At 34.7% G+C, this 72,089-nt stretch overlaps 2 protein-coding genes across 2 annotated transcripts; one reads left to right on the forward strand and one right to left on the reverse strand.

Moving 5' to 3' along the window:
* The first annotated feature begins 1,962 nt into the window (after nucleotides 1-1,962).
* KLRD1 (killer cell lectin like receptor D1) lies at nucleotides 1,963-8,390 on the forward strand. The gene is made up of 6 exons (XM_055336793.1): nucleotides 1,963-2,096; nucleotides 3,609-3,701; nucleotides 3,851-3,913; nucleotides 6,116-6,267; nucleotides 7,106-7,209; nucleotides 8,051-8,390. Exons 1-6 carry the CDS (start codon nucleotides 2,090-2,092, stop codon nucleotides 8,169-8,171), a joined length of 540 nt encoding a protein of 179 aa, XP_055192768.1. The 5' UTR covers nucleotides 1,963-2,089; the 3' UTR covers nucleotides 8,172-8,390.
* Nucleotides 8,391-38,812: 30,422 nt separating this feature from the next.
* On the reverse strand, nucleotides 38,813-57,788 carry KLRK1 (killer cell lectin like receptor K1). The gene is made up of 7 exons (XM_055336797.1): nucleotides 57,689-57,788; nucleotides 56,116-56,223; nucleotides 51,112-51,204; nucleotides 50,628-50,663; nucleotides 50,101-50,252; nucleotides 48,764-48,867; nucleotides 38,813-39,144 (listed from the first exon to the last, which is right to left on the reverse strand). Exons 1-7 carry the CDS (start codon nucleotides 57,726-57,728, stop codon nucleotides 39,027-39,029), a joined length of 651 nt encoding a protein of 216 aa, XP_055192772.1. The 5' UTR covers nucleotides 57,729-57,788; the 3' UTR covers nucleotides 38,813-39,026.
* Nucleotides 57,789-72,089: the final 14,301 nt, after the last annotated feature.

Genomic DNA, 72,089 nt, shown 5'->3' on the forward strand with positions numbered 1-72,089 from the left:
GGTTCATGTTTTGTACGTTAGGTGAGTGGAGATAAAAATAGGCAATCATAATTCTAACACGAGGCTTTAAAATAGAGTAGAACTTCATTCTTTTTTTAAATTTAAATTCAATTTGCCAACATACAGTATAACCCCCAATGCTTATCCCATCATGTACCCTCATTAATGCTCATCATCCAGTTACCACTTCCCCCACCTACCTTGCCTTCAGCAATCTGTTTCCCAGGGTTAAGTCTCTCATGGTTTGTCTTCCTCTCTAATTTTTCCCACTCGGTTTCCCTGCTTCCTGCTTTCCCTTATAGTCCCTTTCATTATTTCTTACATTCCACATATGAGTGCCACCATATGATAATTGTCTTTCTCCAATTGACTTATTTCACTCAGCATAATACCTTCCAGTTCCATCCATGTCAAAGCAAATGATAGACATTTGTCTTTTCTGATGGCTGAGTAATATTCCATTGTATATATAGACCACATCTTCTTTATCCAATTATCTGTTGAAGGACATCTTGGCTCCTTCCACAGTTTGGCTGTTGTGGACATCGCTGCTATGAACATTGGGGTGCAGGTGTCTCATTATTTCACTACATCAATATCTTTGGGGTAAATATCCAGTACTGCAATTGCTGGGTCATAGGGTAGCTCTATTTTTATCTTCTTAAGGAAACTCCACACTGTTTTCCAGAGTGGCTGTAGCAGCTTGGATTCCCACCAACAGTGCAAGAGGGTCCCCCTTTCTCCACATCCTTTCCAACATTTGTTGTTTCCTGTCTTGTAGCCATAGCAATTCATTCTTATCCATTGTTTTTTTTTTTTAACGATTAAACTTTTTTTTGAATCATAACAATTTTAACTCATTTCTACCATTTGTTTTAAATAATAGGGCTCTTTTGCATCTCTGAAATAACATGTAGAAGATGTGGAACCATATTAGAGGTATGAATATAAAAGTTAGTCCATCATTTTAAGAAAAAAAGTTCTGCTTGGCTGTATTTGAAACTTGTGCTGACTATAGAAATTATAGGACATATGCAAGTGCTTTAGCCACAAAGTTTCATTGAATTCAAATGTCCCAGGATGGGACATCTAATTACTTAGGGAGGAAGTGTTTAAGACATTTATGTTCTGATGTCTCCTAAGATAAGTATAGTTTGGTGGTGATTTATAAACCATGAGTTAATGGGCAAAAAGAAAGGGAGAGTGAGAGAAATGGGTTACGTGATTACTTGCTTGTTATAAGAGAAAATAATGTTGGATGGAGCATGAGTTAGATAGCTGAGTCTGATGGCATTCATTTACTTTATTAAAAATGCAGCGTGCCCAGATTTGCATAGAAAAAGATAAATCTATGATTCCTTGTGTAATTAGGGCTTCAGGGACTGGGATTATTTTACATGTTTGATTTTCTAAACAGGGCTCTTCGATGAACTCACTACCATTTTAGGTCAGATGTCCACTTAATACTTGGTTTTGGGAGGATGGCTCCATTTCCCACCCCCGTAATTTGCTAAGTGTTAAGTGTCTGGTAGTACTGATGCTCTTCTGAAGACTTTTTTGAATTTAACCTCAGGTAACACCAAGGGAATTTACATTGTGTAGAACTGCACTCAAGGTAAAGCCTCAGAGTGTGAAATTTTAGATGAGAAAACAAAGGAAACAGGATAACAATTCATCTCTACCTGGATTACTCAAAGGGTGAAAACCCCAAATTTCCCATTTTCCAAATGATTTTTTAAGGTGACTTTTACTCATATATTGAAAAAAAAATCCCTCTCATGTTCTTTAATAATAGTCAAAGGGTTTGCATGACACGTGTACTGTGAGAATTTCCTGCCTGTGCGGTGGTTCCTGGAACATTTTAGAAGCTAGTAACTTTACTGCTTCTTGTTCACCAATAGAAGATTCACCAATAGAAGATTCAAGAACACTGTTCAAATAAATATTTCTTTTCTTTTTTTCTTTGAAATTTCTTCATGCATGACTTTTGGATTATTTAGCCTCCAGCTCAGCTCTGTGGACTAATACAGTATTCTTCTTGATTAAGCACACATCGTGTCCTGCTGGCATCAACACTGGAACATTTCTCATGGCAGGTATGTGAAACCCAAGTCATAAAATTCTAAAAAATGAAACAAACCAGAAAAGGTATCTCAGGGATGTGGCTAATTTCAGGGCAGTACTTTTCAAAAAAAAAAAAGTGGATATTTTTAGGCTTTCCATGTACCAGCACTTTCCAGTCCTGATTATCTATAACTTAGAAATGATTTTGTGAAGCTTTTTCAGCAGGTTTAAAGAGTGGCTTCTGAAAGAGATAGCTCTAAATCTGAATGCAAATTGAATTTGCTGTCTGTTAGTGACTCTTTGCAAGTGTGCTAATGTTAATGCCAAATCTAATGTTGAATTGTTTTATGGTAAATGCAAATAAGCAGTAGTTTTTGGTATGAGAAAACGTAATGCTCTTTCCAAACAAATGTTTCAACCAAAATGGTTGCTTATATATCATAATTTAATGTACCGGGAAATGAATCCAGGACCCTAAGTTGTTACTCATACATCATACCAGGTAGAGTACTCATATCTTCTCTTTCCAATAAAATCTCTACAAAGCTACATGCAGTTGGATCTTTCTTTCTTTCTTCTTCTTTCTTTCTTTCTTTCTTTCTTTCTTTCTTTCTTTCTTCTTTCTTTCTTCTTTCTTTTTCTTTCTTTCTTCTTTCTTTCTTTCTTTCTTTCCTTCCTCTTTCTTTCTTTCTTTCTTTCTTTTGCTTTCTTTCTTTCTTTCTTTCTTTCTTTCTTTCTTTCTTTCTTTCTTTCTCTTTCTTTCTTTCTTTCTTTCTTTCTTTCTTTCTTTCTTTCTCTCTTTCAGATTTTATTTATTTATTCATGAGAGACACAGAGTGAGGCAGAGACATAGGCAGAGGGAAAAGCAGGCTCCCTTAGGGAGCCTGATTCAGGTCTTGATCCCAGGAACCTTGCATCACACCCTGAGGTGAAGGCAGCTGCTCAACCACTGAGCCACCCAGGCGCATTTCTTAAGTAGAGAATAGAAGGCCACATTTTCAAGTACTATTGTGGCAGTGATAGAAGATGTTAAGTAAAAAAATAGATTTTGGGCCTAGACAAACTTTCATTTGATTTCTGACTTGGATACTCACTTGCTTTGATACCTGGAGAAAGTAACATTGTTAATGGACCTTACAGTTTCTTATCTATTTAATAGGAATAATCTTGTGATTCTTGTTGAGATGTCAAAAATATCTATTATGTAAGCCCATAAAACATAACTTGATGTCTGTTGATTTCTTCTTACTCCAGATCCCTAAGCTTCTTTGTTGAATTTAGAAATAAATAGCAAATCCACTTTACTGAGCCAGGACTGGTAAAGGATAAAAGTTATAGATTATCTCACTAAATAATAAATTACACCACATAAAAATTTGAATATTGAGAGGAGTCCTGAAGGAGATATTATCATCTTCTAGTGCAAGATGGTTGGGTTATCAAATCAAAGAATGTTTTGGATTCTCTCTCACCGTGTTGCTTTTAAGAACTTCAGCTCTTGAATTTGTTCTTTAAATCATCATTGTATCTCTCTTTCATTACAGTTTCTCAGACCACTCTATGGAATTTGATTTCTGGGATCTTAGGAGTAATGTGCCTTTTGTTGATGACTACAATGGGAATTTTGTTGAAAAATTGTAAGTTTTTCTAGGCAAATTTGTATAAAGACCATACCTGTAGTGAAACCATTCAATAATTAATAAAGGTTTCATTTTACTAATGTGTAATATTTTATTATTTCATGAGCTTGTATCCAATGGAGTGAATTTTTAATCATTTTTTATAGTATTACTTACAGAAAGTATTCAGCCAACATTGTCACCAGGACCAATCACAGAACTCCAAAAAGGTAGGTTCCATACTTTGGAAAACCTTAGTGTTGGTAGAGGATGAAATAGACAGTTTCTTATTTTTCTCACATAGATCATGATGGAATAGTACACTTAGTAATACAAATTTACCTACTAATTGTAAGATAGTCACATTTCATAATTCTCTAATATAAAAGACATTAAATAACACTGTACATACAGTGCATCATTCACATATTTAAGTAGTAAGGAAATATTAGCTTGAAATGACATATTTTCCCCAAAGATGTGCTCATGTTTTAGTGACAAATCAAAAATTAGTTACAGTAAATACTACAGTTAATCCTAATTACCTGTCGCTTTGCTCAGAGACCATACTTTTATATCTCTTTACCTTTCTTTTTTTTTTTTTTAGTATGAAATTCCTTTGATCTGAATTTATTTTGGTATTTATTTTTTTTATTATAAATTAATTTTTATTGGTGTTCAATTTACCAACATACAGAATAACACCCAGTGCTCATCCCGTCAAGTGTCCCCCTCCGTGCCCGTCACCCATTCACCCCCACCCCCCGCCCTCCTCCCCTTCCACCACCCCTAGTTCATTTCCCAGAGTTAGAAGTCTTTATGTTCTGTGTCCCTTTCTGATATCTCCCACACATTTCTTCTCCCTTCCCTTATATTCCCCTTCACTATTATTCATATTCCCCAAATGAGTGAGAACATACACTGTTCCCCAAATGAGTGAGAACATACACTGTCCTTCTCCGATTGACTTACTTCACTCAGCATAATACCCTCCAGTTCCATCCACGTTGAAGCAAATGGTGGGTATTTGTTGTTTCTAATGGCTGAGTAATATTCCATTGTATACATAAACCACATCTTCTTTATCCATTCATCTTACTAAAAATAGACCTGCCCTACGACCCAGCAATTGCACTGTTAGGGATTTACCCCGAAGATTCAGATGCAATGAAACGCCGGGGCACCTGCACCCCGATGTTTCTAGCAGCCATGTCCACAATAGCCAAACTGTGGAAGGAGCCTCGGTGCCCATCTCTTTACCTTTCCTTCTGCTTTTTGAATATAGTGCACAGGTTTCTGTAATTTTAAACCCTTATTATCCAGTGAAAGCCAGCTCAAAGTCCAGTTTTTTAAGGTATTTTTTCCAAATAGTCTCCAAATTATTCACCATCTTCTGTGCGTATAGCATCTTCTGTTCATATAGCACTTTATTCTTTTTTCTCTTAGCATTCTTTTCCATCTGTATTGAGATATTATTGATATATAATGATGTGTAAGTTTAAAATAATCAACAGTTTGATTTGATACACCTGTATGTTGTAATACGGTTACTACCATGACATTAGCTAATACCTCTATCATGTCACATAATTACCATGTTTTTTTTTTTGTGGTGAAAGCATTCAGGATCTACCTTTTTAGCAACTTGCAGGTATACAATACAGTTTTGCTGACTGAAATCATAACTCTGTGCATGAGATCCACAGAACTTATTCACATTGTAACTGGAAGTGTGTCCCCATTGACTGACATCTTTCCATTTACCCAACTCTCCAGCTCCTAGTAACACCATTCTACCTTACACTTCAACACCATTAATTTGACAGAGATTTGAGTGCCTACCATTGTCTTGACTTTTATGACTGAGGATAGTAAATGTTCAATATGCTATCACTGGTAAACTGTATGATATTCAAGCTAATTGTTTTATTTATTTTTATTTTGAAAATAAAATATACACACACTGGAATTCTCCAATTTGTTCCATTTTTTTTCTGACTCAGAAAATATGCTAAAATAGTCTCCTTTAAATATCTCTTTCATCTAGTTTACTACTGTTTACACAACAGAGCTCAACTTAGGGTCACTTCCTCAAAAAGGTTCTTTAGCCACCCTCCAAATTACACTCTGCTACCTGACCTTTTAACATACTGACTTAATCTTGTGTATATTTATGAAAATTATCATTAAACATAATTAGTAAATGATTGAAATTATATAGTTCTGACCCTATGTCTAGAATATAATCTCTATTAGGAAAAAGGGTTATGTCCGACTTGTTCATATCAATAGCACCTGAACTATGGTATATGTAGTATTTTCTCAAAGTATATTTGTGGAAAGTAGTGAATAAATAACAACTGATTTTTGAATGAGTAAACAGCATTGAAAAAAATGAACGTCCTAAGTCATCTTTTATTTTTTTCTCTTAGGTTCTGATTGTTGTTCTTGCCCAAAAAGGTGGATTGGGCACCAATGCAACTGCTACTTGTTTTTTGATGAATTAAAATCTTGGACAGAAAGTCGTGATTTCTGTGCTTCACAGAATTCCAGTCTACTTCACATTCAAAACAGAGATGAATTGGCATGTATTTAATTCTGGCTTATTTCCTACATTTTCTTTGATCTAGGAAAATATGCTAAGGAAGCTGAGTACTCTGATTTGTCTTTATAATTGGATAGTAAATGCATGATTATTATTTGAACTAATGACTTATTATTTACTATGCCTTGAAACAATCATTATAAAACTTAAACATAAAATTTGTCAAAGATTTATATTATAGGAATAAAAACCAAGTTAGATTGCAGGTAAAGTACAAGGAATGATTTAGAGAGAATTCAAAGAACGAATAATAGGCCATTATTTTTATTCAAAGACTGAAAAACAATTTTGTAATTTTTTGTTCATTAGTTGAATTTATAATTTCTTTTGTAATTATGTATCTTCTCTCATCATTCTGAGGTATAATGTGTCATAAGTATGGAGAGTATGATAAAAAAAATTACCCAATTTAAGAAAAAGTGAAAGCTTTCTCTAGCTGCATGGAGTACCTGTCCTGAGTATAAGTTGAGTAGACTATATCCATGAAATTTATCCTCTAGATACTGTTGATATGGGATCAAACTTGATTGTAATCTTCTGTGAAGGAGGTGTTTCATGAAAGCTCTTACTTCTTTCTAACGTTTTTTATTCCTCTAAGATGTGATATTTTGTAGTATTTATTTATATATCATAAATGAATAGATCGGAGGATAAGGAAGAAAAATGAGGCATGGGACTATACTTCCTAAACTGGTCATTAAAAATGATCGGAGTTTGTGTGATTGAAAGGCTACTGTGCTGCTGACACTCTTAAAAATACATTATTTCCAGAGTAGATTCAAATTACAGTAATATGTTTGTCTCTGTTTCCAATCAGCGTTTTGTGAGCTCCAGTAAGTATTTTTACTGGATTGGAGTCTATTACAGTAAAGAAAATGGTACCTGGTTGTGGGAAAATGGCTTGGCTATCTCTCAAGATCTGTAAGTTTCTGACAGACAAGTTCTTTTTATTTATTTCTTTTTTTTAGGGTTTTTTTTTTTTGTTCCTTAGGAATTTATCTATAGATATCACCAGAGAATGTAATATTTGGGACTCTATAGCTAAGATAACCTATCTGAGGCATGAAAATACAGAAAAAAAAGAATATCTAACAAAATATCAATTTTAGCTCCATCTAGATCATCCACATCTATGCTTAAGTGACATGATGTTGGTGTACTTTTAACTATAAAACAACTTTTGACCTTTTTGAAAATTTTTTGCCTTGTATGAGCACTTGGATGTGTATGTGCATGTACAGATGCTCATCTTCACAGAAGCCAGGGAAAATAGCATATCCATTATTGTCTTTACTCTGGTTGAGCCCATTATTTTTGGCATACTCTTATGTTTCAAATATTTTGGACTTATCTTCTGTATATTTGTAATCTTTGGATCTTATTTTCATTCATAAAGATGGGATTTGCAGCATCAGACAATCATAATTTTTTTGCTTGGATTTGTTTTCCCAGACTAGATTATCCAGTATATCTTTAAACAAAATGGAAGCAAAGCATATCATATTGAAAAATCATAAATAACAACAGCAAAAACGTAAAATCCTTAGCTTAATGATGTTGATTATTGAGACAATAACTGAGTTTTCATAATACTGTGCTCTGAAATTGTGAAAATGTCACTCTTGAACAAAAAAAAATTGACTCAATATGTTAGTTATCTCATTCAAGTGCTTTTAAAAGCTCTATAATTTAATATAAAACACTATCTTTGAATATTCTCATTTACTTTTCTCATATGTTAACATTTTATTTTTCATTACAGGTTGCAAACAATTCAAACTTTTGATACAAAGAAATGTGTAATATATAGCTCAAGCCACAGTGTTTTGGATGTATCCTGTGAAGATAAAAGTCGTTTTATATGTAAGCAAGAGCTTATGTAGGTATTTCTTGGAGTGAAAGAGTGGCCAGTGAAGAAGAATCAGTAGTCTAAGAACATGACTGTATCTCTTAAATTATTGCTAATTATCTACTTCTGGCATCTGTAAAATGTTTCAAATTATGTCTTGTGATACAATTTTCATATATTTGAAGTCATGTGTTTTCAAATTGATGAAATTTTGGCACCTATACTTCAATAACAAAGCATCAAGGTGAAGAATTTCAGGAGTATTGTGATTTAATGTATATGTTCAATATTAAATTTAATATACTTTTAGCATATATTCTTGTAAATTTTCTTTGCAGAAATTCAAATAAAATAATTTGTATAAAGTGACATATATCAATGTCATTTCAGTTCTTTTATAAGACATAGTAAATTGGGAAGTCCCATCTTCATCTCACTTTTCTGGAGCTTAGTTCTTTCTGGATATTTATATTTTTTAATTTAGAGCTTAAGGTGTCATATGATAGCATCCTCATGTGTATCATCAGACTTTAGAGGGGACATATTTGTGTTCTTTCCTTGATGGTCCTGATTCTGTAGAATAATATTGAGTCTTTGTGCAAATAGGTGGTTCCTGTGTGATTGCTTTTAGATTTTGCATGGGTAAACAGGATCCAAGCTTGATCACATGAATTTGCAATACTTACTTTTTACTCTACACATTTCTTGCCTTATGCTTATCCAATGGTAAAAAGTCACCAAGATGTAAACTGAATATCTTCCCCCCCTTTTTTTAATTTAAATTCAACTTGCAAACATATAGTATAACACCTAGTGTTCATTCCATCAAGTGCCCTCCTTAATGCCCATCACCTAGTCACCCCATTCCCTCACCCACCTCCCCTTCCACAATGCTTTGTTTGTTTCCCAGAGTTAGGAGTCTCTCATGGTTTGTCTTCCTCTCTAATTTTTCCCCACTCAGTTTTCCTCTTTTCCCTTATATGCTCTTTCACTATTTCTTATATCTCACATATGAGTGAAACCATAAGGTGATTGTCCTTCCCTGATTGGTTTATTTCACTCAGCATAATACCTTCCAGTTCCAACCATGTCAAAGCAAATGGTAGGCATTCATCCTTTCGATGGCTAATATTCCATTGTATATATATATCACTTCCTTATCCATTCATCTGTTGAAGGACATCTTGGCTTCTTCCGCAGTTAGACTACTGTGGACATTGCTGCTAGGAGCATTGGGTGCAAGTGCCTAATTGTTTCACTACATCAATAGCTTGGGGTAAATATCCAGTACTGCAATTGCTGGGTCATAGGGTGGCTCTATTTTTAACTTTTGAGGAACCTCCACACAGTTTTCCAGAGTGGCTGTAGTAGCTTGCATACCCACCAACATTGCAAGAGGGTCCCCTCTTTCTCCACATCCTCTCCAATATTTGCTGTTTCCTGTCTTGTTAATTTTAGCCATTCTTGCTGGTGTGAGGTGGTATCTATCTCATTGTGGTTTTGATTTGTTTTCCCTGATGGCAAGTGATGTGGAGCATTTTTTCATGTGCTTGTTGGCCACATATAGGTCTTCTTTGGAGAAATGTCTGTTCATATCTTCTTCCCATTTCATGACTGGATTATTTCTTGGGTGTTGAATTTGATAAGTTCTTTATAGATCTTGGATACTAGCCCTTTATCTGATATGTCATTTACAAATATCTTCTCTGATCCTGTAGGTTGTCTTTTAGTTTTATTGATTGTTTGCTTCACTGTACAGAAGCTTATTATCTTGATGAGGTCCCAATAGTTCATTTTGCTTTTGTTTCCCTTGCCTTCATAGATGTTAAACTGAGGATTTTAATCTCTAATCAACCTCAAACTTTTTCCTGAAAGTTATGTGTCAAATTTGAACAATTCTATTTTTCTGTTGGGGAGGGAGCATCCCATTTAATCAAGGGGGTTCTGAGTGTGTCCAAGGAGTGGAAACATAATAAGGTCTGATTCCTGTGACTTGGATGAAGTTTTTCTAATCTCACAGATATCAAAAACCAATTCTCTTTTTTAAAACTATTGCATACACCTCATACCAGTGAGAATGGGGAAAATCAACAAGGCAGGAAACCACAAATGTTGGAGAGGATGCGGAGAAAAGGGAACCCTCTTACACTGTTGGTGGGAATGTGAACTGGTGCAGCCACTCTGGAAAACTGTGTGGAGGTTCCTCAAAGAGCTAAAAATAGACCTGCCCTACGACCCAGCAATTGCACTGCTGGGGATTTACCCCAAAGATACAGATGCAGGGAAATGGCAGGACACCTGCACCCCAATGTTTATAGCAGCAATGTCCACAATAGCCAAACTGTGGAAGGAGCCTCGGTGCCCATCGAAAGATGAATGGATAAAGAAGATGTGGTTTATGTATACAATGGAATATTCCTCAGCCATTAGAAACGACAAATACCCACCATTTGCTTCAACGTGGATGGAACTGGAGGGTATTATGCTGAGTGAAGTAAGTCAATCGGAGAAGGACAAACATTATATGTTCTCATTCATTTGGGGAATATAAATAATAGTGAAAGGGAATAGAAGGGAGAAGAAATGTGTGGGAAACATCAGAAAGGGAGACAGAACATAAAGACTCCTAACTCTGGGAAACGAACTAGGGGTGGTGGAAGGGGAGGAAGGTGGGGGGCGGGGGTGAATGGGTGACGGGCACTGAGGGGGGTACTTGACGGGATGAGCACTGGGTGTCATTCTGTATGTTGGTAAATTGAACACCAATAAAAATAAATTTATTAAAAAATAAAATAAAAAATAAATCAAACTATTGCATATATATCTTTAAAAGTTTATATTAATGTGTTTTTGTTTTCTATTTCAATTAAATTACAATAATTAAGAGCTTCAAATTGATTTTTAATAAAGAGCCAGGAAGAGAAAAAGTCCTGTGTGTTTTGATTCTTAAAATCTAAGGATAATAAGATTGCCCTCTTCACATTGTTGCATGAAGATAAAAAAAAAGAACATAACTTGTATTATGAAAAATACAAGATAATAAATGTTTAACTTGGATTAGGAGGAAACACATTGTACTTTTTGGACATTTAAAATGTTTTAGCTTGGGGTGCCTAGGTGACTCCATCTGTGGGTAAGCATCCAACTCTTTATTTTGGCTTAGGTCATGATCTCAGGGTGGTGAGATCAAGCTCCAGTTTGGGCTCCACACTCAGCAGAGAGTCTATTGGAGATTCTCATTCTTTCTCTCCCTCTGCCTCTCCTGCGCACTCTCTAAAATAAATAAATAAATCATTAAAATGTTTTGAGTTTTTTGTCCATGTAAATTCAAGATAATAAACTTTTAATTAAATTAAAAAACAGTATAGATAAACTTATGATGAAAACCAATAGTTTTCTGCCGCAACTATCCTATCTCCCTGTTGTCTTTACATAAAGCACTTCCTTCGGGTTTTTTGTTTGCTTTTCTATTTGCAGTAGTTTTCTATGTAATGAACCAAGGATGGTCTATTTTTTATAGTTTTGTCCAGGATGAATCTCAAGTGTTTTCATTTAACCACACCCAAATATAGCTTCAAATTATTTCTTTTCGTATCATCACCCCATGAGGTGCCCAGAGCCCTGTCTGCCTTTCTACTGAGGACTTGTGAACATTCATTAAAGTTGCAAGAGCAATGAGGGAACAGAAGGTGCTAAATATGATGGGTGATACCTAATTTCAGAGAGTAATCTATGTCAAAAGTTACCTCTAGTGAGAGAGGAATTTTCCTCCCTTCCTGTAGCCTCCTAATATAGCTCAGGTGTTTTTTTCAATTTCCATATCATATTGGGGCATTATGATGAGGGTCCTGGATTGAAAGGAAACTACTAGTTCCCCACAGTAGTGTGTCTTTCTCACAACATGATCCAATCATGTTAGTGACACTGAGTCATGACCATCAGACCTGTTTTATTTTTATTAGTCTTCTTCCACTCTTGCCTGAATACTGCTTTCCTTCATCCTGAAAATGTTTTTGTCATCTTTGGGATGGGAAAGACTTCTTTTATACAAAAGTCTGCCTATTAAATATCTCTTTTCCCTTCTACTGTAATTTCTAGTATATTTTCTGGGGAGAAATATTATTTTTCTTTTGTTCTCTGGTTTTGTTTTTGTTGTTGTTTTGATTTGGTTTGGTTTTTTTCTTTTATTTTTGGTATGAAATGGGCTACTGCACATGGAAGGATCTAGTTGAGTGAATATCTCAATTTTGAACATAAAACTAATAACAAGAGGTGAAGGAATGTCCACTCCCCCACCAAAATAACAAAATAATATTGCCACAAGTTAGCTTATCCTTCCTTAATTTTATCCTGTTACCTAAATGCATTACCCTGAATGTATGTAATACGTGTTATGGATTGGTACATAACAAATTATGATAAATTTAGAAACTTAAAATGACTCATGTTTGTATGTCATAATATCTATGGATCAGGAGCTGAGCATGGATTAGTCCTTAGCTCAAGGCTTCAAAAGGCTGGAATCCAAGGCATGGCTGTGCTGAATTTTCACCTGAAACTGAGTCCACTTCCAAGTTCATTCAGGCTGATGGCAGATTTGGTCCCTTGTAGCTATAGAACTGAGACCCTTACCTCCTAGTGGCTTCCCTTCTCCATACACAGTCACAGGATACTTGCTTCTTCAAGCCCAGAAGTAGTGCACTCCTTTCTCTCTCTCACCTCTAGAGTCTTTTTTAAGTATTTAACTGATCAGATCAGGTATACCCAGAATATGCTCTTTTGATTAACTTAAAATTGACTAATTTAGAACCTTAGTTACATCTGAGAAATAGCCTAATCTTTCCACATAATATAACCTAATCACAGAGCAACATCCTATTATCTTCATAAATCCCACTGAAATTGAAGGGTACATGATTATACATATGAACACCAGGATATGGGAATTTTGAGGTCTTCTTAGAGTTCTGCCTACCATACCAACATAGCCCTAAAAAATATGCTGTAAGTGCTACTACACAGTTTACTGAATTTAAACATTGACTTTTGATTCCTGGTAAGATAACTAAGAATTGAATTCATGTATGCCAGGACAAATAATACTTTAAAATTTTTTTCCAATATATTAGTTCTTCGTTCCTCCACTACTGACATCTATGTTTGCCTATTAAAGACAAGTTTTTGTATAGCCGGATTGAGATAGTTCTTTGCTTATTTCCAGAGATGCTTGAGAGTTGTTTTTCGACTCTTGGCTATGATTAGGGCAGTGAGCTAGATTACTAAGTAACCAAATTAGTTAACATAAGAACTTATTAGCATGGGGCACCTGGGTGGCTGAGCCTTTGGCTCAAGGCATGATCCCAGGTCTTGAGATCAAGTCCCACATCAGGCTCCCCACAAGGAGCCTTCTTCTGCCTGTGTCTCTGCCTCTCTCTCTCTCTGTCATGAATAAATAAATAAAATATTAAAAAAAATAACTGGAACAAAAACTGTGATAATTTTTTTTTAAGTTCAAACTTTCTGTGTGGAACCTAGAATCAATTTGTTTATTTATAACTTATACTTGATAATTAGTTATATATCTTGTCTCTGCTATGTAACCAGGCTATGCAGGACATTTCTGTCTAAGCTCTCCTAAAACCAAGTTTCTTCATATAGGAATCAGCACAAATATTAGTAGTTTTTTTCAGAGAGGAATTATGCCTTTGTGGAAGCAAGAACATTGGGGAGCTTGTTTCTGCATCGTTTTTTGGTCCCCAACTGCTTATTTGCATTTTCTCCTGCTGTATTATCTTATTTGCATTTTATTTTTTTTAAGATTTTATTTATTTATTCATGAGAGAGACAGAGAGAGAGAGAGAGACAGAGACAGAGACAGAGACATAGGCACAGGGAGAAGCAGGCTCCATGCAGGAAGCCCAACGTGGGACTCAATCCCAGGTCTCCAGGATCACGCCCTGGGCTGGGCTGAAGGCAGCGCTAAACCGCTGAGCCACCCGGCCTGCCCATTATTTGCCTTTTTAAAAAGCTTTATGTGAGTATGCTTATTGAAGCCTTAGGATTTCTTTCAATTATCTAAATTTGGAAATCTTTGGAAAGCTTAAACCTCCTTTTTCATTTCCATAATTTTGGGTCTTCTGTATTTTTTCTATGTCTTAGTGTAGAGGTTAGAAAGCTTTCTCCAGAAAACTGGATAGTAAATATTTTCAACTTTGAGGGCCGTCTCTGTTGAACTATTTAACTCTACCATTGTAGTGCAAATGAAGACACTGATAATACATAAATTAGTGGTTTGGCTGTATTACAAAAGAACTTCATTTATGGGGATCCCTGGGTGGCTCAGCAGTTTAGCGCCTGCCTTTGGTCCAGGGCGTGATCCTGGAGACCCGGGATCGAGTCCCACATCGGGCTCCCTGCATGGAGCCTGCTTCTCCCTCTGCCTGTGTCTCTACCTCTCTCTTCTCTCTCTCTGTGTGTGTCTCTCATGAATAAATAAATAAAATCTTAAGAAAAAAAAAAAGAACTTCATTTACAAAAACAGATAGTGGGAGGAATTTAGTCTATAGGTCGTTGTTTGCCAACCCTTGCCAAAGTGGCTAAAATGAGACTATATAGACACCAATCCTTTTCTCCTCTTTGCCTTATTACATCTTAGCAGTTGTAAATGTACTTATAAATTGCTGTACAAAACCAGTTGTGTCTTATATTATCAATTCATTATAGAAGATGAAAATCTATAAAGTAGATATGTTAGCTAACCCACAAGGTGTCTGCCAATGATCTTCATCTTCTGGTGTATTTGTCTTTGTTTAATTTCCTTTCACATTCTATCAGGGTCATCAATAGAACACAGAGGAAATGATAATATGCCACTTTTAAGGCTAGATCATAAAAGATAGTATGACTTCTTCCTCTTTTCTCTTTTCCATATTACTGATCTGGGGGAAACCAGCTACTGAGAAACCCTGTTGTAAGGACTCTGTGACAAAGAACTAAAGCCTCCTTTGGACAGTCCAACTGCAGGAAATGAGATTTCCTCTTCCTTGACAGCCTTCCAACTCTCTAGCCTTAGATAAGCCTTCAGATGACATAGTCCCAGCCAGCAGTTTGATGGAAACCTCATGAGAAACCTTGAACCAGATTCATTCTGCTAAGTCATTCCAAGATTTCTAACCCTCAGAAAGTGTGTGATATTGTTTTTTTTTTAAGCTGCTAAGTTTGTAATAATGTATGACATAGCAATAGTATTTCACATTTTGGTACCAGAAGAGATGAACTACCATAAAGAAACAAACACACAGAGTGCTTGAACCGTGATAGTGGTTGGAAGCTGGAAGGCCTAGAAAGACAGAATCTGGCTTCTAGTGAGGGCTTACAGGGAGGTGAAAAACATGTTAGAAATTCAAGTAAGAGGAATTCTTACTGTTCAGTGGTATCAAGTTTAGCATCATTGTTGGTCCATAATATAATTTAAAACCATGAAGTTTATGCCTCCAGCTTTGTTCTTCTTGTGTTAGACTGCTTTGATTATGAGATCTTTTGCAAGTCCATATGAATCTTAGGATCTTTTTTCTATTTCTGTATGAAATGCCCCTAAGATTTTCATGGGACTTGTACTGAATCTGAAAATCATGTTGAGGGAATATGGACACTTTAAAAATATAAAATCCTCTGATCTCACCAATCATCCTGGCCAGACATTCTGCAGTATCTACAAACTTGGTGTTAAGTTCCACATACTTTGTTCTGAGCAGCTTCCAGTCATCCAGTGTATGCAAGTGCTTTGACATAATGGATTCAGTAATCCAGTTCCTCAGGAAGCATCTGTGAAAGTTGGTTATCAGATGTTCTTTCCAATTCTTACTCCCCAGAGAGAAGCTAGGAGCTAGAGCATCTTGTCCACTCACTCTGTGTTGGATCTGGGGGAGGAACTATGGAACTATGCTATGACAGCTTCCATCACACACTATCATCTCTGTTTTCAGACTCTGCTGGGTCACATCAGCACTTCAAGGAAGGGTAGACAGAAGTCAATCCTATGGGAAGCAGTCCAAAAATTTAGAATACTTGATGTGTTGTTCAACTCTTCTCCTGAGAAGCTGAGCGTTGTTGATTTTTATTTTCTCATTCATTGCTGAGCTGGTGTTGAAGGATATGATGATTGCCAGTCAGTTTTCACTGTTGCCACAGGGAGCTAGATTACACTGGGTGTTATCAATACTCTGAAATAAGCTAGATAAAATCCAGTGGTTTGGGTAGCCTCTGGAAAAGTTAGGGCACTTAGACTCAGTCTACCTCTTCCTTTCACAGAGAAAGCTGAGAGCTGAGAGTTTTCTCCTTATTGCATAGACCTGAGCCAGGGTGAACATTATGACAAGAGAATGTCTCAATTTTCCCTACTGGCTTCAAAGTGGATAGTTTTGCACTCACCCAGATTACATGACACCTGTCAGTTAGTTTTACAATTTCTCAGAAAGAGATTTTACCTATGAATTACTGTTGAATTGATGTGTTTGTGTTTGTAAGGAAAGTGAAAGACTTCCTGTTTTGCCATCTTGCTGATATCACTTAGCTAATCTTTTTCCCTAGAAGGAAGAATAAAAATAAACATATTATATATTTATAATTTATGTGTCTTTATATGTACATATTTCCAGCCTCAATTGACATAAAACAAAGATACTTAATCATTCAATTTCTAATTTATATTTAAATCAGATTTAAATTGGAATCAAATGTAGCTTCACTGCATTTAAATGAACAAAAATAGCAGTCTGTGTAAGAGAATTGTGGTTGGATTCATCTTATAACTTATAACTCTTATAACTCGCAATTGCCACTGTAAACTATTCCATAAAACATATTCTAGCACTAACCAGGACTTTTAATATTTTATAATTACCTGCTGAGGTTCTCTGAACATGATCCTTTGAGATGTTCCTAGTTCCTATAAAACAGATGTTGTAAAATCTAATGTGGTACTTTCTCTGTACGCTTTTACTTGACCCAGGCTTAAAATTGTTAGACTTGCATTTTTTTCAGCTATTATGGACTACATCTGTTTGTTAAAATACTAATACTAAAATAACACAGAGGTGCTACGAGAGAGCCAACGCATACAGAGAGAACAGTCATCTCAGTTTTACATTTTAGAATGTTTATTCACTGAAAACCTATGAGTCTTCCATACAAGCTTTTGCTGAATATGAAGTATATTTTAGAGTAAGGATCTAAAAGAAAGAGTTCTTTGATAAATATACTAGCTGAGTCTCCACTTTCATATTGCACAGGTATTGTCTGATTTCAAATATCCCCCATCCTCCCTCCCCCCCAAAATATATAAACTGGATAAGAAAAACAGATAAGCCACACAAGACCCATGATCTTTCAGCAACTCCTGATACAGAGTACCATAACCTTTAAATTAGCCCTAAGTAGAGAAAATAAATTTAGTGGACCTCTGGCTCCCACCTACTACTGAATGCATGTGGTGTAGCATAGGGGAATTTCTATGAAAAAGACAACAGAAGACACCGATGAAGCACAGACATAACCAATCCAGGAAGATAAAACTGCAATAATAAATTTCAAATACTTCACATAGTTTGGGACTTGGTATTTCATAAAGGGTTTGAAATTTAGGACATATGAGAAAGTTGGAAAAGCATTTTTTTTTTCCTGCAGGAGAAGCAGATAATAATGAAGGGGAGGTGCCTCTTAGAGATGCAACTGTGAAAATAAAAATAAAAAATAATATTATATATTATAATAACATTTAATATTAAAAATAAATTATATTATTATAATAATAGTTTATAATATTTATAATATATAAATATATGTGATTTGTTATATAACTAAATTGAAATAAAATATACATAAATATATAACATTTAAAATAATATAAATATTACAAATAATAATTATAATTCTTATTATTATTATTGAGAGATAAGGATCCTGAGAAATGGAAAAAGAAAAAAGACATGTCTTTGCCTGCACCTTCCACCCCACGTCAGCACCATCCATAAAGGAAAACTGCATAGAACAGGGCAGAACTAACAGAAGAGGGAGCTCTCTACCTAGGAACCTGCATGGTTACATGACTATAGGGATAGAAAAAAAAACAAAAACCAGACTACATCTGCAGAAAATCTCTTAACAATTCAAGAACGTGAATAAAAGATCTTCTACCTATGAAAAGTCATCCATCTGAAAAAGAAAACAACCACAAAGCTGATGAAAACTGCAGTGCCACACAGCAAATTAAATACAAGGTTCTCACATGGTCACAAAAAAGAACAGGAGTACCAAAAAAAAAAAAAAAAAAGGTTGAACTGAAGCAGAAGTCAATGAAATTCAGAAAAACAATAGCTTGCCCAAAGTAAGTGATGAACAGAGATTTACAAGGCAAGTGGAAACTATAAGGAAAAGCAGATGTTGCAAGCTCCATGCTAGATGAAGAATTATACCTAAAGAGAATTAAATGAGACCAAAAAAGATACTTTATAATTTTAAAAGATACATGCTACTATGAAGATTAATAGTGATGAATCTATTCAGTAAGTAACAGTGACTATAAAATACAGAAATTACAGTAGATGTAAGAAGAAATAGTCAGTAACACATTAATTAAAGGTGATTTCAACAGGTCACTGTCAATATAGGACAGCAAGTTTGAACCAAAAAAAGTTATGTGCATCTCTAATGATTCCTTCAGCACTTTTGAAACTCAGTTTTCAGGCAATATCCTCTCCAGGACCTACCATAACCACTCAGGAATGTAGGTTCTAGTATGTATTTATGTATATACCTAGTATGTATGAGAAAAACCACTGGAGTTTTTCTCACCATAGGAGAGTCTAATACCAATATTCTCTAACATAAGGATGAAAGCCATGATCAACATCTGTATGCTAAATGAATAATGGAAATATGAGCTCAATTTGACAGATTTTTCCTGTGTGGATATGATTATGGAACAAATTATAAATAAACTATCACCAATATTATACTGTATTTTGATGATCTTTCTGGGATTAATCCTAGCTCTTGCTTTCTTAACTCTCTCCCTTTGCTTCTGCTGTTAACTACATGACTCTGGAAGAAGTACAAATTTTTTGCATTTCTAAGTCTTATTCTGTGAGATCCAGCTCAAAATCCAATTGTTATGTGAATTCTTTCTTCTTCTTCTTCTTCTTCTTCTTCTTCTTCTTCTTCTTCTTCTTCTTCTTCTTCTTCTTCTTCTTCTTCTTCTTTCTTCTTCTTCCAGAATGTTTGCTGAAATGGTCCTTTGCTATTTCACAGGCAGGAAGCACTTTTTTCATAACCCACTTTAATGGTTTCAGTGCTATTCATTTGGCAAACAACTTGAGTCCTTACCACAGGCTATGTTTTATGTACACTAACAGAAGGGAAGTAAGTAAGATGCCATCACCTTTGGGGGAAAATAATAATACTCTCTGAACACTTGTGAAAGTTTTACCATTGAACTATCTAGTTATGCTCAAGAAAAATTATTTTCTTTATTTATGACTAAACAAAAAATTACATTACACAAGGATCTTTCCTGACTCAGGAGAGGTGCAAATGTTATTTGCTTTTCCCATTTATTTCTTCCTCTAGTTAACTCCTTTTGACCCTTAAGAGCTCAGCTTACAGGTCATTTCTTATAAAAGGCTTTGTCCTAAGTGTCCCCATCCCATTCTCTGCTACATATTATTTTAGCATACCATAATTCTTTTAATGCCTTCCACAAGAATAACTTAGTATAATTAATAAATTATTGGTAATTTTATCATCTTAACTTTTACCTCATCTTTTATAATATGATGTAAAAGATCATATCTGACTTGTTCCCAGTCCTATCCCCTGAGCACATCACACTATAGTTTATATAGTATTTGTTGATAGAATAAACAAATCATAAGTGGTTTTTGACTGAGTAGAAACCAGTGAAAATATTTGGAAATTCCAATATTGTTAATCACGTTTTATTTTTCACTCTTAGGCTTTGGCTGCTGTGCTTGTCCAGAAACTTGAGTACAGATGCAACTGTGAGCTCTTTGGTGATTAAAAAAGAATTCACCTGAGACCTGGCTCTTCAGTACTACTCAGAATTCCATTGTACTTCAGTGGGAAAGCACAACTGATTTAGTAGGTACTGAATCTTGATTTTACACATTTTCCTCTGACTGGCAGCTAGGAAAACAAACTAGCCATGCAAGTTGAATATCTTTGAAAAAATTACCTATTAATTCCTTGAAATACTCATTTCAAAACTGGGATAAAAAAAGCAAGGTGATGGGGATCCCTGGGTGGCTCAGCGGTTTGGCGCCTGCCTTTGGCCGGGGCGTAATCCTGGAGTCCCAGAATCGAGTCCCACGTCCGGCGCCCGGCCTGCTTCTCCCTTCTCCTGTGTCTCTGCCTCTCTCTCTCTCTATGTCTATCATAAATGGATAAATAAATCTTTAAAAAAAAGCAAGGTGATATATATCATGTATACAACACTTTGGGGAAAATTCAATAAGTAATGATAAATCATAAGTATCTAAAAATACAGAACACTAAAGTAACGTGATCTCAGTAGCATTACAATATATGTATTTTATGTCAGCTGATATTGTTTATATGCTACTTAAGGAAACTTCATAGCTGCATTTTTTACCCTTCAGATGATTATTGGTAAAACATACCCTATAATCTAAATGCTTAGTTTTAAAGTAATAATGCAGAGGACATGTTTTTAAGAATTATTGCATGCTTGGGAGAAATGAAACCTATATTGAGTGCGGATCAGCATTCACAGTAGTTACCCTACCAGATAGCACTGATTGGGGATGTTGTGAAACCAGGATCTCTGATTTCCTATGAAAGTCATATTCCGTGAGAACTTTAACTACCTTCATAAAATTTTTCTGTCATTTATGTACTACAGATCCTTAGGTAAATGAAAATCTTCAGGTTTGTTTTTGTTTTTTCATGGGTGGATGAGCCTGATAATGAGAACTATGAGCTGTAGGACTGTAACCTCTTACTAGAAATTAAAATTGTTTTGTGACTGATTGGTCCAGTCTGATTCTGGGCTACAGACTTTACAAAAAAAAAAAAATCATGGTTGCAAGAACAGATTTTTTCTGTTTCAGTTTTATTTTATTTTATTTTTTAATTTCACATATGTAAGTGAGAACATATGGTATTTGTCTTTCTTTGTCTTTTTTATTTCACTTTGCATAATGTCCTTATGGTCCATCCATTTATCACAAACGGGAAGGTGTCCTTTTTATGAATAAATAATATTCCACTGTGTACATATTTATAGGTATGTGTTTGTATGTGTGTATGGTTAGAAATAGGTGTGACATTTTCTTTTTAAAAAAATTTTTATTGGAATTCAATTTGCCAACATATAGCATAACACCCAGTGCTCATCCCAAGTGCCCCCTCAGTGCCCATCACCCAGTCACCCCAACCCCCCACCCACTTCCCCTTCCACTACCCCTTGTTCATTTCCCAGGGTTAGGTGTCTCTCATGTTTTGAAGTGTGACATTTTCTTCATCCATTTATCCATCAGTGAACCATTAGGTTGTTTCCATATCTGGGCTATTGAAGATAATGCTGCAATAAACATGGGAGTCCAGATAACTTTTGAGTTAGTGTTTTTGTTTTCTTCAAGTAAATACTTAGAAGTAGAATTACTGGATCACATGGTAGATCTGTTTTTAATTTTTGAGGATGCCTCCATTCTGTTTTTCATAGTGGCCTTGCCAATTTACATTTCCATCAACAGTGCACTAGGGTCCTCTTTCCTGCACACCCTCACCAACACTTATTATTTCTTGTCTTTTTGATAACAGTCAATTAAGAAGTTGATATATTGAATGTATGTTGGATTCATTAAAATAAATATTTTCAATAGTAAAACTGTCAATGGGCAAAATATTCACAGAAAATAGTTAATATGTTCATTAAAGAAGTGTTCAAATTCAAATAGCTGAAGAAAATGTAAGTTAAAACTATGACATCAACAGTGTTTGCCTAAAAATTTCAAACTTGATAGTAACAGACCTAATTCAATGTTTGAAGAGGGCAGAATAGTCAAATGAATTATGCTACATCTTGAATACTATGCAACTTACAAACACTTTTTAAGAAGTATAATGACTTGTTAAAACACTAAAAACTTTTAAATAGATTAAATAGATATGGCAGAGGTAAGAAAGAAACATATGGTGATGTGGCTTCTGAGTGAAACAATGTTAGATTTTGATTTCTTTTTATCTTTTCTCATATTTTCAAATGTTATAAAATTATCACATATAGCTTAACTATTTTGTTGATAAATGGAATAGATATTTCATTCTTGCATTAGAAATTAAAATTAAGAGCCATTAACTCCAGGACAGTTTTACATAATGGATTGGCAGATGTGTAAAATCATACAGCCATATAAGGTCTAGGCATATCTTTGGAGTTTGATTGTGAAATAGTCAGAAACTATGAATAAGTATTTAGAAGCTAATGCTGAACAAATTTACTGATCTCTTTCTTATAGGCTCTTCTGTCCTATCAATTTTATGCAACTGAATAATAGTGGTACCACGGATCATCTGCTTGGTGCTTCTTGTATTTTTGGATTCGTAGACACAAAATGTTAAGTCTCTATGATAAGAAAGAAGTTGGTTTGTTCACTGTGCATAAAAAGGAATCTCTTTAAGATCATTTATTTTTATTTTCTAATTTAATTTCCTGAACACTGTTAGTTATATTTTTGACATGGTTTCTGTACCAGAGTCCATTTAAGAGCCCCATCAATTACAAACTATGTCTTTTTTTTGGACTTTCATGTTTTCCTCCTTAAGCTCACTGAGGCTGTCTCATCCATCCGTCTTCTTTCTTTTGCTACCTACCTGTTAACCTCTATCTCTTACTTAACCTCACATTAAATTACACCTAAGAAATCTTCAGGTTTTTCCTAATCAGAATTAATTACTCTATAATCTGTGCTCTTACCTATGTAAGATCTTACCAATCTTTTCTAAGATTGTATTTTGTACTCTTACCTATGTAAGATCCTGTCAGTTTGGTATTGTTATTAGATTTGTTTGAATATGCATCTTCAATTATATTGTGCCTTTTGGAGGTCACTTAAAATGTACTGTTCCTATTAGTATTTATAATACTCATGATGAAAAGAGGATTAATATTAGATAAAATTTTATAATATTGGTCTAATAGATTTTAGTATCTCTATTTAAAGAATATTTTCAGTATATAAAATCAATGCACAGAAACCAGTTGCTTTTCTATACATTAACAATGGGACAGAAGAAAGAGAAATGAAGGACTCAATTCCATTTACAATTGCACCCAAAACAGTAAGATACCTAGGAATAAACCTAACCAAAGAAGTAAAGGATCTGTACTCTGAAAACTGTAGAACACTCATGAAAGAAATTGAGGAAGAGACAAAGAAATTTAGAAACTTTCTATGCTCATGTATTGGAAGAACTAATATTGTTAAAATTTCTATGCTACCTAGAGCAATCTCTATCAAAATTGCATCAACTTTTTTCACAGAGCAGGAACAAATATCCTAAAATTTGTATGGAACAAGAAAAAACCTTGGATTGCCAAAGGAATGTTGAAAAAGAAAATCAAAACTGGTCGCATCACAATTCCGGTCTTCAAGCTCTATTACAAAGCTGTAATCATCAAGACAGTATGGTATTGGAACAAAAACAGACACATAGATCAATGGAAAAGAATAGAGAACCCAGAAATGGATCCTCGAGTCACTTAACCTTTGAAAAAGCAGGAAAAAATAGTAAATGGAAAAAAGACAATCTATTTAACAAATAGTTGGGAAAATTGGACAGCCACATGCAGAAGAATGAAACCGGACCATTTTCATTTTCTACATCATACACAAAAATAGACTCAAAATGGGTGAAAGATATAAATGTGAGAGAACAATCCTTCAAAATCCTAGAGGTGAATATAGGCAATAACCTATGTGACCTCGACCACAGCAACTTCTTGCTAGACATGTCTTCAAGGCAAGGGAAACAAAAGCAAAAATGAACTATTGGGATTTCATCAAGATAGAAAGCTTCTGTACGACAAAGGAAATAGTCGACAAAGCCAAAGACAACCAACAAAATAGCAGAAAATATTTGCAAATGACATATCAGATAAAGGACTAGTACCCCAAATCTATAAAGAACTTATCAACACCCAAAGAACAAATAATCCAATCAAGAAATGGACAGAAGATATGACCAGACATTTCTCCATAGAAGACATACAAATGGCCAACAGATGCATGACAAAATGCTTCACATCACTCAGCATCGGGGAAATACAAATCAAAAACACAATGAGATATACCACTTCACACCAGCCAAAATGGCTAAAATTCACAAGTCAGGAAAGGACTGGTGTTGGCAAGGATGCAGAAAAAGGGGGACTCTCTTACACTACTGGTGGAATAGCAAGCTGGTGCAGGGACTCTGGAAAACAGCATGGATGTTCCTCAAAAAATTAAAAATAGAGCTACCCTATGACCTAGCAATTGCACTACTGGGTATTTACCCCAGAGATACAAATGTAGTGATCCAAAGGGGCACCTACACCCCAGTGTTTATAGCAGCAGTGTCCACAGTAGTCAAACTATAGAAAGATCCCAGATGTCCATGGATAAATTAATGGATAAAGAAGATGTGGTCTGTATATACAATGGAATACTACTAAGCCATCAAAAAATGAAATCTTACTATTTGCAATGACATGGATAGAACTAGAGGGTATTGTGCTAAGTGAAATAAGTCAATCAGAGAAAGACAATTATCATATAATCTCATATGTGGAATTTAAGGAATGAAACAGAGGAACATAGGGGAAGGGAAGAAAAAATAAAATAAGATGAAAATAGAGAAGAAGCAAAAAAAAATAGAGAAGAAGCAAACTATAAGGGACTCTTAAACATAGGACACAAATTGAGGGTTGCTGAAGGAGTTTGGGTTGGGGGAGATGAGGTAACTGGGTGATAAACATCTATAGCTTGTGATGTAACGAGCTTATATAAGACTGATGAATCATTGACCTGTGCCTCTGAAACCAATAATACATTATATGTTAGTTAATTGAATTTAAATTAAAAAAAATATTTGCAAATGTGATTTAATTGCATACTTAGACCAATTGTAGTTGAAGCTTTTCTTCTTCCTTTCTTTCTTAATTGATTAGTGACTTTACTTAATGGTAGTTAAAAGTTTGTGGATTTTCTGTGTTCTCTGTCCTATACATTACAGATTTTTAAGTCATATTTTATAATAATTTGTATTTATTATTTATATATAATTATATTTTTTACTTCCTGTTTATTTTCATTATTAAATTAAAATCGAATAGAAAGTAAGAAGTCCAATATGTTCTTTCCTTTGAAATTTATTTTATCAATATTTAGTTATAAAGTTCTACTGCTTCTTATATGTGATAATTTATCATATTTACTCTTTTTTCCCAATTAATTATGCAATTATAAAGGGATGATTGCCCCCTTTTCCACATATTGTTTATTTTCTGACTTAGTAGTTTAAAATGGGTTCATTTTTCTGAGAGTAATGACCCTAGATTAATTAGATAAAAATCTTTGAAAATGTTAAGGTGCAAAATGAATACAAAATTTAAACTAACCTAACCTAAAACAACGCTGGAATTGTCAAAATATGTTTTCTATTACACAAAGAATGAAATCATTTTAAGAAATTGAATTTTATATGAAGGTGAATAATTCATTGATTGATATTTGTAGTTTTGTTTTTGTTTTTTAGTTAATATGATTGGTGAGAATGATCTTGAGGGAATTGATGGCTAACTGGCAATAAATGCTGAGGTATACTGTGAAAAGTCATGCATACACCACCTACTGATGAAAAATATTACCTGGTCTATAACTGAAAGTTCATAAAGAGACATCACAAAAGTATCTATAAAAATAATATTTTCAGAATATTAACAAAATTTAGAGTGTAATAAAGTACATTGAAAGTAATTTAAGAATCTGAAGTGACTTTCTTAATAATCAATGATGTATATTCAATTATATCTTGACAGTTCAAAGTTTGAATGAACCTGATCAGGTATTAGTGAAAATATTTTAGGTACTTTGTGTACTTAAGGTAGGACTGGTGAAATGGCCAATCTAGAGATGATACAGAGCTAAATTGAGCAGCAGTAAAACAGTTTCTTGTGTGGTTGCATCCAGAGCACCCTGTTCTTGACTTCTGTACTCATCTATCAGTCTCTCATAGGACAGAAAAAGGCAATATTAACTTGTGCATTTTTTTATATCTTGGCTTTTTTTTTTCTGGGCTCTTGATCCATACAGAGGCCATCAAAATTCTTAAATGTAAACTTCTGTCATAAGAGTCAAGATCTGCTTCTTCCTGGGATAGATGTGCCCATTCTGCAAAAGCTCTGATGTCTGCTTCTAAAAATCAGGTATTTGTAATTTCTCAGATACTCGTTCTGTTTCTTCAAAGGTTTTTTTTTTTTAGAATTTTGAAGGAAATTAAATGGAAAGAAATGGAAGTTATACATTCAAAAGCATATTGACATATCAATATGCAGGTATATATATGTATTTTATATATATTTCTATTTTCAAGTGATATGTACCTATATATTTGTATCTCTACATGTATAGTTTGGAAGAAAAGAGAATATAAGTGTGAGTGACAGAGAGGGAAATGACAGAGAGGAAAGAAAGGGAAAAAATACTGAAGAAAAGAGAAATGTCAGGAGGGAAATCAGATGTGCTTCAACAGTCTTAAGGAAGCTATTCTAGTTATTATTATTTATTTAGTATTTTTATTACTATAGTCACTGTTATTTGGTATGCCATTTTATGATCCCTAGAATTTGTTAAGTGGTATGAAATAGTTTAAAGAAAACAAATAACAAAATACAAAACTTAACTAGGGTAAAGCATAATTAACCTTCCGAATGAGGTATTTTTTGATTATGAAGAACTCAAGTATACTATCTTCTAGTAAGAGAAGAAAAAACCTCATGTTTATTTCTAATTTTCTAAAATGTTTTAATCAAAAAATGTTTTCCAAATTCCTCCCAAATGAGTACACAAAACATCTTTGAGGATAAGTTTAACTTTTTTAATACTGTATAGAAATCAAATAAACAATTATGGCAATAACAAACATCATTGAGACATATCAAGGAGTTCATGAGAGAAAAGGAGATAATTGGTAGAATGAGATAAAAATAATGAGAAAAGTTGGAAGAAGAGATTGTTATTGAAGGATTCGTGAGTTTCATTAAAGGTGGTGGAATCTGACTTACAGATTGCATAAATTCAAATTATAATAAGCACGTATAAGAGGAAAATATACCTGAGAAGGAAGAATTTGAGTAGAACATTGCAGGTTGGAGAAATGCTTTAGTTCTGTTGAAAAAGAGTACCAGTGGGATTGTGGAAAGATGGGGAGCTGATGAGGTTGTGGAGGCACCTAAATGCCAGCTTGTAATGATAAACTTCATTTACCAACTTCAATAAAACCATAGTGTCATCTTTTGCATTTTTATTTATCAGTGAATGATATTTATGGCTTTGTAATTATGAATGGACAATAGCAAAGAGACCAAAAGTGACGCACTATACCAACTCATTAATCTTTTAAATAATTCATATTTTTCCATTTTTTAAAGATTTTATTTATTTATTCATGAGAGATACACAGAAAGTGGCAGAAACATAGGCAGAGGGAGAAGCAGGCTCCATGCAGAAAGCCCAAAGTAGGACTCAATCCTGGGACTCCAGGATCACGCCCTGAGCCTAAGGCAGACACTTGACCACTGAGCCATTCAGGCATCTCATATTTTTTCCATTCTTAAATAATTTTCATGTTTATAGTCCTGTTCTAATAGCTAGTTATTTGAATTCATTCCCAGGACTATTTTATTCAACACTAATTTTCCCTACAATTTACATGAATTGAAAAAAGTATTTTCCTGTTCACTTTTGTTGTATTTCTGCCTTCAGTAATGAGTTAAGAAAGTGTAACATATTCTGATTTGTGACTTCAACCTTCATCTCAGCCACAGAGAAGGCAAAGGCTTGAAACTTCTAAAAGAAAAAGTTCATTATGTTGTAGGCACCAAGGTATGTGTGCTTTCTACATTTTCTTATTTTAAATTGTATTAAAATATACCAAATTATGCATTATCATGCTTATATATGTATACATGCACACACACACATACATATATACTTTAAATGTTTATCTTTTATTAAACCAGGAAAATCAACAATTTTGAGGACAGATTAAAAATTCTTTTCCTATGAGATTTAATAGTTTTAACTACTTTGTAAACATTAAATTGATATTGTTTGGATAAGTGAAATATTTGGGGATCAAATTCTGTCATTTACCATTTTCTGTCATTTTAAAATATCAACACTATATAATAAAAGATTTGGGAAATTGAGGAGTGAGAAAATATAGAGATAATTTCATTATTCTAATACAGTTGCCGTGATTTGGGGAGATTTTTTTCCCTGTTTTCTTGATTTATATATCTGCAGCATAGTGCATTCAAAGTGTGTCTTTTTCAAGTATCACGCTTCTTTCTTTACATATACACTACAAAGCTATCATTCTACCAGTATATATGATTATGTGGAGTTTGACTATTTCCTATCATTTGAAATTTGTTTTGCTTTGTATTATCACTGTTGCTAATTTGCATTCTTCAAATGTTTTAAATCAATATGTGGAATTATCAGAAATGTGCTACATATTAATTTACTAGTTCTAATTTTTTGTATAATAAGTATATTCATAACTTGGCTAAGATCTCCTCTTTTAAACTAGGGCTGAATTATTTATTTTCCAACTTAATTATTGTTAATTATTACAGTAATATTGATGATAAACACACTTAGCATGTGACAAATGAGGAAATGTCTTCAAATTTTCCCTAATATGTTAACATTTAAAACAACGTCTAAAAATTTTACATCTTATACCCTTACTATAATGTATTCAGAAATTCTTTTTTATTCTGACAGGTATATGTAGTTACCATTAGATTTGTATAGGAAACTTTATTAATGAAATTATTATTTGTGCATATGTGTGTAAGTATGTGCAAAAGAACATACTTCACTGTCACTCTTGTTTTTCCGTACATTAAAACCAAACGACTAAGAATCATTACACTAAGTCTTTATTTATTTTTGTTTATTTTTTTACTTAAAGTGAAAATACACTTTAGTCTTTCACTGTTTATAAAGTGCCTTCATATATGTAAATCAATAACAAAAGAACTTAATGAGGTAAGTTTCATTTTCATACCCAATGTATCACCATAAGTAGAGAGTCATGATGGTTGTTAGTTAAATGCATATGTCAGATGTTAGAGTCTGCAATTGTTGGAACTTGGTCTTCACCTAGAAAGTCCAAAGGCTTTTCTCCTCCCATGTGACTTTCAGCTAACTTTTCTAACAAGGAGCTTTATGTTTTTCTGTCTTTTCTAATTTTACCTGAGTTCCTTAAAGTACATTCCTTGTTATATATCTCACTCAGGCAACTATGCTAGGGATTGGCATATGAAATGGTAAACACTTCACATTGTGAAATTAAGAATTATTGAGAGAGAGAGGAGAGAGAGAGAGAGAGAGAGAGAGAGAGAGAGAGAGAGCGCATGAGGAAGTGGAGGGGCAGAAGGAGAGGGAGAGAGAAAATCTCAAGTGGACTGCCTGCTGAGTGAGGAACCCAATGCGGGGCTGGATCTCCTGACCTTGAGATCACCACCTGAGCTGAAATCAAGAGTATGTTGCTTAACTGCCTGAGCACCCAGGTGCCCCAAGAATCAATCAACATTTCTTGAAGTGGTAGTTGAAGATAACGTTTGGCCTTCAGGTTTCACGTTAAAGTAAAGGTCAATATTTATTCCAGATGTATGGTGATGTGTTCATGGCCATAAAAAAAATGAAACAGTAGAATAGTTTCTTAAAGGTATTATTCTAAAGTGCTACATAATAAATATGCAAAATTGTAAGTTACCTAAAAGAGAAAAAGAGATAATTAATATGTGACATTATATGTGCCACCAAAAATAAATTAAATTTAGACATATTTCTTTCAAATCACTTTTACCCACATATAATTATATGACTGCATACATTAAACACATTAAAATAATACAATATGGATTTGAACAAACTTTTTTTTCTTCTAACAAAACATAGGTTTAGTTTCTAGCTCTTATTTTTATATGGTCTACTTTCCCTATCCTCTAAATATTAGACTGTCTTTAGATTCAGCCTACCCTTCTTATCCTTCATTTACGTTTATCCCCTCGTGATTCATTCTATTTTTTATTTTTGCTTTAAATACTATCTACATGCAAATGACTCAAAATTTATATCCACCTTAGATTTCTCCCCTGATTTTCAGACTGACTGTACAGAATCCCAATCCAAGTCACCTCTTGGATATTAATAGAAATCTCACATGTATGTTCCAAACTGAACTCCTGATGTTATCCCCCTAAACATTCTCTTGTATTTTCCCCCACTTTCATTAGTTACAACTTCATGTTTTTATTTATTCACAACAAAAAACTTGAAATGCCTACTCGAGGGGCACATGTGTGGCTCCATCAACTTCTGCTTCTGCCCCTCCTCCTAGCTGCATGCTTTCTTTCTCTTCCTCCCTCAAATAAATAAATAAATAAATAACATCTTTAAAAAATGCCCCTTGATTCATCTTTTTTGCTCACAATCTGCATCAATACATCAGCCTTTCCTTTATAATTTTTCAAAATTTTACCATGTTCACCTCTTTGCCAATACCTGTTCTAAGCTAGCATTTTCTGTTTTCTTTATTCTGGTAGACTGATCTTCATTCCGTCTTTAAACCTCTTTCCACATCCACATTGTCTTCCTTATCCTATCTTTGAGTACTGAAGAGCTTCCAGTTGAAACATGAGTCAAATTGTCATTCCTTGGCTCAAATGCCTCCTATAGCTTCCTAGTTCACTCAGAGAAAAAGCTAGTCTACTCTGAGCTACAAAGCTATTCAAGGTCTGACTTCTGTTGGGCACTTATGTTTCATGTTTTCCCATTCTTTCATTAATAGTTATTAATGCTTATTATTCATTTACTAGAACCAGGAGCTCTTCTAAGCATTTAAAATATTATAATGTGTTTAACTCTCTCAATAATTCTATGGGTTAGTCATTACTACCATTATTTTACAGAGGAGGAAACTATGACAAAGAGAAACTAATTGTCCAGATCATGAGTCTAGTAAGTGGCCTGGACTCCAATGACTGTACATTTAACCTCAGTGCTATTCTGGATTGACTAATTCATGACCACCTCTCCATCTACTTTATAACTTTCAAAACCATGTTTCATCTCTGTTCCACTATAATTTTTATTCTTTTTTTTAGTTTATATATTTTAATTCTATATTGATTTAAAAAAAGATTTTATTTATTCATGAGAGACAGAGAATGAGTGGAGATGAGGTGGTAGAGGAGGACAGGCAGAGGGAGAAGGAGAGAAAAAATCTCAAGTAGACTTCACACTGAACACAAAGCCCGTTATGGGGCTTTATCTCACGACCCTGAGATCATAACCTGAGTAGAAATTAAGAGTTAACCTGATGGACTGAACCACACAGGCACCCCTCTTTACTAATTTTTAATAGGGCTTCAGGATAGAACAATGATTATTTCCCAAATGACTCTCAATCCTTAAGGAGTACTTCTAGAAATTGAGATGAAATTGATATTCATGGGACGTCTGGGTGACTCAGTGGTTGAGCATCTGCCTTCAGCTCATAGTGTGATCCTGAGATACAGGATTGAGTCCCACATCCGGCTCCTTGCAGGAGGCCTACTTCTACCGTTGCCTGTATCTCTGCCTCTCTCTCTCTCTCTCTCTCTGTGTGTGTCTCATGAATAAATAAATAAAATCTTAAAAAAAGAATATTGCTATTCATGAGGGAGATCTCAAGTCTATTTCAATTTAATGAACTTGCATAATGTCACAGACATCTCTTTCTCCACCTGAAGCATCCATCTCTGAACTGAGACTCTTCTGAAAAATTAGAATTCCTACTTTTGATCAGTTTCCTGATTTTTGCTTGATATTATTGGGTATTACAAATATCCTAATGCCTTAAACTTAATCCATCCTTCTTAAACATTTCTTTCTACCATTAGTCTAAGTGTTGTGCACTCTTAGAATGGCATGCCTAGTCAGACTAGGGTAAAGATTTAAATCTAGGCTGAAGGCGGATAATGAAAGATATTCTAAATATAACCCAATAAATTCTGCTGATGTCTGCCTTCTTAGTGAAATCTCCAGGGCCCATTTTGCTTAGAGAGACATCTGAAATAGTAAAACCAAACAAACAAAAGAATTTTCAAAGGAATTTTAATTTTGTAGGTTATTTATAACCTATACCAATTTTTCTCACAGTTGATTTTTTTTCTTTTGCCCACTTCTCTTACAGGATAAATAGTCTCTAAAAACTATCCCTTTTATGCCCTTCAATGATTTTATAGCTGTCACTTTTCCTCCTATGTTTTCCCAAAGGTAAAATGGGGGGGGGGCGTTCTGTATTTGCACAGAACCTCTTTAGAATTCAGTTCATCTGATTGCTTTTTTAACTCAACAATCTTGTTCATTCAAAATGAATTATGATTTTACAGATTATCTTCCTTTTCCCTACTTTTAGTATGTGAGCTATGTTGTTGTGTGGTTTACTACACCTAAAGTAGAAGCAGAACTCTGAATAAATCTTTAGAATGAACAAGCTTTATTCATCTTTTCCATAGATCTTTGTCCTCCATGGAAGTTCGTTGCAGTGATTCTGTGGATAATTTGCCTGATGCTTGTTTTGTCTGTTGGAATCCACAATGTGTAAGTCACTATGTAAAACAGAAATCTGCCTTACCATTGCTCACATAATGAAATCTGTTGAAAATAATATATTTTTTATCAATTCAATTTCTTGATCCCATATAAAATTCTCTGTATGGAGTTGAAAATGACTTCTTATTAGAGACATATCAAACTATTGTCCATTTTTAAGCATATGATGAACTCTACAAAATGCCTTACTATTTGTTCTCATATTTCCTTTACCCAAAATAAAATCTTTTAAAAAATCTTTCTCTTTGAGAAACTCACTCACACTTTTCCTTGCTCACAAATTTCCTTCTTCTGTGGTCAACTGCTGTATAAACTTGTCAAACTTGAATTGTCATTTGATTTTATGTTTGTCACTCTATTATATTTGAGTTCCTTAAAGCAAGTGATGTTATTAATGATTTTTTATACACAAATTGAGTGCAATGTCTTGCACATAGGAATATCCAATTATTATTATTTTCGAGTTTAAAACTGACTTTTCTGATTGATTTCTCTTCAGTGCATCCGAAGTCATGAAAACAGAAAGGATATCCAGGAAATCTCTCCCTTAATCAGGAAACAAATAAAACAGGTCAAAGTATGAGTCAAATCTACTTGTATATCAAAAAGTATACTACATAATATATATTATATTTATATATACTATGTAAATATATATAATTTACATACTCAAGATGATGGCACTATCAAAGGTTGAACAAAATATTTTGACAAGGCATCATCGATTTTTATTGGATATCTCTTTGTGATTTATTTATATAGTTCCTCACTGCCTAATTCTTGAAACATATAGCTTTTTAAGAAATAAACGTATGCATATTTTTTCATTTTGAACACAAAGACATTGTGTTGAGATTTTTAAGAGATATATATTAGATATGCTTCAATACATTTCTAATTTTGTTATTAAAAAATATTTCCTGACATGCATCCTATGAATCTTGAAGACCAAAATGTTTTCAATGAGGTGAATTATTACTTTAGCATAAATGTAACACTAAATTTAAGTGGATAGAGTTTATAATGTAAAACTTCAATAATATTTTTGTTTGTAGAGGGTAGCTTTGCAATGTAAACTTATATCTTGTGACTTGCACTGATGGAGGGAGGATTTGAGTGTTCTTTTTTTTTTTTCTAGCTTGGAAATATCCTACTTGTTCAAGCAACTGGCATCAACGTGGAGAAAACTGTTACTATTTTTCAAGGGACATGCGTTCCTGGGAAGAATGTCAGCATTACAGCATTGGTTTAGAGTTAAGATTTCTTAAATTGACTATGGAAGAAGAGATGGGAATTACAAGATTTTGTTTCATAAATTTCAATATCTGAAAATCTTAAGAACGAAAGCACTCAAGTTTTATATTCTTCTGAAACACTTTCTATACTGCAGTCACAGATATCTTTACAATTTCACTGTAATCATGAGAGTATGCTTCAACAACACTTGAGGGCTTCCCTTAGCCCTTAGATTAATGTACAAAACACATGTGGAGGGGATCCATGGGTGGCTCAGCGGTTTAGCGCCTGCCTTCGACCTAGGGTGTGATCCTGGAGTCCCGGAATCGATTCCCACATTGGGCTCCCTGCATGGAGCCTGCTTCTCCCTCTGCCTGTGTCTCTGCCTCTCTCTCTTTCTCTCTCTCTCTTTGTGTGTCTCTTAAATAAATGAAATCTTAAAAACAAAAAAAAACCACACACATGTGTATAAGGCCACTTGCAGCCTGATCTCTATTTGCTGTTAAAGATTCTCCACCACACTGTTCTAAGGGAGGTACGCTATAGTCTTCAGCTATTTTGAAGTTATTTAAATTCATCATGGTCCCCTGTGCTCTTTCATGTCCTTGTCCCATCTGCCTGTGATATGTTTCATCTCTTCCACCTCCCACCCAAACTATCTTCTTCTGATTAATGTATCACAGTTTTAAGATTTTTAATTTATTAGATAATCCCTTTGGAAAACATCCTTGGTTCACCAAGACCTGTTAAAATCATTTGCTAATTTTCCTCCTTTGATTTTTTATTTCCATTCTTGTAGCATAGGTCACTGCTTATTATGTAGACTCACTTAAAGTTTTATTTTCAAGCACCTAATCCAAATGACTACACCTATATGACTTTTTCTCACTTTTACAATCCTTAACTTAAGAAAGTGCCTAGAATGTGATGTAGACTGGAAAAATAATTGCCTAGTGAACAAATGAGTCATTAGCTACTGGATTCCTTTGCCTATAGATAAAAAATCTAGGGTTAGTTCTTCCAGATTCCTTTGGTATACTGAAACAAATTCTAAAGGAAAGTGTCTGTAAGTGAAATATATATTTTTGAACCATTATATTCTTCTTTCTCGGGAAATGTTCTGCTTTTTAATTTATTTTCCGTGCTCTGCAGAATTTTGTAATAAAATTGTCAAAGATGCAATATGATATGCTTCAAGAAAAGTTTTTGATCAGTTTATACTACAACAATGAGCAACTGAAATGGACCTGGCTTGATGGCACAGATGTTAACCTGCACAAGTAAGTTTCTTGCTGTTTTAAAATTTCAGTCCAGAATAATATTATTTTCTTTGAAATCTAAATAGTCAATGTGGATGTGAACAGGTGTTAGATTTTGTAACAGATATCTGTAATAAATCAACCAGGAGACGACAGGATAGATGGATAGAAGGGAGTAAAATAGTTTACTAAACTAATATTTTACTTTCATAATTCATTTCAATTGCTTATGAGTTCTATGACTGAAGTAATATACTTTTGCATTTTATTAAAAGGTAATTTAGTGAATAAACTTGCACAGATTATAAAGTGAGTACATGAGATGCATCACTTTAATTGTCATGTGGTTTGTTTTACTCTAAGACATGTGCACATAATGAAATTTTCTTCCAGTGTGCCTTCCACCTCTCTAAGACCCACCAAGTGTACTTTCTATTTGTTTGCTAGGGCTGTCATAACAAATTATCACAAACAGAGTGGCTTAAAACAACAGAAATTTATTCCCACACAGGTTAGGTGGGCACATGTCTGAAATCAAGGTGTTGGTACAGTTGTTTTTTTTCTAGAAGCTTCTTTCTTCTGAAGGAGTTAGCTAAACTTTTCCAGGGAGAAAATTAAGTATTATAGATAATTAATAACAATTTTGTAGTACTGTGTATGCTGTAGAATTTATTTACCAAAATGCTAATGTATAGAGAAAATATAGTAAATCTCAGTGAAAATGGAAGATATGCTTAAATTGCCTGAGGCCATGGTGATGATAGTTGACAGTTCTTGGCCTAATTCAAGTATATACCTTCAATTTATCATTGCTACCTTTGCTGCATCTCTGTGTGCCAATTTCTCCCTCATAAGAATACTCTCATTGGATTTAGGGCCGAATCCAATATGATTTCATTGTGATTCTTAATTATATCTATAAAGAACCTATTTCCAAATAAGGTGACATTCTGAGTTCTGGATAGGCATGAATTTTAAGGGGGACACTATTCAATTCACTACATACTATCTAAAAAAGATTTCTAGGTCTTAGAGAATTTTATTAGGCTATCTGTAAGTGGGAGGTATACAATTGTATTCTAAAAGAGTTCAATGAAATTATAATATACAGTACAGTTTGAGATAATTGGACTATGATGATATACTTCAATCAATATTACAAATATTTTGATCATGGCATAGAAACTTCTCTGGACTTCCTCATTCAATGTGAAATCAAACCACCAACAATTGAATGGAGCAGTGGAGAGGAGAATCTTTTTTTTTAAGATTTTATTTATTTATCTGAGAGAGAGAGAGAGCAACAGCAGGGGGAGAGGCTGAGAGAGAAGCAGGCTCCCCACTGAGCAGGGAGCCTAATGCAGGGCTTGATCACAGATTCCTAGGATCCTGAACCTAAGCAGAAGGCAGATGATTAACCAACTGAGCCACCCACATGCTCCGAGAGAAGAAATTTCTGACCATTAGTGATAATATTAGCTAAAACAAAATTTTTGAATATTAATAATAAAATTCTCCTAGTAAGAAGTTTGAAAAGCCAAACACCCTTATAAAACTCTCCTGGAAAAGTGGTAACAATTGTCTACAATTAATTATATATACAGTTAACCAACTTATTATTGGATTATGAATGCTATAGTGGTTGAAGATTTGAAACAATGCAGTGATTCTGAATTGCCATAGAACAGTTATCTGTATATCAGATGCCCATACATCCACTTTGTGTTGTACACTATTGTATAGTGAATGCATTTATGAAGCTTAGTGATAATTGTGCAGCAGAAAAAATTGATATTGAAAATTAGAAACTTCAATGTGCTGCTTTGATGGATTATATCTCTCAAGATCATGTCTTTCCAATCTACCATTCTAATTTAAACATTCATTTCAAATCCCTGTATATACAAAACACAACCCAATGTATTACAGTGACAGTAATGAAGGTAAGAAATGGAGACTCTGATTATATAGATATACCTCCACTTTAAATATCCATATATATGTCCACTTTATTTATTTTTTTATAAATTTATTTTTTATTGGTGTTCAATTTGTCAACATACAGAATAACACCCAGTGCTCATCCTGTCAAGTGCCCACCTCAGTGCCCGCCACCCAGTCACCCCCACCTCCTGCCCACCTGCCCTTCCACCACTCCTAATTCATTTCCCAGAGTTAGGAGTCTTTCATGTTCTGTAAAAGGGGAAAGGAGAAAAATAAGTGGGAAATATCAGAAAGGGAGACAGAATATATGTCCACTTTAAATAGATATACATATATCAATCAGATTATGGAAGTACTAGAAGTTGTGGGTACAAGAAAGACTTCAAGGATGACTCCAGGTTCATGTGTGTTTGTTTGCTTGAGCTTTTTATTTTGACATAATTTTACACTTAGAAAAAGCCTGCAAAATAGACAAAAGATTATACCTTTATCCAGACTGTTTAAATATTAAAGTACTATCATATTTACTATATTTTTCCCTGTTTCTATCCCTCTCCCTCCTCCTCCCCACTCCTCAATATTTGTCTTTGTGTCCAAGAAATTTGGAAGGTTATCTGTCAGCTTTCTTTCAAAAGTGAGTTGAAGTTATTTTCCTGAAGAAACTATTAGCATTATGAATAGACCAATATTCAGCTTTAAATAAATTTTTGAATGCAGTATTTTTGGATTTGGCTGTCAGGCAGTTTGTAAACTAATATGGAGGTTCATTTGTGGTTAAAAATACTCAATGGAGATTTATAGTTTCTCCTGCATCTCATCAGAGATCAAGAGGGGGAGGCAAAACTTTACATGCACCTATCTTAAGTTTTTAGGTGGGTCTATCCCTTGAAATAAAAAACAGGTTAGCAAAATTTTTGAGTTTGAAAAGTTCTGTAAGCCTTCTTAGTGTAATATTTGTGCACATCTAATAAAATCGTAGTTTGAAGTTTAGTTTAACCCTGCATTTCATCAACAGTTTATTAAATGTAAAAATGAATATGTTCATTACAAGAAATTTTACAAAAATTAAACAAAGCATTCATATAGAAGATGAATTATTTAATTATTGACCTTTATTTCCCTGCAAGGTTATTTTTGTGTCACATTATAGATGGAAAAATAATTCAATAACTATTGGCAGACTTTTCTTCTGGAAGTTTTCTTCACAGAGGAGGTTCAGAGAATGGCACTTTTTTTTAAAGATTTTATTTTATTGTATTTTTTTGAGAGAAATTAGAATGAGGGAGAGAGCATGAGCAGGGGTGGGACAGAGGGAGAAGCAGACTTCTAGCTGAGCAGGGAGCCCCATCGGCTTGATTCCAAGACTTGGGATCACAACTTGAACTGAAGGCAGACGCTTAACCGACTGAGCCACTCAGGCACCCCAAAAATGGCTTCTGTTTTTTTAATCCTTTATATTTTATAAGTCATAAGCTTTTATACAATCCTCTGCATGCAGATGTATGTGTTTGGAGTTAGACAGTTTTCAGTGTAACCTTTAAAACTTGATCCATAAACTGCACAGGTTCCATTCTGCATTTCAACCATTGTTAGTCTAGATTAGAGAGAAAGATATGTTATATTTGTGACTTTGTTAATATATACTTATAAAAATGCAATAACATTTATTTAAATATAGGTATTGAAATAATATCATCTCAGGAGGTCTTACTACCATGCCTTGTCTTTCTTTGTTAAAAGATATGCAAAATATAGCCAACTCAGTTATAAAAGCTAAAGTTTCATTCTTTTTATTTTTCTTTTTATTTTTTATTGGAGTTCAATTTCCCAACATATAGCATAACACCCAAGGCTCATCCCTCAAGTGCCCCCCTCAGTGCAAAAGTTTCATTCTATTATAAATTGTATGTCACTATTTTTTTCTACATTGTAAATTAGTTTCAGAAGTCTGGAATCTTTTGATATATGTACCTAGATGAAAAGAAAGTTTTAAAATGTTTTTTTTTAAGTGAATAGATTAGAAATGAATTTAAAATTCAATTTAGAAACCAGAAAATGTCATGTTTTATGCAAAAATAAACAATCTCCTTTGATATATGCAACTTTACTTGGTAAGCAAATAAAAATTGTAAAATTCTCTTATAAATTACGTATGTGTGTGTATATATACACACACATACATAATGTGTGTGTGTGTGTGTGTGTGTGTAAGCATTCCATGTAGAAATAGTTATATATGTGTATATATTTTGCCTTGGAAGCTGGTGATTTGTCTTCTGCCAGGAACAGGTGTGAAAATGAAGGTCAAGGAAACAGTGAGGATGCATCAATGTGAATTTAAACAATAAAATAAAGAAAGATCATTGTCAGATAGTATGTATTCAGGAGGGCAAGAGAAGAAACTCAGTCCATATAGAAAACACTAGCTAATATAGGAAAAAAATTAAGAAATTTTTATTAACTGCTCTTGGTTGCTTTCAGACTATGCACACTAGAGCCTTATTTTTATATTTATTTATTTATTTTAATTTTTTTAATTGGATTTCAATTTGCCAACATATAGCATAACACCCAGTGCTCATCCCAAGTGCCCCCCTCAGTGCCCGTCACCCAGTCACCCCAACCCCTCGCCCACCTCCCTTTCTACTACCCCTTGTTTATTTCCCAGAGTTAGGTGTCTCTCATGTTTTGTCACCCTCTCTCATGTTCTGTCTCCTTTTCTGATATTTCCCACTCATTTTCTCTCTTTTCCCCTTTATTCCCTTTCACTATTTTTTATATTCCCCAAATGAATGAGACCATATAATGTTTGTCCTTCTCTCATTGACTTATTTCACTCTGCATAATACCCTCCAGTTCCATCCACGTTGAAGTAAATGGGTATTTGTCATTTCTAATGGCTGAGTAATATTCCGTTGTATACATAAACCACATCTTCTTTATCCATTCTTCTTTTGATGGACTGCTGGGTTTTACCCCAAAGATACAGATGCAGTGAAGTGCTGGAACACCTGCACCCCAATGTTTATAGAACTTTATTTTTAAATCTCACTTTGTTTTTTTATCCTTCAGTTTCTGCGTGTTTTCCCATGCCATTTGTATCACATGTCTGCTAGAGTGCTAATTACCCTGGATTGTACTTATTTGCTTATAATCATATATTTGACCGAAGTGTGAAGCCCTTGAAGGAACTGTGTCTTATTCATCTCTATCATTATCTCTGCATAGTTCCTGGAAATTGAGTAACTCTTTTACAAACATTTATCACATGCATAAACTGAAACTTATTTTGCTAGCTGTTTTGCTTTTGCTTCTAAAACAAAAATTTATACTTGCAGCGTGGAAAATATTAAGATGAGGTGATACAAATTTCATTAGTGTTTCTACAGAATAAACTGGTTTTTATTAAAAATAAAATTTTAAGCCATACAGAAATAAGGTTATCCCAGGTCAATTCTAAGGTATACTGGGGCCTCCAGATTCCAAATATATAATGAGGTAGGGTAGGTAGTCCCTGTGACAATAAACATAAGGGGAGGTTTGAAAGAAATAGATGACGGTAAAGGGTTATGCATCGATCCCTGCCAATTAATCATTAGAGAAGCAAAGTAAACTTCAGAATTAGTGAGGATCGATTTTTTTAAGATTATTTATTTTAAAGAGAGAGAGAGAGAAAGTGGTGGAGGGGAAGGGAGAATATCTTCAAGCAGACTCTTTTCTAAGTGCAGGGCACAATGTGGGGCTTAATCTCAGGACCCATGGGATCATGACCTAAGTTGAAACCAAGAGTCTCTGCCCAACTGACTGAGCCACCCAGGTCCTTTGAGAAGAGATTTTTTAAAAGTCATTTAATGATAATTCTGGCTATAGAGTAAGAAGGACATTTATTTGAATTCCTACCACAACTATTACTCATTTTATAACTTAGGTGAATTATTATACACTTTAAGGCGCTGTTTCTTACTAGCAAAATTAGGTTAAAAATGACCCCTATTACATGGTTTTTAAGAGTCCTCAATGAGAAGATATACATAGAGTACTTAAAACTGTGTCTGACAGAAAGAAAGCACCTGGGGATCCCTGGGTGGCGCAGCGGTTTAGCGCCTGCCTTTGGCCCAGGGCGCGATCCTGGAGACCCGGGATCGAATCCCACATCGGGCTCCCGGTGCATGGAGCCTGCTTCTCCCTCTGCCTATGTCTCTGCCTCTCTCTCTCTCTCTCTCTCTCTCTGACTATCATAAATTAAAAAAAAAGCACCTAATTAACCTAACATTAGCACTAATATGTTGTAATGTTTTTATTACGTAGCACAGAATTAAAGGTTCAAATAAGTAAAATATACTTGAAATAAGGAATTACAAACTTTTATAGTCTAGACAATTTCTGTTTCCTCTTTGCTATTATGAGACGAAGGGCACCAAATGTGACAAGCCACTTAGGTTTCATTCCTGAACTTTGTGCTAAAATGTTGAAATTATTAAGTGATGTAGTGAAAAGTAAGGTGTCCTAAGTGTTATAAGCAGCCTTTTAAGAGAGCTTCCTTAGCTATTAGATATCCTACTCCAAAGGGGTAAGGCTATATTCATAAGCTTTATGAGCATTAGGATATTGTCACTTGGTTCTGCTGTACACAGTTGAGCTGTATAATCAAGTGGTTAAAAGAGCAGGCTATAGAAACAGAATACATAGTATATCTGGGAGTCCAGAATCAAGACAGTTGAAGTTCACAGGCCACAGTACTTGATATGAGAGAGTTGAACAAATAAAGAAAACTGAGGATATGCAGAACGTCTCACTTGAGTATTCAGCAGAGTATTGATTAATGTACATAAGTACCCAAGAACAAAGAAGAAATTACCTAGTGTTTGCACAGAGTCTAGAATCATGCCCATTTTCACCAGCCATATGGTAAAACTTCATATTTCAAAAGGCTTTGGGTGTCTTGCTTCAGTAGTAGAGGATAATTAATTGTCGACTAAGCATCCTTTTTTTAAAAAAGATTTTATTTATTTGAGAGAGAGAAAATATGAGTGGCAGAGAGGGTTAGAGGGAGAGGGAGAAGCAGACTCTCTGTTGAGCAGGGAGCCTGAAGCAGGGCTCAATTCCAGGACCCTGGGATCATGGCCTGAGCTAAAGGCAGACACTTAACTGACTGAGCCACCCAGATGCCTCTAGACTGAACATCTTAATAATGCTTAAAAGCAAGGTCAAAACAGATCAAGTTGTTTCTAAGTAACTTATTTGTGTCTCAGAAAAAAAAAACAAACTCATGTTTTATAAATAAAAAATACGGGATCCCTGGGTGGTGCAGCGGTTTGGTGCCTGCCTTTGGCCCGGGGCGCGATCCTGGAGACCCGGGATCGAATCCCACGTCGGGCTCCTGGTGCGTGGAGCCTGCTTCTCCCTCTGCCTGTGTCTCTGCCTCTCTCTCTCTCTGTGTGACTATCATAAATAAATAAAAAATTTAAAAAAAAAAGAATTACATTTTAAAAAAATAATAAATAAATAAAAAATACATAGCAACAAAAAGATGAAATTCACAGTCTGTGAAACTTAATAGAAAAATACATGTTAAGCAAAAAAAAAAAAATAGTATGACCATAATGAGAAAAAAAATCCATCAAAACTGACCCAGAACTAACACAGATGTTAGAATGAACAGACAAGGACATTATGTCAGCTATCATGGCTGAATTCTGGATATTCAAAAAAGTGAAAGAAATACATAGAAGATTAAAAAATCAGCCAAATCAAACTTCCAAAATGAAAAGGTCAATGTCTGAGATAAACTATAACTTGAGAGGGTAGTGGACATTAGACATTGTAGGAGAAAAGATAAACAAATTTGAATTCAGGATGACAGAGTATATCCAAAATGAAACACAAAGAAAAAACATAGAGTGCCAGTTAACTTCATCCTGATTTCAGTTTGCTTGGTGTACCTGTAATTGTAGTGTTTCTGAGGGGGAGGAAAGAGAAATGAAGAAGGAGAGATATTTGAAGAAATAATGGTAATAAATTTTCTAATTTTTCTTGAAAATTACAAACTCATAGATCCAGGAGTCTCAACAAAATGCAAGCATAAGAAATACGAAAAACAAACAAACAAACAAACAAACAAACAAAAACTGGGACACCTGGGTGGCTCAGTGGTTGAGTGTCTGCCTTCCGCCATGGCGTGATCCTGGAGTCCCAGGATTTAGTCCCACCTTGGGCTCCTTGCATGGAGCCTGCTTCTCCCTCTGCCTGTGTCTCTGCCTCTTTCTCTCTCTGTGTCTCTCATGAATAAATAAATAAATCTTTAAAAAAATACTAATCCAAGGCATTTTATAAACAAATCAAATCCAGTTATAAAGAAAAGTTATTACAGTAGCCAGAAGTAGGGAAAATATGTATTACAGAGTAGCTAAATGGATTAAAAATGAGATACATCAATATGCTGCAAGCAAGAGACTTACTTTACTCTGAGGACACATATAAGCCAAAAGTGAATGATTGGAGAGTGATATTCCATGCAAATGATAACCAAAAGATAACAGGGGTGACTACAGATACATCAGACCAAATAAACTTTATGTCAAAATCATTTATATAAGATAAGAAGATCACTATATTGTAGTAAAAGGGTCAATTAAATCAAGAGGATAAAACAATTTTAAGTATATATTCACCCAATGTTGGAGCACATAAATATATAAAGCACAGAATTCAATTAACAGAATTGAAAGGAGAAATAGATAGCAATATAATAACATAGGAGATTTCAATATCATACTTTCAACATTGAAGAGATCATGGGAAAACTAATAAGGAAACAGTAAATCTGAATAATACAATAGACCAAATGAACCTAACAGACATATTCAGAACATTCAGTCCAACAAAAGCAGATTACCCATTCTTCTCAAGATCACATGAAACATTTTCCAGGATAGATTATATGTTGAGCCCCAAACAAGCCTTAACAAATTTAAGTTTAAAAATCATATCTAGAATCGTTTCTGACCACAATGGTAAGAAACTAGAAATTAATAACAAGAGAAAAACAGAGGGGCAGCCCAGGTGGCTCGTGGTTTAGCGCTGCCTTCAGCCCAGGGTGCGATCCTGGAGACTCGGGATCGAGTCCCACATCGGGCTCCTTGCACGGAGCCTGCTTCTTCCTCTGCCTGTGTCTCTGCCTCTCTCTCTCTCTCTCTCTCTTTGTGTCTCTCATGAATAAATAAATAAAGTCTTAAAAAGAGAGAGAAAAACAGAAAATTTCACCAATACATGCCAATTAAGCAACATGCTCCTGAACAACTAATGATTCAAGGATAAGTAAAAAATCAAAAAGGTCATCAAAAAGTGTCTTGAGATGAAAAAATGAAAACACAACATGCCAAAACCTATGGGATACAGGAAATCAGTTCTAAGAGCGAATTTTATAGGTATAGATGCCTACATGGAGAGAAAAGATCTCAAATGAGCAACCTGATGTATGTAATATATATTATCTAATAATATATATCTAATAATATATTATCTAGTAATATATCTAGTATACTATCTTGACCATAGTTAGCAATACTATATTATATACTTGAAAGTTGCTAAGAGAGTAAATCTTAGATGTTTTCACACACACACACACACAAATTGTGGTCACCTGAAGGTGATAAATATATTAACTAACCTTTATGTGATAATCATTGCACAATACATATGTGTATCAAATCATCAAATTGTACATCTTAAACTTACATAATGTTATATGTTAATTGTATATCAAGAGAGTTAGAAAAAATAGCACAAAGTTTAGTAAGGGAGAAATGGAATTATACCATTGGAAGAATTCTATCATATACGTAAGTGATATAATACTGGTTAGTAAATAAGTCAGTCAGAGAAAGACATACCATATGATTTCACTCGTATGTGGAATTTAAGAAACAAGAGAGATGAACATAGGAAGGGAAGGAAAATAAGATAAAAACAAAGAGGGAGATAAACCATAAGAGAATCTTAACTCTAGGGAACAAATGGGGTGGCTAGAGGATGGGGAGATGGGGTAACTGGGGATGGGCATTAAGGGGGGTATGTGATGTAGTGAGCACTGGGTATTATATGCAACTGAACAACCCCTGAAATTAACAATACACTCTAAGTCAACTAAGTTGAATTTATTTATTTATTTATTTATTTATTTATTTATTTATTTATTTATTTTTAAAGATTTTATTTATATATTTATTTATTCATGAGAGACACAGAGAAAGAGCGAGAGAGGCAGAGACATAGGCAGAGGGAGAAGCAGGCCCCATGCAAGGAGCCGGACATGGGACTCGATCCTTGAACTCCAGGATCACGTCCCCAGCAGAAAGCAGGTGCTAAACCGCTGAGCCACCCAGGGATCCCAACTAAGTTGAATTTATTTTTTTTTTAAAGATATATTCAATAAGCGACAGAGCAAACTGAAACAAAAACAAATAGCACTAGCTAAAAGCTAAGAAAAGAGATAACATGTTAGCATAACTTAAAATGTTTTTAATCATTTATTTATTTATTTACTTACTTACTTACTTATGATAGTCACACACAGAGAGAGAGAGAGGCAGAGACATAGGCAGAGGGAGAAGCAGGCTCCATGCACCGAGAGCCCGACATGGGATTCAATCCCTCGTCTCCAGGATCGCGCCCTGGGCCAAAGGCAGGCGCTAAACCGCTGTGTCACCCAGGGATCCCTAAAATGTTTTTAAAAGATTGAGAAAGAAAGCAGCAAATTGGATGACTAAAAACAAATAGCAAGATGAAGGCATATTAATCATGTAAATAATTACAGAAAGTAAATGTCTTAAGCTTCCTATTAAAAGGGCAGAGATTGTCAGATTGGATGAAAAAAATGACTCCAATTGTATTCTGTTTATAAGAGGTTTACTTTTTATTTTAAAGATTTTTATTTGTTTGAGAGACAGAGAGAGAGCACGAGAGAGAATGCACGCACAGGCGGGGGGGGGGGGCAGAGAGTGAAGCAGGCTCCCCGCTGAGCCAGGGCCCAAATGGGGCTTGATCCCAGGAGCCTGAGATCATGACTTAAACTGAAGGGAGACACTTAACAGACTGAGCCACCCAGGCACCCCAAGAGGTTTACTTTTAATATAAATGCACACACAGGTTAAAAATAAAGGAATGGAAAATAAAGACCACATTAACACTAATCAAAGAGAACCTGGAATGGCTATATTTATAATTGATAAAATAGAATTTCATAGCACAAAATTTCATTATGGAAAAAGAGCTCATTACATAATGATAAGAGTCATAACTCATTAAGAGTATGCAACAATCCAATAACTTATCAATAGAAATTCAGAATATATTAGGAAAAGATTGTTTGAAATGCAAGTAGAATGCATAAATCTATAATTATAGTCCAAAATTTCAGTACCTGTCTCAGTAATTGATAGAACAAGTAGAAAATTAGAAAGGTTATAGAGGGCTTGAGCAACACTCTCAACCAATTTGACTTAACTGAAATTATAGGCCACTCTACACAAGAAGGGAGTAATATATCTTCTGTTCAAGTGCAGATAGAACATTTCTAAAGATAGGCCATAGTTTTGTCTTTAAAACCAATCTCAATAAGTTTAAGTAGATTCGAGTCATACAAAGAATGTTCTTTGATAAAATGGGACTAAATTAAAACTCAGTAAAAGAAAAATCCCTGGAAAATTCCCAAATGTTGGAAACTAACACACTTCTGAAAAATCCATGAATCAAAGAAGAATGCAAAGGGGGAATTTAGAAGCTATTTTGAACTGAGTGAAAATGAAAACACAATATCTCAAACTATGTGAGGCTATTGTTAAATTATTTCACATATTAGTAGCCAGACTGTCTCTATTAGAAAAAAATAAAATCAAAAGATCAGTTTTCACTGAAGAAACTATGGTGATTCCCCCCCCTTTTTAGGGGTGAGGCAAATGGGAGTCCTTTAATACAGTCCTTTAATACAGAAGGTCGAATGAGGAGCCTATGTGAGTGAATGCTGAAAGAAATACAGTGGAAGTGGGGAGCAGAAACTAATGAAATAAAAGATTGAAAAATAAATGGTAAATAAGCACAAAAAGGATGTTCATCATTGTTTTTCATTAGGGAAGTGCAAGTTACATTCACGATGAGATACTACTACACACCCATTAGAATGGCTAAACTGTAAGGGATTGATTGTAGCAAGTGTAGACCAGGATGTAGAGCAACTAGAACTTTCACACACTGCCAGAGAGTGTGTAAAATGGCATAGTCACTTTGGATAATAGTTTGGCAGTTCTTAGAAAGTCAAACATACCTATTATATTACCCAACCATCCCACTCCTAGGTGTTTATATAAGAGAAAAGAAAGCATATGTTTATGTAAGAGTTGTATACGAATATCCATAGCAAGTAGCTTTATTGTTAATAGTCAACAACTGGAAAGTACTCACATATTCATCAACAGATGAAAGGATAAACAAGTTGAACTACACTTATAAATGGAATATTTCTCAGGAATAAAATAAAGTATTTTTTATATATGCTATGAGGTGACTGAATCTCAAAATGATTATACTGAGTGAAAAAACCAGACATAAGAACAGAACATACAACAGAACTTCATTTATTTTAAATTCCATAAAATGCAAATTAATCTACAGTGAGAGAAAGTGATTAGTTGCCCGGGGACAGGAAGAGGTAGGTATAAAGGGGTAAGGAGGAGAAATTACTGCAAGGGTGCAAGGAGAAAGTTTTGTAAGTGATAAATATGTTAATTATTTTGATGTCATTAATGGTTTTGTGGATGTAGACATTACTCAAAAATTTTCAAATTGTACACTTTAAATATGTAAGTTTATTGAATTTAATTATACCTCAACAATTCAGGTGATAACTTCAAGAAAGAATATGATACCTAGCCTCTCTGCTTAGTCTCCTTATCTGTAAAATGAGCATAGTCATAGGATTAGACTTACTTTGCACAGTACTTGGCACATAGTAAACAATTAATATTACTCATTATTATTGGTATTGGCTGCTCTGCTTCACAATCTCCTAAACTTACGTCTTTAGAGTATTTTGCTGAATCTATTAGAATATGGGAACATCCTGGCATTGCATGAAGTAACATATGGTAATTGAATGACCATAGGGATAGCTTAGGGACAAATCCACAAATAGACACCTATTATTACAGACTTACTGATTGGGCAAGAGAATGGTGCCATCTTCCCACTGCCAGGATCCATTTGTTGGAATTTGTATTAGTCCCATCCAATGATATGATTTTACCAATTTAAAGAAATCCTGTTGGAGACCATAAATAAAATCAGTGCTCAGAATTTTAGTGAATACAAAGCCATAATCATTTAATCATTTTCCCCCCACATTTGGGGAAATGCATTCTGTCCTCTAGCCTATTTCTCACTTAAACACTGTACCTATAATTTCTGTGCTTTATTATTTTTATTTATTTTTTACTTATTTTTTATTTTTTTAAAATTTTAAAATTTTTATTTTTTTTTAAATTTTTATTTTTTAATTGGAGTTCAGTTTGCCAACATATATCATATCACTCAGTGCTCATCCCATCAAGTGCCCTCCTCAGTGCCCATCACCCAGTCACCCCAACCCCCCGCCCACCTCCCCTTCCACTACCCCTTGTTCGTTTCCCAGAGTTAGGAGTCTCTCATGTTCTGTCATCCTCACTGATATCTTCACTCATTTTCTCTCCTTTCTTCTTTATTCCTTTCACTATTTTTTATATTCCCCAAATGAATGAGACCATATAATGTTTGTCCTTCTCCGATTGACTTATTTCACTTAGCATAATACCCTCCAGTTCCATCCACGTCGAAGCAAATGGTGGGTATTTGTCGTTTCTAATGGCTGAGTAATATTCCATTGTGTACATATACCACAGCTTCTTCTTTTTTTAATAAATTTATTTTTATTGGTGTTCAATTTGCCAACATATAGAATAACACCCAGTGCTCATCCCATCACGTGCCCCCCTCAGTACCCATCACCCAGTCACCCCCACCCCTTGCCCACCTCCCCTTCCACCACCCCTAGTTCATTTCCCAGAGTTAGGAGTCTCTCATGTTCTGTCTCCCTTTCTGATATTTCCCACTCATTTTTTCTCCTTTCTCCTTTATTTTTTAATTTTAATTTTTAAAAAAGATTTTACCTATTTGAAAGAGAGAGAGAGAGCAAGCAAGAGAAAAAGAGAAAGAGTGAGTGAGCACACAAATGAGGGGAGGGAGAAGGGCAGAGACAGAGGGAGAAGCATACTCCACCTGATCAGGAAGCCTGATGCGGACTCAATCCCAGGACCCTGAGATCATGACCTAAGCTGAAGGCAGACACTTAACCGAGCCATCCAGGTGCCCTTGTGCTTTCTTATTTTTGATGCAGAAAGATTTAGGGTGGCTATATCTGAGTCTTAGTGCCTCTCTTATGTTTCAGACTCATATTGCCGTGAGCTGTCTCATATGTTAGGACTAAATATAGGAATGGAAATTAAAACATATACTCAACCTGGTCCTCTCTGCTGTATATCTTCAGAAGACTGGAATTTTGAGACCTACAAGAAGCTTGGCTCTGATACCAGCTTTTACTCTCATTAAAAAATTGGTAACAGCTCTTTCTATAACATATCCAGTTTTTAGGACACGGACCACAATAACTTTCTAGAAAGAAAGAATATATTATTAATTCTGTATAAATCTGAACATTATAGCAGATTTTGTCTAGATAGGTTAAATACTTTTTTATTCCAACTCTAACATTCCAGATAAATCGATTTGATCATCTCTAATAACATATCTTTACACATTTACGTATACAGAGAGAGATGCCAAAAATAAATATCTTTGGCTTTTTGGAAGCATTCTTGTTGTTAAAAAATAAAAAAGTAAAAAAAAATTGGAATATATGAATTATGGACAAGAAGTAATCATTTTCTCATACATTCTCTTGTTTACACTATTGGATACATGCTAATACCCAATCATATGGAGATACATATAATTTTTACTTCAAAATATTAGAAAATTTTCACATACCTTGCAAAGAAATTGGAGCTTCCTTGTTGAATAATGCTATTAAAATAATAATTAAGAGGATTGAGAGGTACAAACTTCCAGCTATAAAACAAATAAATCATGAAAATAGAAAGTACAGCATAGAGAATATAGTAAATAATGTTATAATAACATTGTATAGTGACAGATGGTGAATACACTCATCATTGTGAGCATTGAGTAATGTATAGAATTATGAATCATTACATTGCACACCTGAAACTAATATAACATTGTATGTAAAGGGCATTTCAATAATAAAAAAATAAATTTATTAAAAGGGCTTATGTGGTTAGTAACATAATCCTAACCAAAGTAGTTAACACATTTTTACAAGAATAGCAGAAACTTGAGAATGTGTATAATATTGCTAGTTTATGTTTCTGTGCTTCTGAATACTAATCAAAGTAATGCATTACAATTGTTAAATGGAGAATTCTCTATCCACTCCTCTACTATTACTTACAATATATGATTATGGCACCGCATATCATTACCATTATGATGAAATGGATCCCCATAGCTATAGCAATGGAACAGGTTACGAAAAATGGAGACGCTGTCCCAAGGGAAAAAAAAAAGAGTGAGAAATAATAGAGAATAAGGATTAATAAGTTTTGATATGTTCATGCTTGATATAGATATTATGAATGTTTTTTAATGGGATGAGTGATAATCAATACTTTTACCTTAATTATTTTTCTCAAAACAAGTAATATAGGTACTTGTAAATGATCTTTAAAAAAGAAAGTGTATATAGAAATGCATATTACCTCCTGTTTCTCTCTTAAAGTTCTCCAGTTCCCTCCTTAGAATAAATCATAGTTATAATTTTGAATTTTTTTTCATGTAGATACAACAAATACAGACAGCTCCCCTAGATCCCTTTATTGAAACACATTTAAGAACCTGTGCAAAATATTCTGTGATTTTTTTCACTTAAGAAAATATCTTTTGTGATTATTCAATATCATGTCTTATAAAGTCAAAATTTTATAAATAGTTGTTTACATTGTATTTCATTGGTAGATGGACAAAATCTATTGAGAGACGTTTAATTTTTTCCAATGTGTATTTAAACCATTTTTTAGTTTTGCTATTAAGATATAACAATATGAATAACACTGTGCATATTTTTGAGCACCTCTCTAGGAGAAATCCCTGACAGAGCAACTGCTGAGTCAAAGGGTATTTGCATTTAAAATTTTTGTAATAATTAAGTTAAAGAAGAAATACCAATTTATGTAGTATCAAAAATAAATTTAAAAGCCTGTTTGCTCACATCTGTTCTAAATATTATTCACATTTTTAAATGTATCAATCTTCTAAGCAATATTTTTTATTTTATTTTTCCAGTTGTGAATAAGATTGACATTATTCGCATTTTTAAATGGATCAATCTTCTAAGCAATATTTTTTATTTTATTTTTCCAGTTGTGAATAAGATTGAGCTCCTTTACTATGGTGAAATAATGTATTTATTTTATTTCTCTGGAGACTTCTCTTGAGTTTGTATTGAGTAGCTGGTTTCTTTCTTACATTTTGGGTTAAGAATGTTAGTTCACGGAGGGGAACACTTGACGGGATGAGCACTGGGTGTTATTCTGTATGTTGGTAAATTGAACACCAATAAAAATTAATTTATAAAAAAAAAAGAATGTTAGTCCATTCCTTACTATATATTTTGCAAATACACATCTCAGATATTTCTGCTTTAACATTATGGAATCTTAGGGGTGCTGAAATGAGTAATGGTTGACTTGATCAAAGTTTCTATTATGGCTGATTTTCTTTTTGAATATGAATAAATTGTCTTCTTTATTCTAAGTTTATAAAGTAAATGCTCATGTGTCATCATGTTATATGGATTCCTTTTTTACTTGGCCTATTTGGTATCTGTGTGTGTGTGTGTGTGTGTGTGTGTGTGTGTGTGTGTAATAAATGAGGTAGAAATTCAAATTTATAATTTGTCCCCAAATTGGCACTGAATTTTTCTAATATTATTTACTAAATAAATCAACGTGTTCTCATTGATATGAAATAACATTTTTAGCATGTAATACATTCCTATATGTATTTTCATTTATTCCTATATTCCTTATGTACCCTAAGAACTTTAAATAAGCTTTTCAAGAAATTGCTACTTTTAAATTATGGTAATTAATCTTTCAATAGTCACATTAAATGCATAAATATCGGGAGATAATTTACATCTTTAAAATGTCTTTTCCCATTATACATCTTATTTTATGTTCATCAATACAACTTCAATAGGTTTACTTCTAGAGTTTTTAATCAAAAAGTTTACTTCTGTCTTTTTAAAAAATTTTTGGTCATATGTATATGGCATTTTTATTTCATCATATTTTTCTTGTTTTTGTAGTTAGTAAGGCAATTGATTTTTAAAAGGATTTTATTTATTCATTTGACAGAGAGAGAGACAGCACAAGCAGGGGGAGTGGCAGGCAGAGGGAGAAGCAGGCTCCCCGATTAGCAGGGAGCCCTGTGCAGGGATGGATCCCAGGACCCCAGCATCATGAATTGAGCCAAAAGCAGATGTTTAATTAACTGAGCCACCCAGGCACTCTAAGCAATTGATTTTTATATCTTATTTGCAATCAAGTCCTCATATCAGATTTCCTTATTATTTGTCATATTTTGAATGAAGCTTTAAAAAACATCTTAAATCACAATTTTTTTCAAATAATGTTCATTTTGCCTGTTTATTCTAATTTCATATTACTTGCCTTTTTTCCTTTTCTTGATTATTCATGTTGGTAACACCAGCAGAACAATAAATATTACACAACAGCAATGATAGTAAAAATTCTTGCCTTTTCTAACTATAATGAAAATGCTGCTATCATTTGTCAGTAAGTATAATGATAGTTTCTGAATAAATATACATTTGAAAAACATATGTATATTTTAGAGGTCTTAAATATTAAGTTCTTTTTAATTAAGAACTCAGTGACTTTTTATCCAAAACTTTTTCAACATTATGCATATGATAGTACAATCTTTCCCCTTTGATTACTGAATACAGTACATTTCCATTCCTATAATCAACTCTTATAAAGTGATATTATTTAATAATCATTTATTTTTTTAACATTTAATGAAAATTCATAGGTGGGAAGAATCTGTTGTTTTCCTTTCTGCTGTGAGCTATTTCAGGCACTATTTTCAATGATATTCTGGTTTTATAAAAGACAGAATGCTTATCTTCAGTGCATTCTGAAACATTTCTGTGAATGGCAATCAAGTTGTTGCTTTCACACTGTTTAAGAACAAAACTCTAAAAGATATTTTATATTTCCCTTCTCTTTTGTTTCCATTTCTTTTTTTAATAATAAATTTATTTTTAATTGGTGTTCAATTTGCCAACATACAGAATAACACCCAGTGCTCATCCATCAAATGCCCACCTCAGTGCCCGCCACCCAGTCACCCCCACCCCTCCCCTTCTACCACCCCTAGTTCGTTTCCCAGAGTTAGGAGTCTTCCATGTTCTGTCTCCCTTTCTGATATTTCCCACTTACTTTTTGTTTCCATTTCTATTTATTCCTCCTTACAGTTAGTTGTTCAGTGCTCCCTTTGAAGCTACTGTATCACATTCGATGCAATCTCTAGCAAGATATTAACAGTATTTTTCACAGAGCTAGAACAAACAATTCTAAATTTTGTATATGACCATTAAAGACCCGAATATCCAAAGTAATCTTGGGAAAGAAAAGCAAAGCTGGAGGCATCACAATTCCAGACTTCAAATTATATTACAAAGCTGTAGTGATCAAGACAGTATGGTCCTGGCACAAAAACAGACACATAGATCAATACAATAGAACAGAAAACCCAGAAATGAACCCAGAACTCTATGGTCAACTAATCTTTGACAAAGCAGAAAAAGAGTATCCAATGGAAAACGGACAGTTTCTTCAACAAATGGTGTTGGGAAAACTGGACAGCAACATGCAGAAGAATGAAACTGGACCACTTTCTTACTCCATACACAAAAATAAATTCAAAATGAATGAAAGACCTAAATGTGGGACAGGAAACCATGAAAATCCTAGAGGAGAACAGAGTCAATAACCTCTTTGACATTGGCCATAGCCACTTCTTACTAGTACATCTCCTGAGGCAAGGGAAACAAAAGCATAAACAAACTACCAGAACTTATCAAAATAAAAAGCTTCTGTATCGTGAAAGAAACAATCAACAAAAACTGAAAGGCAACCTATGGAATAAGAGAAGATATTTGCAAATGACATGTCTGATAAGGGATTAGTATTCATAGCCTATGAAGAACTTAGAAAACTCCACACCCAAATAATCCACTTTAAAAATGGGCAGAAAACATTAATAGACATTTTTCCAAAGAGATATCCACTTTTCCAAAGAGACATCTGTTGACATGTGTAAATAGATACATGAAAAATGCCCAACATCACTCATCATTGGGGAAATACAAATGGAAACTACAATGAGATATCATCCGACACCAGTCAGAATGGCTAAAATGAACAATAGAGGAAACAACAGATGTTGGCGAGGAATTGGAAAAAGGGGAACCCTCATGCATTGTTGTAGGAATGCAAACTGGTGTGGCCACTATGGAAAACAGTGTGGAGGTTCCTCAAAAAGCTAAAAATAGAACTATCCTACCATGCAACAATTACACTACTAGGTATTTACCCAAAGGCTAAAAACATAATTTGAAGGGATGTGACCACTGATGTTTATAGCAGCATTATCAACAAGAGCCAAATTATGAAAAGAACCTGAATGTCCATTCATCAGTCAATGGACATTTGGATCTTTTCATTTTATATATATTTTATACAATATATAGTGGAATAATTTATACATATATATATTATGAAAGAGTATTATGCCAAATGAAATCAATCAATCAGAGGAAGATGAATATCATATTTCACTCATATGTGGAATTTAAGAAACTAAACAAATGACTATAGGGGACAAAAAGAGGCAAACCAAGAAACAGACTCTTATCTATAGAGTACAAACTGATGGTTACGGGGGGGGGGGGAGCGGGGAGTTGGGGAGATGGGTTAAATGGGTGATCAAGACTGAGGGCCCTTGTGATGAGCATTGGGTGTTGTATGTAAGTATTGAATCACTAAATTCTAAACTGAAACTAATATTACACTGTATGTTAACTAATTGGAATTTAAATAAAAACGTGAAAACAAATCAAGAAACTCCTGTCTCAATTGTCATCACTCTGTTAGTGATAATCTCATTTGTATGACACGAAAAAAAAAACAACCCTAAACTGAACAGTTTCTGCTAATTTTATTATATATTCCATTATTATATTAGAATTAATTTCATTTCTGCTTTCTTCATCAGGATAAAATTGCATGTTTATCACTTATCTAATCATATATTTCAAGATTCATTTCAGTATATTGAGAGAAGACAAATGAAATATTGAACTTACAGTTTTCTCCACATTTGCTGGTGATTAATGTAGGCTTTCTCTTTTGCCTTCGTGGTGAAGTACCATGTGTTACCAGGTCGGAGTTATAATTAAGGATTTCATTCATCTCTGGTGAAAAACAATTCAGGCCAATAAGAATCATAGCCTTTCAGTCTTTTGGATCATAATTTTTTACAATTTAACTTGTCATACTATTCATATCTTTTAAAAGTATAACATCAAGTTACTTTGTTTTATATTACTTCGTTATGATTTTTGCACTTTGTAATATGAATAAAATTATATTTATTCTCTTGAAATATCTTCAGTAAGATCTTTTTTTTTAATTTTTATTTATTTATGGTAGTCACACACAGAGAGAGAGAGAGAGAGAGGCAGAGACATAGGCAGAGGGAGAAGCAGGCTCCATGCACCAGGAGCCTGATGTGGGATTCGATCCCGGGTCTCCAGGATAGCGCCCTGGGCCAAAGGCAGGCGCTAAACCCCTGCGCCACCCAGGGATCCCCTAGTAAGATCTTATAAAGTAAGTTAATTCTTAATGTATAATGAAATCTATCATTAATATGGAGACAGTGTATAGTAACAAGGACAGGGGCTTAGGGAATTAGACATGTGCTTAATTCATAGAGTGACACTTGCTAAATTAATAATTTTACAAATTATAAAAAAAGAAGGAAGGAAGGAAGAGAAAAGAAAAGAACAAAGGATATTAACACAGCTTATTATAAGTATCTTTAAAAGTGAATTAAATAATATGCTGTCTTCCTGAAATAACAATCATTACTAAATATGTAAAAACTTTTTATAATAAAATGTTAGTACTAATTATCTTTTATACCTAAAATTAAACTAAAATATTGTTTATACACACCATATGTAATTTAATTATCAAACATGTGAAGAGGGTAGGTATTGCTTTATGGATGAAGAAATGGAATATTACAGGTGGCCAAAATCATATTGTGTATTTAATATAATGCCAGAGATAGAAATCTACTCATGTAAATATAGCATGTTTCATATCTCCATTTGGTAGAAAAGGGAAACTTAAGCACATAGAAGCTGTGGATTATCCCAGATCTCAAAGCTAAAGACTGGTAAAATTATGATATTTGATTAAAATTCTTCTAACTGCAAATCCTTATACTGTCACTCTTTCAGGCTATCTTAAATTGTGAAAGATTTTACTTTAGGTGTTTAATGAAACAAAGGAGGAAAAAAGCTTTCAAGTTTTGAAAAATCCATTTAAAATATAACATGAAATGAACATAAGAATCAGAATAATTTGCTTTCTTATGGCTTGTATGCTTGTATCAAATTCTTAGTATCTTAAAATTATGCACAGACCAAATTGCACATTTATATAGAAAGTACTGGGACACCTGGGTGGCTCAACAGTTGAGCATCTGCCTTTGGCTCAGAGTGAAACCAGGTTCCCAGCATCGAATTTCGCATCAGGCTCCTTTGCATGGAGCCTGCCTCTTTTCCCTCTGCCTGTGTTTCTGCCTCTCTCTGTGTGTCTCATGAAAAAATAAATAAAATATTAAAAAATATATATATAGAAAGTACCTACCCATGCTGTGATGAGCCCACCGATCTTGGACCAACTTCATTGTTTAGTTATGACTGTTTACCCTAAAGATTAATCCAAAATCTTCATTTTGAAGATGATCTATATCTTCCTTAGAAAAATGACAATACAAAAATATTTCTCCCATTCATATATACAAAGGGGAAAAAATGAAAATAAGAGTTCATATAAAGCCAGGAAAATTATTTTTTTACATTTCTCTTGGTTATAAAATAATAAATAATTATTTCAAAAATATACTGGGTATTTTTAATTCACCCACATTAAATTACTTAATCAAAAATATTTTCCATCACTGACCTTGAATGACACACACATAGTTCTCTATTTATAGTTATTTTATTTTATTTGGTGACAATATTTTTTTGCAAGGCAAATTTGAGTAAGATATATGGATTTTTTAAAATGTTTTTTCCTAGTACATATTAATTCAACTTCTGTCTATACTGTCAACATTATCATCATTTATAAGTTATCATCACCATCATTATTAGCAAAAATAATCTCATATTCATTTATATAGTAACATCTTATAATGTCCAGAAGAGCTATCAGAAAAAAAATGGCTAATAAGTATACATAGTGCATAGATTTAAAAAAAAAGCTGTTTCATATTTGATCGTGGTAGTAGGAAGTAACAACATGTTTTTCATTTTGCAAGTAAAGTTCTGTATCACAGAAGGTAAGTGCCCTGTACAGGAGCAGAAAACTCATTTGTGAGAATTCATATGGAAATTCAATCCTCTAATCTCAAATGAAGATTCTTTCTTCTAGTTTTGTTTAATGACAAGACTCCATCTTACAGCAGCATCACAACTTCTTATTCTTCAGTAAGTATATCCTGCCTACTCATTATTGAATACAGTGAACAACAGTGTATATCTCAGAAGTAAGAAGCAATTCAAACACTTAAGAAGCAATTAAAATTATCTTATGGTGTAAATATTTTTGGAAACTTTCTTGAGTTTGAAACCTCAAAAATTTCTTATTTTTTTGAATAACAGTTGTTAGAAACACAAACACACACAAAAACACACCTGATCAAAGAAGGAAGGTCTTGATTCTTGTGGATAAAATTCTCCTATACAACTGAAAAATTTAGACATGTCCTAAGTTATCACTTTAGAACCAAAATTGGAGATGTACAGTCAGTTCTGATTCCTGAGAAAGATATGACAAATGTTATTGTAATCTCACCTTATGAAGAAGCTTAACACAAACCACAGTACTTCCACCTTATCACAGCACAGAAAATTCCACTGAGTGGTGAAAAAAACTGCAAGGTATTAATGTGATTTTATGACTTAAATGATCAATTCGGGCATAAGAATTTTTCCAGAGTTTTGAGAAACTAATGGTTAGATTAGATCATCTCTTTCTGAATTAAAAGTGAAAAATTGTCCTAAAATATGGTTGTAAGTACTGTGTGGGAAAAAAAAAGAAAAAAATGTTAACTTCTTAATCATTTTGTGCATGTGCTACTATAAATTTGAATAGAATCAATTATGCTGTATCATATAAGTTGGAGCTATACAAAGATCTTTCATATATATACACATACATGTAAGCATAAGTATACTTATAAATGCATACAAGTAATTCGATATATGTGTATACAGATGACCTTTTAATTATAAAAATATAAGCTGTATACAAAATAAAAGTTCTATGATGAATCATCATATGCTTATCTTAAACAATTATCCATTTGTGGTCAAAATACTTCATTTATGATATATGTCTGTCTAACACCCGTCCTGCTCCTATTAAATAGGCCCTTTTCTCTACTTTCCTTATGAATATCCCTCATTATATTTCTTTCTAGTTCTCAGAACAAAAGCATCAGATCTTATGGTAGAATAGCAATATAATCAACAAATGTCTTAATGTTCTGGGTTTTTTTTTATCCAAAAGATACAAACATAGTGATTCCAAAGAGGCACCTAAACCCCAATGTTTATAGTAGTAACGTTCACAATAGCCAAAATAAGGAAAGAGCTCTGATGCCCATCAACGGATGAAGATGTGTGTGTGTGTATATATATATATATGTGTGTGTGTGTTGTGTATATACACACACACATATGTATGTATACATATGTATGTGTATATGTGTATATATATATGTATATGTATATAAACATATATAAATACACCATGGAATATTACTCAGCCATCAAAAATGAAATCTTATCATTTGCAACAATGTGGATAGAACTAGAGAGTATTATGCTAAGCAAAATAAGTCAGAGAAAGATAATTTTCATATGATTTCACTCATGCGGAATTTAAGAAACAAAGCAGAGTATCATAGGGGAAGGGAGGAAAAAATAAAATAAGATGAAATCAGAGAGGGAGACAAATCATAATAGACTCTTAACTCTAGTAAACAAACTAAGCATTGTTGGAGGGGAACTGGGTGGGAGGATGGGGCAATTGGGTGATGGGCATTAAGGAGGGCATATGATGCAATGAGCACTGGGTGTTATATGCAACTGATGAATCACTAAACTCTGCCTCTGAAACTAATAATACACTATATATTAATTAATTGATTTTATTTATTTTTTATTTTTTTTAATAAATTAATTTTTATTGGTGTTCAATTTACCACCATACAGAATAACACCCAGTGCTCATCCCGTCAAGTGTCCCCCTCAGTGCCCGTCACCCATTCACCCCCACCCCCCGCCCTCCTCCCCCTCCACCACCCCTAGTTCATTTCCCAGATTTAGAAGTCTTTAAGTTCTGTCTCCCTTTCTGGTATTTCCCACACATTTCTTCTCCCTTCCCTTATATTCCCTTTCACTATTATTCATATTCCCCAAATGAATGAGAACATACACTGTTTGTCCTTCTCCGATTGACTTACTTCACTCAGCATAATACCCTCCAGTTCCATCCACGTTGAAGCAAATGGTGGGTATTTGTCGTTTCTAATGGCTGAGTAATATTCCATTGTATACATAAACCACATCTTCTTTATCCATTCATCTTTCGATGGACACCGAGGCTCCTTCCACAGTTTGGCTATTGTGGACATTGCTGCTAGAAACATCGGGGTGCAGGTGTCCCAGCGTTTCATTGCATCTGAATCTTTGGGGTAAATCCCTAACAGTGCAATTGCTGGGTCGTAGGGCAGGTCTATTTTTAACTCTTTGAGGAACCTCCACACAGTTTTCCAGAGTGGCTGCACCAGTTCACATTCCCGCCAACAGTGTAAGAGGGTTCCCTTTTCTCCGCATCCTCTCCAGCATTTGTTCTTTCCTGCCTTGTTAATTTTCCCCATTCTCACTGGTGTGAGGTGGCATCTCATTGTGGTTTTGATTTGTATTTCCCTGATGGCAAGTGATGCAGAGCATTTTCTCATGTGCTTGTTGGCCATGTCTATGTCTTCCTCTGTGAGATTTCTCTTCATGTCTTTTGCCCATTTCATGATTGGATTGTTTGTTTCTTTGCTGTTGAGTTTAATAAGTTCTTTATAGATTTTGGAAACTAGCCCTTTATCTGATATGTTATTTGCAAACATCTTCTCCCATTCTGTAGGTTGTCTTTGAGTTTTGTTGACTGTATCCTTTGCTGTGCAAAAGCTTCTTATCTTGATGAAGTCCCAATAGTTCATTTTTGCTTTTGTTTCTTTTGCTTTTGTGGATGTATCTTGCAAGAAGTTACTGTGGCCAAGTTCAAAAAGGGTGTTGCTTGTGTTCTCCTCTAGGATTTTGATGGAATCTTGTCTCACATTTAGATCTTTCATCCATTTTGAGTTTATCTTTGTGTATGGTGCAAGGGAGTGGTCTAGTTTCATTCTTCTGCATGTGGATGTCCAATTTTCCCAGCACCATTTATTGAAGAGACTGTCTTTCTTCCAGTGGATGGTCTTTCCTCCTTTATCGAATATTAGTTGACCATAAAGTTCAGGGTCCACTTCTGGGTTCTCTATTCTGTTCCATTGATCTATGTGTCTGTTTTTGTGCCAGTACCACACTGTCTTGATGACCACAGCTTTGTAGTACAACCTGAAATCTGGCATTGTGATGCCCCCAGATATGGTTTTCTTTCTTAAAATGCCCCTGGCTATTCGGGGTCTTTTCTGATTCCACACAAATCTTAAAATAATTTGTTCTAAGTCTCTGAAGAAAGCCCATGGTATTTTGATAGGGATTGCATTAAACGTGTAAATTGCCCTGGGTAACATTGACATTTTCACAATATTAATTCTGCCAATCCATGAGCATGGAATATTTTTCCATCTCTTTGTGTCTTCCTCAATTTCTTTCAGAAGTGTTCTACAGTTTTTAGGGAATAGATCCTTTACCTCTTTGGTTAGGTTTATTCCTAGGTATCTTATGCTTTTGGGTGCAATTGTAAATGGGATTGACTCCTTAATTTCTCTTTCTTCAGTCTCATTGTTAGTGTATAGGAATGCCATTGATTTCTGGGCATTGATTTTGTATCCTGCCACGCTACCAAATTGCTGTATGAGTTCTAGCAATCTTGGGGTGGAGGCTTTTGGGTTTTCTATGTAGAGTATCATGTCATCGGCGAAGAGGGAGAGTTTGACTTCTTCTTTGCCAATTTGAATGCCTTTAATGTCTTTTTGTTGTCTGATTGCTGAGGCTAGGACTTCCAGTATTATGTTGAATAGCAGTGGTGAGAGTGGACATCGCTGTCTTGTTCCTGATCTTAGGGGAAAGGCTCCCAGTGCTTCCCCATTGAGAATGATATTTGCTGTGGGCTTTTCGTAGATGGCTTTTAAGATGTCGAGGAATGTTCCCTCTATCCCTACACTCTGAAGAGTTTTGATCAGGAATGGATGCTGTATTTTGTCAAATGCTTTCTGTGCATCTAATGAGAGGATCACATGATTCTTGGTTTTTCTCTTGCTGATATGATGAATCACATTGATTGTTTTACGAGTGTTGAACCAGCTTTGTGTCCCAGGGATAAATCCTACTTGGTCATGGTGAATAATTTTCTTAATGTGTTTTGGATCCTATTGGCTAGTATCGTGTTGAGAATTTTTGCATCCATGTTCATCAGGGATATTGGTCTGTAATTCTCCTTTTTGGTGGGGTCTTTGTCTGGTTTTGGAATTAAGGTGATGCTGGCCTCATAGAAGAATTTGGAAGTACTCCATCTCTTTCTATCTTTCCAAACAGCTTTAGTAGAATAGGTATGATTTCCTCTTTAAACGTTTGATAGAATTCCCCTGGGAAGCCATCTGGCCCTGGACTCTTGTGTCTTGGGAGGTTTTTGATGACTTCTTCAATTTCCTCCCTGGTTATTGGCCTGTTCAGGTTTTCTATTTCTTCCTGCTCCAGTTTTGGTAGTTTGTGGCTTTCCAGGAATGCGTCCATTACTTCTAGATTGCCTAATTTATTGGCGTAGAGCTGTTCATAATATGTTTTTAAAATCGTTTGTATTTCCTTGGTGTTGGTAATGATCTCTCCTTTTTCATTCATGATTTTATTAATTTGAGTCTTCTCTCTCTTCTTTTTAATAAGGTTGGTTAATGGTTTATCTATCTTATTAATTCTTTCAAAGAACCAACTCCTGGTTCTGTTGATCTGTTCCACAGATCTTCTGGTCTCGATTTCGTTGAGTTCTGCTCGAATTTTAATTAACTCTCTTCTTCTGCTGGGCGTCGGGTCGATTTGCTGCTTCTTCTCTAGCTCCTTTATGTGTAAGGTTAGCTTTTGTATTTGAGTTCTTTCCAGTTTTTGAATGGATGCTTGTATTGCGATGTATTTCCCCCTTAGGACTGCTTTTGTGCATCCCAAAGATTTTGAACAGTTGTATCTTCATTCTCATTAGTTTCCATGAATCTTTTTAATTCTTTCTTAATTTCCTGGTTGACCCTTTCATCTTTTAGCAGGATGGTCCTTAACCTCCACATGTTTGAGGTTCTTCCAAAGTTCTTCTTGTGATTTAGTTCTAATTTCAAGGCGTTATGGTCTGAGAATATGCAGGGGACGACCCCAATCTTTTGGTATCAGTTCAGACCCGATTTGTGACCCAGTATGTGGTCTATTCTGGAGAAAGTTCCATGTGCACTTGAGAAGAATGTGTATTCAGTTGAGTTTGGATGTAAAGTTCTGTAGATATCTGTGAAATCTATCTGGTCCAGTGTATCATTTAAAGCTCTCGTTTCTTTGGAGATGTTGTGCTTAGAAGACCTATCGAGGGTAGAAAGAGCTAGATTGAAGTCACCAAGTATAAGTGTATTATTATCTAAGTATTTCTTCACTTTGGTTAATAATTCGTTTAAGTATTTGGCAGCTCCCACATTCGGGGTATATATATTGAGGATTGTTAAGTCCTCTTGCTGGATAGATCCTTTAGGTATGAGATAGTGTCCCTCTTCATCTCTCACTACAGTCTTCGGGGTAAATTTTAGTTAATCTGATATGAGGATGGCTACCCCTGCTTTCTTTTGAGGACCATTTGAATGGTAAATGGTTCGCCAACCTTTTATTTTCAGGCTGTAGGAGGTGTCCTTCTGTCTAAAATGAGTCTCTTGTAGACAGCAAATAGATGGGTCCTGCTTTTTTATCCAGTCTGACACCCTGCGCCTTTTGATGGGGTCATTTAAGCCCGTTCACGTTCAGAGTTACTATTGACAGATATGAGTTTAGTGTCATCATGATATCTATTCAGTCCTTATTTTTGTGGATTATTCCACTGGACTTCCTCTTAAAGGGGAATTTTAAGAGTCCCCCTTAAAATTTCTTGTAGAGCTGGTTTGGAGGTCACATATTCTTTCAGTTCCTGCCTGTCTTGGAAGCTCTTTATCTCTCCTTCCATTTTGAATGAGAGCCTTGCTGGATAGAGTATTCTTGGTTGCATGTTCTTCTCATTTAGGACCCTGATTATATCCTGCCAGCCCTTTCTGGCCTGCCACGTCTCTGTGGAGAGGTCTGCTGTTACCCTAATACTCCTCCCCATAAAAGTCAGGGACTTCTTGTCTCTTGCTGCTTTAAGGATCTTCTCTTTATCTTTGGAATTTGCAAGCTTCACTATTAAATGTCGAGGTGTTGAACGGTTTTCATTGATTTTTAGGGGGGATCTCTCTATTTCCTGGATCTGAATGCCTGTTTCCCTTCCCAGATTAGGAAAGTTTTCAGCTAGGATTTGTTCAAATACATATTCTGGCCCTCTGTCCCTTTTGGCGCCCTTGGGAACCCCAATTTAACATAGGTTTTTCTTCCTCAGGTTGTCGTTTATTTCCCTTAATCTGTCTTCGTGGCCTTTTAATTGTCTGTCTCTTTTTTCCTCAGTTTCCCTCTTTGCCATCAACTTGTCTTCTATGTCACTCACTCGTTCTTCCACCTCGTTAACCCTCGTCGTTAGGACTTCTAGTTTGGATTGCGTCTCATTCAATTGATTTTTAATTTCTGCCTGACTGGATCTAAATTCTGCAGTCATGAAGTCTCTTGAGTCCTTTATGCTTTTTTCTAGAGCCACCAGTAGCTGTATAATAGTGCTTCTGAATTGGCTTTCTGACATTGAAGTGTAATCCAGATTTTGTAACTCTGTGGGAGAGAGGGCTGTTTCTGATTCTTTCTTTTGAGGTGAGGTTTTCCTTCTAGTCATTTTGCTCAGTGCAGAGTGGTCAAAGGCAAGTTGTATTGGGAAAAGGAGAAAAAGAGAGGAGAGAAAGAAGGAAAGAGAAGAGAAAAAGAAAAAAGAAAAAAGGAAGAAAAAAAGAGAAAAAAGAAGAAAAAGAGAAAGAAAAAGAATGAAAGGAAAAAAAGCCTGGGGGAAGCAAACAGAAATCAAAAAGCAAAAAAAAAAAAAAAAAAAAGAAAGAAAGAAACCACGGGGGAGTATCTTCTGATTCTGTAGACTTTAAGTCCCTTGACTTCCCCTGGAACTGCTCCGTCCAGCTGGTCTTCTGGGGGAGGCGCCTGCTGTGCTGATTTTCAGGTGTTAGCACTTGGGGGAGCTGCTCTGCCCCTGCCTGGTGCGGGGCTCAGCGGGGGTTGTGTACCCCGTGAGGCCCCAGGAGGAACAGTTGCAGTTGCTATGGCAACTCTGGAAGCCTGGATTCAGCCCCCGCAGGAACTCTGGGGCTCTCCGTCCGCAGGGCCTGGAGGCTCCGGGGCGGGGCCGCTGATGTGCTCAGCTCGGGGCAGGAGCGTCCTCGCTGTCCCGGGCCCTCCCGGCCTCTGCCTGTCCCGGGGAGGCCGGATCCTGGGCTGTGTCCCGGCGCCCTGTGCTCCGGGGCCTGCGCTGGTGGCTTCGCGCTCCCGCCCCGCAGCCCCCTCCGCGGAGCCGCCGCCCGAGCCCCTCCGAGCTGCTCCGGCTCCGCCGTGCGCGCTGCAGCCCTTAGGGAGCTCGGCGCACTCTCCCGGGGCGCAGGTGTCTGTTAGTGTCCCAGGGAGCCCGAGGGCATCCCCGCCCTCCTGGGTCCTGCTCTAACTCCCCGCGGGCCCCTTTCCGCCCGCCCGGGAAGGTTGGTGCAGCTCCTGCTCCTCCGGGACGGGGCTCTCCTGTCCTGGGGACACTCGCCCCGGCCTCAGCCCGGTCCTCGCGGGGCCCCTCCCCCTCGGAGGCCTTTTGTTTCTTTATTTCTTTTTCCCCGTCTTCCTACCTTGATAGAAGCGCGAACTCTTCTCACTGTAGCGTTCCAGCTGGTCTCTCTTAAATCTCAGGCCGAATTCGTAGGTTGTCAGGATGATTTGAAGGTTATCTAGGTAATTTGTTGGGGACAGGTGATTTGGGGACCCTGCTCTTCCGCCTTCTTGCCCCTCCTCAATTAATTGATTTTAAATAGAATTTCAAAAAAGGACATAATGACTAAATGTAATATGGTATCCTGGTTGGGATAATGAAATAGAAAAAAATATATTAGGTAAAAACTAAGGAAATCTGAATACAGTATGTTCTTCATTTAACAAAAATCAGTATCAGTTCATTCATTGTGACAAATGTGTCATACTAATCCAAGTAGTTAATACAGGAAACGAGATAGGGTGTACGGGAATTCTCTGTACTATCTTTGCAATTTTTCTGAAAGTTTAATGCTATTATAAAAGTAAAAAAAATATATTTAAAAATAAGTATTGGGGCTTCTTTAGAATGTAATACTAATAGATAATAATTTTATTAGTGTAATACGCATGTGAGACTTTAAAGAAAACAAAAAACACTCTGGAGGGAAACATCTAAAAAATCAGTCACTCATATTAACTCACTGAACCTGAGCTTGTGAAAAACAACTTTAATCAGTGAATCTACAATCAGTCTATTCAATCAGTAAGAGATAATGATTAGGTGATAATCTTTAGCTAATAGAACAATTAAACACTTTATGTATGAGATAAAATTAACATAGGCAAAATTGATTCTGCAGTTTGATAAAGCTATAAAAGTTTTTAATGAAATCAGTAGGTTATTTAAAATCTTCCCATATGGGTAACACAAAAGGCAGATAGTTTTACAGGAGAAAAATAATAAACTTTTGAGAAAGAGATCATTATAATTTATGCAAACTCTGCTAAATGGTATAGAAAAAAGGAACTGTTATTTCTTTCAGTAAAAGTAGAATTAATTACCTTGACCTAAATTAGATGAGAATATGTTAAGAAAGGAAAAAGTCAATCTCATTTATGAAAATTGTTGCAAAATCCTAAAACAGCACTAAACCAAATCAGCGTATGAAACTCAGAGATAATCAAATTGAGTTTGTTTCACAATAAAATAGTAGTTTTCCTTTGAAAGAAAAATAATTAAACATAATTTGCTATAAACAATAGATTAAAGAAATAGAACATAATTACAATCAAAATGGAAAGCACATTTGCTATAATTCAATACTTTTTCATGATAAAAACAATCTTTAGCATATATATGAGAGGACTTACATAAACATCATTCTTAACTTGGAGATATTAATAGTCTTTTAGAAAACCACAAAAGCAAAGCAGTTACTCATCATTTCTTTTCAGTGTCATTGTGGAGATATTTCAGCACATTTAAGATGACCACAGGGAAGAGATAGAGACTGAAAAAACATTTTTTTTCTGATTATATGTTCATCTACATTATTGGAAAGGAAGACATTTCTCTGCCTTAGGGTCTTTTTAGTTGAACTTAGAATCAAATTGACATGAAACAGACTAACAGGAGGAAATCAAATTTAACAGGCATATGAGTGGGGAATCCACAGATGGGAAATCCCAAAGACTATGAGGCAGCATGAAACTTACATGAGGTAAGGAGAGGAGGAGGGCCTGTGATACAAAAGGGAGAAAGCTCATCAGCAAGAAAGTGAAAGATATTTGAAAAACAAGGTTGCCGTTATGCAGCCTTGTTCCTTAGGGAAAGAGGAACCTCTGTTAATAGCTCTATTCTTTTCCAATATAAATTTATGCAGTTGAGGGGGAGACATAGAGATTTTCCTGCATCTGCTGGGTTTCCATTACTGTCTTAAAAATTATTTTCAATTCGTTTTAAAGTAAGCTCTACGCCCAATGTGGGTCTTGAACTTAGGACCCTGAGATCAAGATTCATATGCTCCACCCACTGAGTCAGCCAAGTGCCCTCCTTTTATAAATATATTTTTAATTTAAGTAAGCTCTAAGCCCCATATGAGGCTTAAACTCGTTACCCTGAGATCAAGAGTTGCAGGGGTTTTGATCACTTTAACTCAAAATAGATCCTTATGCCAATGTGGCCCATTGTAGGGCAGCCTTACCTGCCCCTACAACATAGAAAATAAAAAATAATTAAGGGACGCTTAGGTGGCTCTGTGGTTGAGAGTCTGCCTTTGGCTCAGATTGTGATCCTGGGGTCCTGAGATCCAATTCCACATCAGGGTCTCCTCAGGGAGCCTGCTTCTCCCTCTGCCTATGTCTCTGCCTCTGTGACTCTCAGAATAAATAAATAAAATGTTTTAAAAAATAACTTAGTGACCAGTTAGTAGAAATAGTATTAGTATAACTGATGTAGCATTAATTTGCAAAAACACATTAAACATCATTAATAAATGGAAAAAAATAATCTTTAAAAATATATCATTAACAATGACAATAGAAACTCAATAAGACACTTGTGAGTAAAACTAACAGAAATAGACAAGATTTACCTGGAACTTACATAACTTATTCAGTATTTTTTGAAAACTCCAAATTTTGTTGGAACTACTGGTTCTTATAAAGATGTCAGTTAATCCTAAAATGTTTCAGTGAGCCAATTTAATTCCAATTAATATCCCAGGTTTTATTGTATAACCTACAAAATAGGATCCTAAATTGCAAAAGCCAATAGTCCTATTGCTATTGCAGAAGAAAACGTGGGGGATTATTAAGACCTTATTTAATGCTATGTTAATTAAAACAAAATGATAGATGAACATGGACAAAGCAAACTGAAAAAGAAAAAAGATACAGACAGGAAAAGTTATGTGCACAGTCGAAAAAAGTACATGAGGTAGCATTGAAGATAAAGTAAGAAATGAGATACCATTAAATAATTAGTGCTGAAAAATTGTTTATAACAATATAAAAATAGGAAATTTGATCTTTACCATATATGTATATATCACATGCAGAAGAATTACGAACTTAAACACACATCCCTGGTGTGTGTATAAGAAATAAATATATGAGAGGTGTCTGGGTGGCTCAGTTGGTTGAGTTGACTGGTTGACTCATGATTTCTTCACAGGTCATTATCTCAGAGTGGTAAGATCAAGCCCTGCATTGGGCTCTAAGCTGGCATGGAACCTCCTTAAGATTCTCTCTGTCTCTCTCCTTCTGCTTCTGCCCCTCTCTCTCCTGCTCATGCTCTCTCTTTTTTTGAGATAGAGAGAGAGAAAGACGAAAGTAAATATATGAGAACTGGTATCATTTCATAAGATTGGCTCACAATACATTTTCTTTATATTCATTTATTCAGAATATCAGGAAAAATATAAAGATAACTTAATAAAAAATACATAAAATTTAAAGAAAAATAAAATTTCCAAACTTAAACTCCTAAAGCTATAGTCAGGAAGCAAGGAGATCAAACTGTGTAGGGGTCATATGTTTCAAGGTTGGACAATAATAAAGTTGCTCAACACATTTTTTGTTTGTTTGTTTGTTTAGTGACTACTATTTGCTAGATGCTTTTCTAGGCCTTGGGAATGCTTGAAGTAAACAATCCTGACAAAATTTCTTGTCCTTGTGAAGTTTACATTTTAGAGCAGGTGATGGAAAATGCACAAATAAATATGAAACGAGTTCAAGAATAATAAACAAGATGAGTGAATATAAATCAAGTTGGAGGAAAGAATAATAATGTTATATTCTGACATTCTCATATCAATATTCTTTTCAGATAATCAACCTTTTCATTGACTTTTACACATAAAACTAGATCTATAATTAGGAAATGTAAGCTAATATTTTCTTACAATCACAATTTTACAATTGGTTTATGAAAGTAAATGAATGGATGCTCAAATGTGGGCTTTGTAAGAGGGAAACCTAAATCACAATTGCCTGAAGTGTCATTTTTATGTTAGTAGCATAAGATTTAAGTAAATTTGTGTCTCTTAAATATAAGGTTGAGAAAAAGAGATGGAATAGGTACACTGCATTTAGTCTACTCATTTCATTTTGTTCAAATAGGAACTTTTAGCTCTGTGAGGAAGTTACAAAAACATACCTACAAGTTCAGTTTTTTGAAATAAATACCATGATAAGCTAGGCATGGGAGCTCTGGTGTTTTATATATAGGCTCCTTAACAAACTTACAGAGTGAAGAAAGACTTCTTAAAGAGGCATATTCTAAAATGAGCCCAGGATGATGTTAAAAAAAAAAAAAAAGCGACGGGAAGAGTTAAAAAAAAAAACTTAGTATAAAGAAATAGTATGTACACAGACATTCCAATTTCTTAATGCTGAGCACATACTGGATCTGTCATGCTGGAACACCTATTGAGGGTTTGCTCAACACTAGTGATGCTTTGGTGATATGTAAAATTGCAAAAGGGCATGACATAATTTTCAGAAAACTTAATTTCTAATAAATGAAATACAACAAGCAAAAATTTATGCAGAAATGATAGTTCAACCACAAAAATATGTGAATGGACTTCATATGGGCATATTTATCCAACCTCTTAAAACTATTGGAGAAAGAAAGTTACAATGGTTTGCAAACAGTATGGGGTTCAAGTCATTTAAAAGCACTCACCACCACTTAGCAAACTATTTAGTAATTACTTTTGTTAAATGAAAATAACCACTCACCAAGACCTAATCAACTGGTCTTCTTGGCCAGTAAGATACATGTTCTGCTTGCTGACATGGCTCAGTGTGTATTAAGTTCTTCCTGTGTACACTAAGGGGAGGAGGTGCTGAGGCCATAGTGCAACTTTGTGGTGAGAAAAAGTCCTCTGGGGCAGGATGCTTACTTCAAGCTGTGACACTAAACCTGGATGTGGTCAGAGGTGTATACTGGGCAGTTGCCCAGAAATGAAAGTATAAGGTATGTGGTTAGGACCAAATGGAACTTTTGTAGTCAACTTTTCTGTAAATACGTTTGAATTGATAAGGAACATGTCCAAAAGACAAACCTAAGATTCACAAGAGCAAGGAAGTAATTTAAAAAGACAGAAATAGATCTGAGTCTGGATGTGGATGGACATATTGGAGCAAAAACTCTGAAATTTAGAGAAGAAACTGATGGTTATCAGAAGGGAGGTGGGTGGAGGGATGTTTAAAATACATGAAGAGGATTAAAAGTAAACTCCTCATGATGAGCACTGAGTAATACATAGAATTGTCAAATCACTCTATTGTACACTTGAAACTAATATAACACTGCATGTTAACAGTACTGGAAAGTTTTTTAAAAAGTAAAAAATCCTGCAAACATACTTATTCAGAAACTAAAGTATTTATGCAGAACATCCAGCTAGGTATTATGTACTGGGCAAAGTACATATAATATCATAATACTGTCAATCAGTACACTAATAGGATGCATTAAAGGCAGAGATTCATAAATCTTGAAAGTATTCTTTGGTGAGAGGGGAGGGGGAACAGGTCCCCATCTTGGCAATGAACTAATGTTTGGCACAGTTTCTTGAACTCTTAATAGAAAATAATTTCTTGGCTCCATCTCAGATAACTTTCTGTAATTCTAAAAATAAGTAAAACTGAGATGTCATTTTTTTCCACAAAGAAATATTTTTTTTATACTAACTTCTTATTCCATGCTAGGAGACTTATTTTTTTTATTTGTTTAATATCAATTTATATGCCATAATAAGACAGAAGAGATTTTTCCCTGTATTATTACTTAGAATTTGTGGATAAACAGCTATGTAAATAGTAGTAACTCTTTCCAAAATTGTTCTTGAGTAAATCACAAGCACGACTTACAAATC

The sequence above is a fragment of the Nyctereutes procyonoides genome, unplaced genomic scaffold (genome assembly GCF_905146905.1).
Source record: "Nyctereutes procyonoides isolate TBG_1078 unplaced genomic scaffold, NYPRO_anot_genome, whole genome shotgun sequence".
In the NCBI taxonomy this organism is placed as follows: Eukaryota; Metazoa; Chordata; class Mammalia; order Carnivora; family Canidae; genus Nyctereutes; species Nyctereutes procyonoides.

Coding starts and splice junctions, on each gene's coding strand:
- KLRK1 (XM_055336797.1), bottom strand. CDS start 57,728: ATGAAGTTGGTCCAAGATCGGTGGGCTCATCACAGCATGG. Junction 50,253..50,627: donor AGCTCCAATTTCTTTGCAAG/GTATGTGAAAAT, acceptor CTTTCTTTCTAG/AAAGTTATTGTGGTCCGTGT. Junction 39,145..48,763: donor ACCATTCTCTTGCCCAATCA/GTAAGTCTGTAA, acceptor TCTCTAATCTAG/ACTAACAATGGTTGAAATGC.
- KLRD1 (XM_055336793.1), top strand. Junction 3,914..6,115: donor AATCACAGAACTCCAAAAAG/GTAGGTTCCATA, acceptor TTTTTCTCTTAG/GTTCTGATTGTTGTTCTTGC. Junction 7,210..8,050: donor TTGGCTATCTCTCAAGATCT/GTAAGTTTCTGA, acceptor TTTTCATTACAG/GTTGCAAACAATTCAAACTT.